The sequence below is a fragment of the Pistacia vera genome, unplaced genomic scaffold (genome assembly GCF_008641045.1).
Source record: "Pistacia vera cultivar Batoury unplaced genomic scaffold, PisVer_v2 Contig276, whole genome shotgun sequence".
Lineage (NCBI taxonomy): Eukaryota > Viridiplantae > Streptophyta > Magnoliopsida > Sapindales > Anacardiaceae > Pistacia > Pistacia vera.
Window position 1 is genome coordinate 1,056 of NW_022196086.1, and position 72,089 is coordinate 73,144.

The window sequence follows — 72,089 nt, forward strand, 5'->3', positions numbered from 1 at the left end:
GACGTAGGACTTGCTACCTTAGCATCCGAACCACTTAAAAAACTCCCTTTACATTTATTTCGCTTTTATACATTTCATTTTCATGTGTATTGAACAGCCAATCAACATTATACACGTGAGAATTCGTTGGTGCTTAAACTGAGCATCAACACACTTAAATAAAGAATTGTCAAACTTTCTAGTTGCCCCAAAGTCTCTGGCACATTTCCAAGTTTGGAGCAACCAATGAGACGAAGAACTTCAAGAGATTTCAAGCCATTTATAGTACTTGGAAGACTCAAAAAGATTTTTGCATCTCATCAAATGCTGGTATCCAAGTTCTCCTAGGAGCTCGACTGACAGAGGCAGTTTCATTTAAAGAAAACTTGAAGAGACATCCCATACTGCAATCTCTGGAAACTTCTTAAGTTTTGAGCAACCGAAAAGAGAAAGAATTTCAAGAGATTCCATATGAAACTTGCTAGGAAGAGTCTGAAGACTTGAACAGTCTTCCAAATCCATCTGTTTAATAATTTTATGAACTAGTAAGATGGATGAATCTCACACAACCTTGAACATCCCTTAAGAGTCAACTCCATAAGATTTGGGATCTCTGTAAAGTCTAGTGTTTTGATCAGGCTATAGCAGTTATTGAAACTAATGGACAGCAACGTGTACAAAGGCCGTAAAAAATGAAGAGAAGGAAAAGAAGATATTCATTTCTGTCAGTTAGTTACCACTTGCTTGTGAAATTTTCTCACTGAAATGAATGAAATTGTTGTACATCATTTATTATAGATAATGATATAGTGCTTGATTTATCTCCAGAAATAATGTAGTAAACATCTTCCTTGCTCGAAGTAATTGAGTTTTGCAGTTTACACTAATAGAATGACACAATCATGATATAGTGGTTTCTAGTGTGTTAATTGCCTAATTGATGAAATTAGAGAGAGTTAGTAATAGGTTTACACGAGGACAACATAATTGTTTATGCATAACTATTGAATTGAGAAAATTTCCACCCTGAGAGAAAGAATAACTGGGTATACCTTGAGATGCTTCATCTTTAGTCTTTACTAATAATTGTATTTCGTTGAGGCCTAATTGTAATAATTTGTTGTAATGAGTCTAGCTGCTGTAAATTCTATGTGCAGATACGTTGAAAGCAAAAGGGATCATTAGCACCCATCTCCACTGATGGTGGTGACCGAGGTTGAGGACATGAACAAAGTGAAGATATCAATGTGGCTGCAACACAGATTGAACTTTCAGAACCCAGGAGAGAGAGTAACAAGGAGAGCACAGCTGATCTGATCATTTAAAGATCTTGGTATTGAATATCGTATGCTACCACTTGATGTGAATGTCCGCAATATGCCAATTTTGACATCAAAAAGGCTTCCTTCAAATTGGACTGCTTGTGCCAATGGTATTTAAATCTTTTTACATAGCCAATTAGATAATCCTTACAGTGATGACGTGAGATCAAAGAAGGCGGTGTCATGCTGGAGGCAGGGCCGTCTTTAGAACATTTGTGACCCTAGGCAGGAGTTACTTTGGGACCCTCTAATGATATAAGCATGTATTAAAAAAATTATTTTTTTTATTTTTTTAATTTTTTTGCTTTTTGAGATGAAAAATCACTAGAAGAGGTGGACAGCAATCGGCAGGCTAACAAGGTTAGGTTGGTGGGGGGTTTTGGAGAGTAGATGTTGGAGAAGTGATGGGTGGTGAAATGAGCGATTTCTAATGCCAAGATTGATAAGAAAATGCTTGAAAAGTCACGACCCAAAAGGTATCGATGGTCGGCGATTGGCAAAATAAACGGATAAGGTATGATAGGGGTTTTGTTGAGAGGGCTGAGGGGAGGAAGATGATGGTGTTGAGGAAGGCCAACAATGTCGGATACATGTCAAAAAGGCTGGAAATGGTTGTCGTGTGGTGGAGTTAGGTTGCGAGATTTAGCAAAAATTAGTCAAATCGAGGGCTATCAAGTTTGGGAAATGATAAAATGATGATTTCGGTCGATTTTGGTGAGAAAATCGACCGGAGCCAAAATTGACCGAAATTAACTCCAAACCACTGGCGGCAGAAGAGGGCTGGAGATGATTTATGTGAATGTAAAATTTTGGGATTGAATTGGGGGTGAATAATTTGAGATATATAAATGACTATTTTAGTCTTCCATTATTAAAAGAGATTTAATGTGTTAATTTAGGGGTATAAACTAGAATATATATAACTAGAAGTACAAACTTACTATTTTGTTAAACTTTGGGTGGAAATATATGTAAAAAGTTTATAATAAATTTAGGTTTTTTTTTGGTTTTTTGGGGGAAGAGTCTTGGCNTTGACATCAAAAAGGCTTCCTTCAAATTGGACTGCTTGTGCCAATGGTATTTAAATCTTTTTACATAGCCAATTAGATAATCCTTACAGTTATGACGTGAGATCAAAGAAGGCGGTGTCATGCTGGAGGCTGCAAACCCTTCCATTGTGGCCTTAATACACAGAAAACTTGTTATCGTAGCTTCTTCAACAAAAAATTGAGGTTTCTAATTTGTAGTTTCCTAGATCAAGGAGGTGATGGGGAGAATGTCACATATGTGAGTGTGTGTCCCTTTACCACAGTTTATGAAATAAAAATAAGCTACTCTGCATCTATATGATCAATTTCTGAAACCGTTGTTGCATAATAAATGCGACTTTGATAGATAGCTCTCAACCAAAACCATTCAAAACCAGAGTAATGCTACTGCTTACAACTTCTTCTCAGAACCTTAACATGATAGCTTGTAATAGATCTCACTTGATAAAATTATGATTGACCACTTATGAACTGTCACATCAAAGTTGTGAGAAAAAGATTGTGAGAAGAGATTATAAACGTAATATTACTCTCCAAAATCAAAGCATTTTTCATAGTAACAACTAACAAGAACATTCAAAAGCAAGAGACGATTCACGTTCACAAACACCGAATTAGATTAGCAGCATTTTAGCTTGTTGAGGCTTGTCCACTTAATCTTCACATCAAAACTGGATAGATAATAAAAGCCCATTTCAACTTGGGCTAACCAGTATTTGTACATACAGGTTACGTTTAAGCCTGAAGGCCTGGTGATTTTGGTCCCAACCAACAGTATAGGTTTGCTTTTACCCTTTTGTCTGTGTGTAACTACGTGGTTTAACTTTTCAAGCAAGGGATAAAGTGGCAGGGACAAGTTCAAGGTTCTGTATGGTTGAAAACAAAACAAGAAGACACATAACGTCTTTCTCTCTTTGTTCAATATTTTCTTTGGAATAATACTTTGGGTACTAACGGATGGATACTAATCTGTGTACTAACTAAAGCATAGTACGCATACTATACGCATAGTACGGGTACTATGCTTTAGTTAGTACACAGATTAGTACCCATCTGTTAGTACCCATAGCATCACTCTTTTCTTTGTATTCTCCAGCAAAACTAACAAGACCCTTGTTCTTTACTTGATAAAAGTCAGGGTGTGTGGTTGTTTGTTAGTTCAAAAGTCTGGCTGGTCAACAGTCCACAAAAATTAAGTATAAGAAAAGTAATACAGCTACTGATAGTCAAGTCTTTTGAACTCTGTTTTGTAGTATCAAAGTCTCTCCAGTCTAAAAATTTCACTGCCAACTAAATTTTTGAAAAATTTCCCACGTAAGAATCAACCAAACCAATATTTCTTTGTCTCCTCCTCACTTGAAATAAACTAACTCAGCAAAATTAAACAAATATTCATATTCTCTTCTGGCCCATCAGCTCAAATGAGGCACCGTAACCTCTCTCTTCTTTTGTTTCTTCATTTTACTACACCCTTTATCAGTCTCTCAACTACCATCAAACCAAACAACCACCATGATCACTCTCTCTCAGCAACTTAACAATTCAAATTTAGGATGGAATGTTGCAAAACAGCCAAATCCATGTTTATGGAAGGGAGTTACTTGCAGTAAGAGTTCCTTGATAACGCAACTTTCTTTATCTGGGTTTGCACTCTCTACAGATAAGTTGCCTGTTGTTTGTGCGATTAGTTCTTTGCATTCACTTGATCTTTCCATCAACAATTTGAGCTCAATTTCTGATTTTATCAAAGACTGTGGAGCGATTCATGGGCTAAAGTCATTGAATTTGAGCAAGAATTGGTAGTCTGGTAATTTAACTAGCTTTTATAGTTTTGTTGGATTAGAGTTCTTGGATTTATCTTACAATAGTAGACTGACTGGAGACATTAGTTTACTGTTGGATGAATTAGTTAATCTCAAAAGTTTGAATCTTAGTCACACTTGTTTTGAAGGTTCTATTCCTAGCCACCTTGGAAAATCTAAGGCTTTAGAGCAACTTGTACTTTCTCGGAATTCTTTTTATGGTGAAATACCTGAAAAAATTGCAGATTATGGGAATTTGACCTTTGTTGACTTTAGTGTCAATTATCTTTCGGGGTCTATTCCTAATAGAATTGGAGAACTCACAAACCTGGGAGTTCTAATTCTCTCTGAGAATAATTTAAATGGTGGAATTCCAACAAACCTTTTCAGTATATCAACCCTGTCGCGTTTTGCAGCCAATCATAACAATTTTAGTGGTTCAATTCCTGGTGGACTCACAAGATATGTGAAGAATTTAGATCTTATTTACAATAAGTTGACAGGGTCTATTCTAGAAGACCTTTTGTCATTTAAAAATTTGCAGACGGTAGATTTGTCTTATACTTTGCTAGAGGGTTCAATACCTGATAAAATGTCTCCAAGCTTGGTCAGGTTGAGATTGAGAAGCAATTCACTCAATGGTGTGATACCTTCGGCGAATTTTGCAACTCTGAAAAAATTGACTTGCTTGGAGCTGGACAACAATAGCTTCACTGGAATGATGCCTCCAGAATTGGGTGATTGCCAAACTTTGACGCTGTTAAACTTGGCTCAGAATAAACTGAATGGTTCATTGTCGGCACAATTGGGTAATCTCAGAAGTCTTCAAGTTATGAAGCTTCAACTCAACAACCTGAGTGGAGACATCCCTGTTCAGTTTTCCCTGCTAAAGAATTTGTCTCAATTAAACATTAGCTGGAATTCGCGGACTGGTTTAATACCTTCTTCCTTTTCCAACCTGCAAGAGCTTACAAACTTGAGCTTACAACACAACTATCTCAGTGGTTCCATACCTGACTCTATCAGGAACATGAATTCTTTGACAGAACTGCAACTTGGAGAAAATCAGCTAAGTGGCCGAATTCCATCGTTGCCAGTTAAATTGCAGATTGCTTTGAATCTGATCAGCAATCTCTTTGAAGGATCCATCCCACACAGCCTTTCTAGCCTGACTGGATTGGAAGTTTTAGGTCTCTCAAACAACAAATTGTCTGGTAAAATTCCTGTTTTTTTTTTTACTCAAATGCCAACCCTGACGCAGTTAATTCTTTCTAATAATCAGTCGTCAGGAATTGTTCCTAAGTTTACCCTCTTTGTTTCGGTCAATATAACTGGAAATCCGAACCTCATACCTGCACCAAACACTTTCCCGGAACTAGCAAAGAAAAAAATGCCAGTTGCTGTTTCAATAATTACTGCCCTTGCCGCTGGTGTCCTTGCCGCTAGGGTAATCATATTCATTTATCTATCAATTCCAAGATGTTTCTATTTTTTTTGGATCATCCTGAGCAATTTTCTGACGGAAAATGAAATCCACAAATCAAATATTTCCTTCACCAAAGCCATGGAAACAATAGCTAATCCATTGAACATTTTCCTGAAAACGAAGTTCTCAACCTATTACAAATCCATCATGCCATCCGGAAAGAGCTACTTCATTAAGAAGCTGAACCGGAGTGATAAGATATTCCAGAATGATAAATTCGAGCAAGAGCTAGAGATCATAGGGAAGTTGAACCATTCAAATGTCATGACTCCTTTGGCTTATGCATTGACTAAGGACAGTGCTTATCTACTTTATGAATATGCCCAAACATGCACCCTTTTCGACATTCTTCACGGTATCAATGGAAGTAGTATGGATTGGGAAAGCCGTTACAGTGTAGCAGTAGGATTAGTCCAGGGTCTTGCTTTTTTGAATGGATGCACCTCTGGTCCAATTCTCCTCCTTGATCTTTCAAGTAAAAACATTATGCTTAAGTCATTGAAAGAGCCACAACTTGGAGACATTGAACTCTGCAAAGTGATTGACCCCTCAAAGAGGATTGGCAGTCTTTCCACGGTTGCTGGTTCTGTCGATTATATTCCTCCAGGTAAACCCTCTCTCTTGCTTTTATAGCTAAAGAATTGCTCAAACCAGGCATAGCTTTTACATTTACGAAAATTCTTAGGCACATTGGCTATCATATACATTTGTTACGCATTACATCTGATGCATAATTTAGTACATAACTTATGATTAGCAATTCCTAAACCCATCTCAAATCTGAAAAAAGGTAAAATAGGCATATTAGCATCACCAGTTCAGGATACTTACCCTTGGATCTCATTGCTCATGATCTTTTTATCATTCATAAATCTGCAATCAGATAGATTCCTAATTTTCTGTTTTAGCTTTCTGAGGTCTGTATATGAGATAATTGCAAAGTATGCCTACACGATGAGAGTGACTGCAACTGGGAACGTTTACAGCTTCGGAGTTATTCTCCTGGAGTTGCTGACCGGAAAACCTCCAATTAGCGAGGGTACTAAATTAGCCAAGGTGGTGTTACACAACTGGGAACATGACGATAAAAGGGATGAGATATTTGATGTTAATATCAACGCAACTTCACTTGCCATCAAAATCCAGATGCCTGCAGTCCCTGAGTTTGCCATTGCTTGTGTTAGTGTCTTACCAAGGAAGGCCAAAGATGAATGCTGTGCTACAGATGCTACAAAATGCTAACACATTAACATAAACCCGACTTTGCCTACTGAAAATTAATTGAATCAGTTTTAGAAGCATTTCCTAAAACTTTTGATTGTAGCTTTGTATTTTGTGTAATAGAGTCTTCCTGTGGAAAAGGTTATATATTTATGAATCTTCCTTTTTTGATTGTTCTTATTGTCATAATTTCGTCTCAATTTATTTCTCCATTGTCCATCCTCAAATAATAATAATAATAATAATACAGAAAAAGTTAATTATCTGATAACAAGTTATAACATATAAATTAACACAATCATAACTCTCAAATAAACAACATAAACACAATGCAGCATTGACAGCACAGCCTTGGCTCAACAAAATCTTGATCAATGAAACTCAAAATCTTCATTCTTATATACAGGATGAACTCCAACCCCTTTCACTCGGCAATTCAATGACGAAATTTTGAAATTGGGACTATTAAATCGTTTGATTTTCTCATCAGGGAAATAGAGTAGCCAAAGATGATCTGACTTAGGCACGCGCAAGCCAACTTCATAATCAACCTCTACAACATAACCGCTCTTCCTTGGATCATTATCGAACACATCACAGACAGCAACATTTATGCCAGAACGACCACCAATATTAGCAAAAGACATATTATTGTCAAAAAATCTAGAGCACATAACATATCCCTAGACCTGGCAAAACGGGTATGGACCCGCGGGTCGGTCCGTACCCGGGTAAAAAATATAGGGTATGGGTTCAATAAAATAAACCAATTTTTATATGACCCGTACCCGTACCCGGTCCAATAAATTACGGGTCATACGGGTGAACCCGTGGGCACCCGCGGGCACCCGTATAACCCTTCTATTCTGTTTTGATTTTTTTGAACAANTGTCATCTATTTATAACTTCTGATGGAATCTTTTTCAGAAAAAATGGCTACCTCTTCACACCCTCGCTGCATCTGGAGAGTTCTACCTTGTTGATGCTTTGTTGAAACATAATGTTGACATCAATGCTGTGGATAAGGTAAATAAATTGACCACTTTTTGACTAGATATGATACTGTGCCTTTGTTTTTCTCACTTCCCCTTTTTGGTTAAATACGTCAGGATGTTTGTCTAAATGAAAGAAATGTCACTTGATATTACATTTAGCCGCTATTTTAAGCCCTTCTTTTTTTTTTAAAATAAATTTTTCAATTTTGGCTTCTAACTTTTTTTCAGGATGGCTTGACTGCAATTCACAAAGCTATCATTGGGAAGAAGCAGGCAGTTACCAACTATCTGTTGAGAGAATCAGCGAATCCTTTTGTTTGTGATGATGTGAGTTGAAACTATTTGGCCTTGGACCATATACGAGTATATGTTATCCATGTGAAGAGTATATTTAGCCTCATATTATTGTTGGTGCCATTCATATCTTGTCTTCTCTGTGAAGGCTTCTATTCACAAAGGCTTACTTTTTGCTGAACTTAAAATTTGAGATTTCTTGTTATCTGAAACTCTCTGTATTGGGACCTTAGTCATGTATATCTTTTCTTGATATTCTTCCGTTATTTCTTTGCAGGAGTAACTTCTTTATTATTACTATTATTTTCATCTTCATCTTGATGGCTAATCATCTTTTCCTACATACTTTCTTTGTTTTTTCTGTTTCCGCATTTCCTTATTTTAACTTGATTTAGGCTCTTTAATATCTTGGTAATGGTGTTTATTGTAAACTTCTGTTGTTCAGCTTAATGCATTTACACCACTTAGTATATTTGGTCATTCAATTGGTTAGTAAATTGATACATTTTATGTTTTCTTGCTGCTACAGAATGGGGCCACTTTATTGCATTATGCTGTTCAAACAGCATCAAGTCCAGCAATCAAAATTCTTTTGTTATACAATGTTGATCTAAATCTTAAAGACAATGTATGTTCGACAACTACCTATTGTTCCTTTGCATTTTTATTTGATATCTGTTCTGCTGGGGAATATTCTTATTTGCACTTTTCAGGATGGATGGACACCTTTACATCTTGCTGTTCAAGCTCGTAGGACAGATATAGTGAAACTGTTATTGATTAAAGGAGCTGATAAAACATTGAAAAACCAGGTAAGAATTAACCAATTAACGTCAACTTCCTTATTATATACTAAGAGCTTGTTGTATATAGGTGCTTATCTTTGTTAGTTCACGCATAACCAGATCATGGATGATTGAATTGTTACCCTTGTGCGTTTTGGTTATCATGGAACCTAGAGGTGGCACTTTTATGATGTGATTTACATTTTTACATAATCATTATAATAGTAAGCTCCAGATTCATGATAGACAGCCACGACCTTGAAAACTAGAAGAGTCATTTCCGTTCTTTCAAACTTACTAAAGTACGCGTGGTCATTATAAGTTGATTAACGTATTTCTTTGAAGGATAGTTTATCAAAATTATATGGAAGTGATACCTGTCCATAAGTTTGGCAAACATTGGGACTCTTTTTGTATTATATATGGATATAGGATTTAGATTTCAGAGGCATTCTTTGGTTACTGGTATGACATTTTTAGTACTTCAGCAAGTTCTTTCCGCTGATGTTTCGTCTGTTTGATTTGTGTTGTTTCTAGCTGCCATATTATTATTTATCCTTAGTTTTTTACTTCATAAAATGCTTAATTGCCGTTACATAGTTGCATGCAGCGGTCAGATCTTTTAATCTTTTTTCTTTGACTCAGGAGGGTTTAACCCCACTCGATCTATGCCTCTACTCCGGTAAAGACACGAGAACTTATGAATTAATCAAGCTTTTGAAGCAGCTTCCAAAACGCCGTTGACTGCTCCGACATAAAATCCATTCCATCAGTGTTACAATTACCAAACTGATTGTGCAGCCCAGTAGTAGTATTAGATTCAGCATCATCCAAAATCACTTAAAAACTGAGCATCGTACGACTGTATGTATGTCAGATGATCCTTCCAATGGCGAACTCGAGCTTACAAGTAACCGACAAGGCACGTAAGAAGAATGTGCATTTCACAGCCTGCTCTTCTACTGTAAAATCTATCACCCAATCACATCATTATATTTTTGTATGTGTCTATCAATTGAATCTAGGCAGGTATAGTCCTTGTATTATTAATCGGTCAATCTACCCAATGAATATAATCTGTTTTATTCATTAGCTTCTCATCTCATTTTTTGAGCAAGACAATAGACTATCAAACTAGTAGAAAATTTTTACTGCAGATGTCTTGAAAATTTTAATATATATGTATATGATTGTGCATGAAACTTGTGGAAAAGGAATTGCTTTTATTGTTTGAAATGGCTTTACTCAAACGTAGCCATCATTTCTCTAATTCAGTGGCGAAATACCTGAAGAAATTGCAGATTATGGGAATTTGACCTTGATTCGACAGTTCAGCGTTGGAATGGGATGTTTCAAAGCAGCTGAACCCTTGTTTATGGAAGGGAATTAACTGCAGTGGTGGTTCCTTGATAACTCAGCTTTCTTTATCTGGGTTTGGTCTCTTTGACTCTAGTTTTTGTCTGTTGTTTGTAATATTAGTTCTTTGCAATCACTTGATGTTTCTGAAAACCAGTTCAGCTCAATTCCCAATGAATTCATCTCAGATTGTGGAAGGATTGGTGGGCTCAAGTTGTTGAATTTTAGCAAGAATTGGTTGCATGATTCTTTTGTTGGATTAGAATTCTTGGATTTGTCTTTTAATAGATTGAGTGGAAACATTAGTTTACTGTTTGATGAATTAGTTAATCTCAAAAGTTTGAATGTTAGTCGAAATTTGTTTGAGGGGGCTATTCCTAGCAATCTTGGGACATCTAAGGTTAGTGCAACTTGTGCTTTCTGTGAATAATTTCAGTGGCAAAATACCTGAAGAAATTGCAGATTATGGAAATTTGACCTTGATTGACTTTAGTGCATGTTAATCGGCTTTCAGGGTTCATTCCTCATAGAATTGTAAAACTTGCCGAGTTGGAAGTTCTAATTCTCTCTGTGAAAATCTTAGATGGTGGAATTCCAGCAAATTTCTCAAGTATATCAACCCTGTCACGGCTTGCAGCCAATCAGAACAATTTTACTGGTTCAATTCCTAGTGGACTCACAAGATATGTGAAGAATTCAGACCTTAGTTATAATAAGTTGACAGGGTCTATTCCAGAAGACTTTTTGTCATTTACAAATTTGCAGACTGTGGATTTGTCTTATAATTCCCTAGAGGGTTCAATACCTGATAAAATGTCTCCAAGCTTGGTCAGGTTGAGATTAGGAAGCAATTCACTCAATGGTGTGATCCCTTCAGCGAATTTTGCAACTCTGGACAACAATAGCTTCAGAATTGGGTGATTGCCAAACTTTGACGCTGTTGAACTTGGCTCAAAATAAATTGAATGGTTCATTGCCGGCACAGTTGGGTAATCTCAGCAGTCTTCAAGTTATAAAGCTCCAACTTAACAACCTCAGTGGAGACATCCCTGTTCAGTTTTCCCAAGACTTTTTCTCAATTAAACATTAGCTGGAATTCGCTGACTGGTTCAATACCTTCTTTTCTTTTCCAAGTTGCAAGAGCTTACAAACTTGAACTTACAAAACAACTATCTCAGTGGTTCCATGCCCGACTCTATCAGGAACATGAATTCTTTGATAGAACTCCAACTTGGAGAAAATAAGCTAAGTGGCCGAATTCCATCGTTGCCAGTGAAATTGCAGATTGCTTTGAATCTGAGTAGCAATCAATTAGGATACACTTCTGGTCCAATTCTCCTCCTTGATCTTTCAAGTAAAAACATTATGCTTAAGTCACTGAAAGAACCACACCTTGGAGATATTGAACTCTGCAAAGTGATTGACCCCTCAAAGGGGATGGCAGTCTTTCCACGCTTGCTGGTTCTATCGGTTATATTCTCCAGGTAAACTCTCTTTTGCTTTATAGCTAAGAATTGCTCAAACTGGGTATGGCTTTTACAGTTGCAAAATGCTTAGGCACATTGGCTATCAGATAAATTGTACACATATTGATGCATATTTAGCATATAACGTACAATTAGCAATTCATAAACCGTTGAAATCTGAAAAATGAAAATAGGTGATAACATATTTTTTAGGCATATTAGCATCACCATTTCAGGATACTTACCCTTGGATCTCATTACTCATGATCTTTTTCTTTTTACATTCATAAATCTGCAATCAGATAGATTACTAATTTTGTTTTAGTTTTCTGTATTTGAGATTATTGCAGGTATGCCTACACGATGGGAGTAACAGCGGCTGGAACGTTACGCTTCAATGTTATTCTCCTGGAGTTGCTGACCAGAAAACCTCCATTAGCGGGGTACTGAGTTAGCCAAGTTGGTGTTACCCAACTGGGAACATGAAGATATTAATATCAACGCAACTTCACTTGCTATCAAAAAACCAGATGCTTGCAGTCCTGGAGGTTGCATTGCTTGTGTTAGTGTCTTACCAGAACGGAAGGCCAAAGACGAATGTTGTCTCAATTTATTCTCCTCATCTCACATCCATAATAATAATATAATAAATAAAGAAAAAGTTAATTATCTGATAACAAGTACAACATATAAAATTAACACAATCATAACTCTCAATAAACAGCATAACACAATGCAGCTTGACAGCAAGGCCTTGGCACCACAAAATCTTGATCAATGAAACTCAACAAAATCTTCATTCTCATACACAGGATGGACTCCAACCCTTTTCACCTTCACTTTTGGCACTTCGGGGTGATCCACGATAACAAATTTGAACTCGGGACTTAATCGTTTGATTTTCTCACAGGTAAATAGAGTAGACAAGATGATCTAACCAGCGGGCGCGAGTCAACACCTAAACAACGTCACGGCAGAGACGATTTCGGAAAAATCCAGTCACATCGATACGAAGTGAAGCTCGTTGCATCATTCTTGTACATCTTATGTAGAGCACACAACATATCCACCAACTTGCTATCATTCTTGTAAATCGGCGCTTTTTATTTTTATTGAATCACCGTCACTCTTATGCTGAACCACCTGGAACTTCACTTGCTGGAACAACCATGCTAATCTTTTACTTGAATTTGTCAGCTGTACCCAAAATAAACAAAGCTTCTATGAGATGGAAAAATAGACATGTTGAATGTAAATACAAGGATTTATTCGGTATTAATTGCAGAAAGGAAATGTAATAATACTACTACTATAAAATGATAAAGCAAAATCGTGACCATATATATGTAAAATAAAGTTAGACAGATAATACAGATCTCTAAAGTTTGGGAAATGTCGGATAAAATAAAAAAAAATCTAATTCGAAAAAGAGAAGAAAGTGACAGACCTTGAGGTGTTCCTTCATAATTGAAATGCCTCACCACTACCATCGAGTTTCAAGCAATTGTGAGATGAAATTTTTGACAAATTCGAATTGCATAATCTTAATGCATTAGATAATCTTTCCAGGGAAATGCAACCGCTTACACTAAGTCACTTATATTGGAAGGAAGTTCTGGCGAATTTGAAGCCTCCTACAATAGTTCAAACTAAGATTTCTAGGTAGAAAGACGATTGATGTAAGGTATGAGACAACACAAAATTGTTTTGGCTTAGTCTAATTTCTCAATGAGATGAAGCTTCCAAGCAATCACTGGTTATTGCCCCATCTCAAGATTACAATCACAAGATACAACTTGTAACACGAACGATATTAAATTGATATGTGTGATTGAACAATGGAAAGATAGACATCAGTATTTAAGAGAGTTCAAAGCGACTCGAAGAATCACAAGTCTTGAACAATGAGAGATAGACAAGTGATTAAAGAGATTTCAAGTCATTTAAAGTACTTGGAAGACTGGAAAGATTTTGCATTCTGTTAAGTCAATATTGAAGCCAGATAGAAGCCCAATAGACAGAGGCAATCTTTAATAGACAGTATCTCTAAAAAAAGGCAAAGAGACACTCCATACTTCTATAATCTCTGGAAACTCTTCAATTTTGAGCAACCACAAGATTAAGATAGATAAGAGTCCTATGAATCTGGCTTGGAAGATTTCGAGACTTAAACAATAACCCAGATCCATAATTTTATACTTTTCATGAGCTAGTAAGATGGGTGAATCTCATTCAATCTTGAACATCCCCTAAGAGTCAACTCTCAAGATTTGGGATCTCTGTGAACTTGGTGTTTTGATCAGCTCTCGCAGGAGTTGAAACTAATTGATTTTAACATGTTGAAGGCTGTTAAAATTGAAGAAACAAAAGAAAAAAGCATTTCTTAGGTAGTTACCACATTAATTAAAGGATGAATGCATAAAAATATTCAATAATTATTTATTAAAAACAAAAAAAAGTGTAAGTGAATTATCTTACTTTGTTCCCCTTCCATGGTTGTCTAATGCGGCTACCGTCCATTTTAGTTCAACAAGTTTATTCAACTGAAGATTTGATGGCAATGATTTTAAAGGAAATCCATCCAATCAAGTAATCTTAACTGATTGGAAAGATACTCAAGACCTGGGAAGTTGTACTCCTCTAATCTTGAGTAATCTTAGGTGTCATCTTTGAAAAGGCTTAGCACTTGCATTACATTGAACTTTGTTCCAATGACTCTGAGTTGTCAAGTGTTATGGCTTCAACTAGCTCCAGCCCCTAAAGAATTAAGATAAAAATATAAGTGACAAACAAATTGGAGCAAAGATAAACTATATATACATAAGATATAATCGGTTAAAAATTGAAGGAAAAAAATTTCTCGACTAGTGTGTACCGTGTTCGTTGTTAGAACATGACAAATGTCCTCTTCATCCCATAATCTACTGCGTTCCAGGCTTTTTGTGGATTCTCTTAACAATTTGTCGACCCATTTCCTGTAACAAATCATGCATCCCTATTTCATTGAATCTGAAATAGTTATAAGAGATCTTTCAAGGAGAACACTTAATCCAATAGTTGGGTTAAAACCACAACCACCACCAAATTCTGTTACATATTCTCTCATCTGTCTTTAAAAGAACAGCAATATCAAGAAATATTTTCTTGTCAGCTTTTCTAAACCATCAAAACTTATTCAAGTACATCCAAAATCTCCTTCTTAGGATCTCTTTTGAGTCTTTTTAGCGGTTGTCCATCTCTCAAGTTCTACCAAACAAAATGAACCCAAAACTTTGAGAGCTAATGGAAGGACCCAGCTAACTTACAACATGTTGGGCAACTCCAAATAGTCTTCTGAAGGCTGTTGGTTTTCAAAGGCTTTTGAGATAAGAGTTCAAGAGCTCATCACAATTCAGTTCTTTAGCTTCATAAACTTATCAACCTGTGAGTCATCAACAATGTTTATCTCTTGTTGTATTATGATCCTACTTCCTAAACCAAACATTCACGTTTTCCAACTAAATTGTTTAGTTGGTCAATAGGAGTCAAATCATCTACAACAACAAGAACTTTTTTGTGACGCAACTTTCTCTTTATCTCATTAATTCCATCATACTCATCGCATATGTTATTATCTCTTCCCCTTAGAATTTTCAAAAGAAGTTGCCTTTGTAAAGTAACCAGGCCACTTTTTCTGACATTGGCAAGAAAAGCACTCCCTTCAAATTGATTTGAAAACAAGTCATAAAAAACTCTTGCAATTGTTGTCTTGCCTATTCCTCCCATTCCCCATATCCCTATCATGCGAATATCGTTAGACCCAGTACCTATCAGCAACTTCAGTTCCTCAAGGCGAGAATTTATTCCTACTAGGCCCTCAGAAGTCATCAATGTTGTTGGACTTAATTTAATTGATATTTCTTTGACAATATCATGTATGAGTTCTGATTCTTTTCTGCAAATGAAAAAGAACAATAGTTGTCATCAATGTATGAGAAAAAATTACTATATAACTTTACAAGTACCAAGAGTTCTTCTCCTTTCTTTACATAGTTTACTCTGAATTATGGGTTACTATTGCTATCATATTATACACGTACGGTCAGCTATTTAATGTAGGACCAACGTCTCTTAAACTTTGAATTGAGTAAATATAAGGACATGATTTGTAGTTAATAAAAGAGATTTTTTTAAAGAATAATCAAGCAGTCACCATAGTCTAATGAAAATATTGATCTTTTAATAATTGGTTAATTACAATAAAAAATATTATGACACATTCATAAACATGAAAAAGAAAAACTATTACCTGTTTTCCGCATCCCATCCAGAGAGATCGGCAACCTCTTTTAAAGCATTCCTCCATATTTGAACATTTTGTTTATTCTCCTTAAAAGTTTCTTCATGCTTAGCAAAAGCTTCCTCAAACGTCCCTGTTTGTTTCCTTACCGTGGATGGATCAACATCATAAAAAATGGGAAAAACATTTTGTCCCATTGTGTTCTTACATTCAACAATCTTAGCAATTTCATCCAAGCACCAAGAGGAATTAGCATAGTCTCTTGAGAAGACGATAATCGAAAATCTTGATTCTTCAATTGCTCGAAGGAGCTCCAATGAAATGAGTTTTCCTCTATCAAGTTCTTCAGCATCTCTAAAAACATTAACTCCTTCTCGAGTCAAAGCAGCATATAGATGATCTGTGAAATTCTTCCGGGTATCTTCACCTCTAAAGCTTATAAAGACGTCATACTTCCAACGGGAAGAACAAATATGATTACCTGAAGAAGAAGCTGTTTGGATACTCATGGAAGCAATACGATTGATTGATCCAAGCTAATTTTTCCCAAGTTACACGTGTCGTCTATGCCCCTTGATAGAATTGAAAAAATAAGGAATTAATTTCTTCTTTACCATTTATATATTTACGAGATGCATGCATTTTTCTCATATAGTTTTCAACTCTGATATTGTATAAAAGCTACTGAGAAATTAAACTTATATGAATACATTATGTTAGCAAGAAGTTAAGGATTGAAATTAAAAGCATATATGCTCAGCTTCCGTTCCTTGAGGTGTTCCTTCATAATTGAAAATGCCTCACCACTACCATCGAGTTTCAAGCAATTGTGAGATGAAATTTTTGACAAATTCGAATTGCATAATCTTAATGCATTAGATAATCTTTCCAGGGAAATGCAACCGCTTACACTAAGCTCACTTATATTGGAAGGAAGTTCTGGCAGAATTTGAAGCCTCCTACAATAGTTCAAACTAAGATTTCTAAGGTTAGAAAGACGATTGATGCTAGTAGGTAACGAAACAAAATTGTTTTGGCTTAGATCTAATTCCTCCAATGAGATGAAGCTTCCAAGCAAATCACTGGTTATTGCCCCATCTCCAAGATTACAATCACGAAGATACAACTTTGTAACACGACACAATATTAAAGTCATGGGATTTGAACAATGAAAGATAGACAAGTATTTAAGAGAGTTCAAGCTACTCCGAAGACTCACAAGTCTCGAACAATGAGAGATAGACAAGTGATAAAGAGATTTCAAGTCATTTAAAGTACTTGGAAGACTGGAAAGATTTTTGCATTCTGTTAAGTCCAATAATTGAAGCCCAGATAGAAGCCCAATAGACAGAGGCAATTCTTTAATAGCAGTATCATCTAAAAAAAGCGCAAAGAGACACTCCATACTTCCTATAATCTCTGGAAACCTCTTCAATTTTGAGCAACCACCAAGATTAAGATAGATAAGAGATTCCATATGAATCTGGCTTGGAAGAGTTTCGAGACTTAAACAATAACCCAGATCCATAATTTTAATCTTTTCATGAGCTAGTAAAGATGGGTGAATCTCATTCAATCTTGAACATCCCCTAAGAGTCAACTTCTCAAGATTTGGGATCTCTGTGAAATCTGGTGTTTTGATCAGGCTCTCGCAGGAGTTGAAACTAATTGATTTTAACATGTTGAAAGGCTGTTAAAATTGAAGAAACAAAAGAAAAAAAGGCATTTCTTAGGATAGTTACCACATTAATTAAAGGATGAATGCATAAAAATATTCAATAATTATTTATTAAAAACAAAAAAAAGTGTAAGTGAATTATCTTACTTTGTTCCCCTTCCATGGTTGTCTAATGCGGCTACCGTCCATTTTAAGTTCAACAAGTTTATTCAACTGAAGATTTGATGGCAATGATTTTAAAGGAAATCCATCCCAATCAAGTAATCTTAACTGATTGGAAAGATACTCAAGACCTTCGGGAAGTTGTACTCCTCTAATCTTGAGTAATCTTAGGTTAGTCATCTTTGAAAAGGCTTTAGCACTTGCACTTACATTGAACTTTGTTCCAAGTGCACTTACATTGAGCTCTGTTCCAAGTGTTATGGCTTCAACTAGCTCAGTCCCCTAAAGAATTAAGATAAAAAATATAAGTGACAAACAAAATTGGAGCAAAGATAAAACTATATATACATAGAGATATAATCGGTTAAAAATTGAAGGAAAAAAATATTTCTCGCTAAGTGTGTACCGTGTTCGTTGTTAGAACATGACAAATGTCCTCTTCATCCCATAATCTACTGCGTTCTCCAGGCTTTTTTGTGGATTCTCTCTTAACAATTTGTCGACCCATTTCCTGTAACAAATCATGCATCTCTATTTCATTGAAATCTGAAATAGTTATAAGAGATCTTTCAAGGAGAACACTTAATCCAATAGTTGGGTTAAAACCACAACCATCCAAAATTCTTGTTACATATTCTCTCATCTGTCTTTTAAAAGAACATGCAATATCAAGAAATATTTTCTTGTCAGCTTCTTCTAAACCATCAAAACTTATTTCAAGTACATCCAAAATCTCCTTCTTAGGATCTCTTTTGAGTCTTTTTAGCGTGTCTGTCCATTCATCTACAGTTCTACCAAACAAAAATGAACCCAAAACTTTGAGAGCTAATGGAAGACGACCAGCATAACTTACAACATGTTGGGACAACTCCAAATAGACTTTCGAAGGCTGTTGCTTTTTAAAGGCTTTCGAGATGAAAAGTTCAAGAGCTTCATCACAATTCAGTTCTTTAGCTTCATAAACTTCATCAACCTCCTGAGTCATCAACAAATGTTTATCTCTTGTTGTTATTATGATCCTACTTCCTAAACCAAACCATTCATGTTTTCCAACTAAATTGTTTAGTTGGTCAATATGATCCACATCATCTACAACAACAAGAACTTTTTTGTGAGGCAACTTTCTCTTTATCTCTTTAATTCCATCATACTCATTGCATATGTTAGTATCTCCTCCCAGAAGTTGACTTTGAAATTTAACTAGGCCACTTTTTCTTGAAATTTCCCTGACATCGGCAAGAAAAGCCTTCCCTTCAAATTGATCTGAAAACAAGTCACAAAAAACTCTTGCAATTGTTGTCTTGCCTATTCCTCCCATTCCCCATATCCCTATCATGCGAATATCATTAGACCCAGTACCTATCAGCAACTTCAGTTCCTCAAGGCGAGAATTTATTCCCACTAGGCCCTCAGAAGTCATCAATGTTGTTCGACTTAATTTAATTGATATTTCTTTGACAATATCATGTATGAGTTCTGATTCGTGTCTGCAAATGAAAAAGAACAATAGTTGTGATCAATCAATGTATGAGAAAAAATTACTATTTAACTTTACAAGTACCAAGAGTTCTTCTCTTTCTTTATATAGTTTACTCTGAATTATGGGTTACTATTGCTATCATATTATACACGTACGGTCAGCTATTTAATGTAGGACCAATGTCTCTTAAACTTTAAATTGAGTAAATATAAGGGAATGATTGGTAGTTAATAGAAGAGATTTTTTTAAAGAATAATCAAGCAATCACCATAGTCTAATGAAAATATTGATCTTTTAATAATTGGTTAATTACAGTAAAAAAAATATTATGACACATTCATAAACATGAAAAAGAAAAACTATTACCTGTTTTTTGCATCCCATCCAGAGAGATCGGCAACCTCTTTTAAAGCATTCCTCCATATTTGAACATTTTGTTTATTCTCCTTATCATGCTTAGCAAAAGCTTCCTCAAACGTCCCTGTTTGTTTCCTTACCGTGGATGGATCAACATCATAAAAAATGGGAAAAACATTTTGTCCCATTGTGTTCTTACATTCAACAATCTTAGCAATTTCATGCAAGCACCAAGAGGAATTAGCATACTTTCTTGAGAAGACGATAATCGAAAATCTTGATTCTTCAATTGCTCGAAGGAGCTCCAATGAAATGGGTTTTCCTCTATCAAGTTCGTCGGCATCTCTAAAAACATTAACTCCTTCTTGAGTCAGAGCAGCATATAGATGATCTGTGAAATTCTTCCGAGTATCTTCACCTCTAAAGCTTATAAAGACGTCATACTTCCAACGGGAAGAACAAATATGATCACCTGAAGAAGAAGCTGTTTGGATACTCATGGAAGGAATGCGATTAATTGATCCAAGCTAATTTTTCCCAAGTTACACGTGTCGTCTATGCCCCCTGATAGAATTGAAAAAAATAAGGAACTAATTTCTTCTTTACCATTTATATATTTATGAGATGCATGCATTTGCTCATATAGTTTTCAACTCTGATATTGTATAAAAGCTACTGAGAAATTAAACTTATATGAATACATTATGTTAGCAAGAAATTAAGAATTAAAATTAAAAGCATATATGCTTAGCTTCCGTTATTTAAATAAAACAAATAAAAAAACCTATATGCTTCTAATTATTCTAGTCCGCTCTCGAAAATCCTATATCAGGTGCATAATCATGCATATACTTAAAATTAAAATAAAAACAGAACAAACTAACATAATTTAACATGAAGAGCTTCAAAGAAAGCTAATTGGTTGTGATTTGATAGGAAAGTAGAGAACTTTTTTGCGTTATATAAAGCGATGAACTCAAGAAATTTTTTCTCTTTTTCTCTCTTCACATAAAGAGAAAAAATAAAATAAAAATAAAGACCCTTCCAAGCTGTTTCATCCTAACCTTTTTATTAAAGCTTCTACTTCATCTATGATTACATTTACCCCCTGGGATGTCGATTTTCTAAGTCCTAGTATTTTAAAAACTAGCATATACGCCCAAATTCTATTTGACGTTAAACGAGTAAGGGCGAAACAAGTAGTTCACACACAAACATTACATTTGTAAGAAAACAAATATTGATTAAAACCTAAAAGAAAGCACAACTGCAGCGACTGGTCTAATCACTAGACGAGATGAAACTAAACATAGATCGATGAATATATTTTGCCGCAAGAGATTACGGAAAGAAATTAAATTCATATATACTCAGCTGGTTTAAAAAAATATATAACTGTATGCTTCTAATAAATTAATTATGTTCAAATTAAAAATAGAAAGTAGAGAAGAAACTTACACAATATTGATGAGTAAAGTTTGATATAAGAGCTTCAAAGAAAGCAATTAGTTGTGTTTTCAATGGGAAGGAAGAGGAGCTTTCTGTGTTACAAAGTGATGAACTCTAACAGAGTTCTTCTCTTACTTATAGTCTCTTTTACATTCTCTGCAGAATATATGAAGAGCTTTCCACGTAGTTTCGCAATAGCTTTTATTAAAGTCTGTTTTTGGTGATGGCGATGAGTGATTGAATAGTCAAATATAATTTGGAAATGTCAGCAAGAAAGCGTGTGGTGCAGTCCGTCACCACTGCCTGCACAAAAACAAAACTCTTTTGCATGAGAAATCAACATCATCTTCAATTCTTTATCAGACGAAACTTCACCATAATTGTCATTGGCATGCTCGCTTTCACTTTAATGGAGCCTCTTCACCTCATTCGGCTTTCACTTAATATTTCTTCCACTAGGGGGGTGTTTGTCTAAGTGGACAAATTCATCGAAAATTATGGACAAATTCATATTAAAATTAATTTTAATAAACAAAAGAAAGTAAACCAAGTGGGACACTTCACATTTCGTAAGTTGCAGCTGATAAATGATAAAAACAAATTAAGAGGACCATCCATCCATGCATGCATGCGTCAATAATTTTTACACTACTGAGTCTGACTGGTACTGTAAGATAAGTGTAGCAACATAATAGTTTATATGTAATGCCAGAAGCACACTAAATTATTGGTTTAAATCATTAAAATTGACACATTCAGAAGCACACGTGATCAGATACGTACAGCCACACTGCATGCAAATGTGTTATCAGTTGTTGCTGCTTCAGTAGTTTAATGGTGAATATGATAATAGTTTGTGATGGGGCATGACTTTTGTTGACTGTTTAGCACAACTTCTTGGACTGTGTTTGAACAACACTTTAAACCCAGTGTTGATTTCTCGATTCTTATGCCTTCAACTCCGATCATGGCGCCATCTCCTTCATCTTCTTCTCTTTGTTTGACGCTTTTCACAATCTTATCACTTCTGTTCACGCACGCAACCTGTTCGACGGAATTACCCTTTCACCCTCTCTTTTACATTCTCTACAGAATATACGAAGAGCTTTCCACGTAGTTTCGCAATAGCTTTTACTAAAGTCTGTTCAGTTTCTCTTTTTGACTTAGACTTTGATAATACATATGAAGAGCTTTCCACGTAGTTTCGCAATAGCTTTTATTAAAGTCTGGTTCAGTTTCTCTTTTTGACTTAGACTTTGATAATGTATATGAAGAGCTTTTCACGTAGTTTCGTAATAGCTTTTTTTTTTTCTCCTTAAATTATACAGGAATTTTCTCGGCAATAAAGTGAAAATCTCACATAATTTCTCCTCTTTTTCTCTCGTCACATACTCTACAAAGAAGAAACCAAGAATCTTCTATGTTGCTTCGCAAATAACTTCTTATTAAAATTTTTGCTTCATCGATCCATCCCTTCCCCCACCCGCCTCCCGCGCTTTTTATTAATTTTGACTTAGACTTAACAATCAACGGTCTTCTTTTCTTTTTCTTTTCGTTCTTCTAACTTCGTTACTACTTTGATGAATATAATTAGAAGTTGTTCTACATATACCAGCTAAATATACGTACAAAGTGATTAGAAATAGTTGATTTTCGTGATATGAATATGCGGGGTTTTATAGGGAAAAGGCTAAAGTTTAAAATGGTGGTGACAAAAAAAAAAATTTACGGTCAAAATCGGTTTTGTGAAGTAACAAAATATTAATTTTGGGTAAAAAAATAGTATTTTAAAACTTTTTGGATAAAAAAGTATCATTAAGGCTAACCTTAGTGGGAAAAGGTCGTTTACTCTCATAATAATAAGAAGCTCACTAGAAATTTCAAAATCGACGAAACATTATACTGTTTTCTCTGAAGACCCGAAAGTCATTTTTAATCAAACAATTTTGCAAACACGTTTTTTGCAGTCAAAGTGGGCTCCGAGTCAATGACTTCAATTTGGAAAATAATACAGCCACCGACAGTAGTACACCGAATTTATGCATCGAATGACGTGACAAAATCTTAACCGTTGATTAATTTTAACTTAATATTAATCAACGGTCAAGATTTTATTACGTCATTCGGTGCACTACTTTGGTGACTGTAACATTACTCCTTCAATTTGCGTTATAGATTTTCGTTGAAAATTTGTGTCAAAAGAAAGTTTATATCATTGTACGACGAAAATATTGCTTTGTAAAACTCAAAAAATACAATTAGATTACTGACTATTATAATTATAATTATTAACGGGTGAATAAAATAGAATGTTTTGTCAAACGAAAATCTAATTATTTAGTTGGAAATTTTAATTTGGCATGAGTGTCTAAGCTGGTGAGACAGAATTTTAAAAAGGCAATGGGTCAAAAGTTAGAAAAGATGAACAGCTCTTGTGCACCTCAATCAATCGCTAAGATCCGTTGATGAACTATTAATCCAAAAAAAAGGTTATTTTTTAATGTTTTTGTTTTCTCTGAGAAAATAAAATGTAATAAGTTGCATGAATTATTTAATTATTTTCTTTGATTCCCATCTACTTGAAAGTGCATTGAATAGAATATAAATATTCTATGAAAAATTTAAAAAATTAAATTACTATAAATATATTTTTTTTAAAGTCTTGTAGTGTTATCATTGATTGATAGAAAAATTAGTTGGTCAATTCAATAATGTGGTGTATGATAATATAATCATATTGAAAATTACAAAAATAAAAAAAAAAAAAAATCTAGGCATATTGTAAACGAATTTGAGTGGTAATATATTAAATGATAAATGGTCCAAACCATGGTTATCAAATCGTGTATCGTATCATGTATCGAAAACCTAATTTTTTGAATCGTATATCGTATCGTAAGATACGCCTTTTTCAAAAAAATTAATAAAATAATCAAAATTTTCTAAAAATTAATATCATCCCCAAGATTAATTAAAGAATTTTGTGGTATTATTAACTTTAAATTACGGTATTACATAATGAAAATTAATCACAAAATTTTAAGATCAATGTCAATATCTATATCTCCACTTATATTATTATTATCATGTAAAATGGGCAATATATATTCCTCTTCACTTTCTCCATGCAAAATGGGTAAATTTGAACAGGTTTTAGTGAATCGGGTTGGGTGATCTGGTTTCGACCTGAATTTTTTTTGGACCTTTGGCCCAAATTAATAAAGTCGTATCGATTTATATCGATATTTTTAAGGATACGAACGGATACGTATCGTATCGCAAGATACATATCAACGTATCGAAAGGTTTAGGATACATTTTCTGATACGTATCGTTGGTGATCTGTATCGAATCGTACCGTATGATACGTATTGAGTATCATAGGATACTAACAACCATTGTCCAAATATGTCATTTTTTTGTAATAAATGGTAACACGTCTTAATCATTTTCAACTCCAACCCAAATATGAATATGGTTTTCCGTATTTGTAATATGAGCCCAACTAAATTATTACCATATATTCTTCTTCTTTTTTTGTTAATATTTATTGTGGTCAACTATTTGCCTTAATGATACTTGATTAATGTCAAATGTCACAATTTCCCTTAAATTCAATTTATTTTTTAATTTTTTAATATTGTTATAAACCCAAAAGACCCAACAAATCATTATGTTAAAACAAAAAACATAGAACAAACATTTTTTACCGCTAAACCCCTTAGGTAGAGATGGCAATGGGCCCGATATTTTCGAATACCCGGCCTGGCCCTAAAGGGGCAGGCTTTACCCGAGGTTGGCGGGCTTGGGATTGGGCCTGGGCTTGATTTTAAGGTCTGATCTCGAGTACGAGTCGGGCATGGGTATATCTTTAGGCCCGACCCATCCCGAAAAATTTAGTATTAATTTTACTAATTTACCCTTATACTATATATTTAATTACAATATTATCTTATATATATATATATCCATTTTTCCCAAACCCTAACCTCAATTTTCATCCCATATTGAAGGTTTAACATGTTAAAATTGCATTTAAATGAGTTAGATGGGTTTGGTTCAACTTATAAAAGTGGATTTCACCATAACATATTATGCACAGCTGAAAAGTTAGTATAATCAAATATTATGGAATTTTAATTGCTCATTTATTGCTTAAATTATTTACGGAAATAGCTTCAATTAATATTTAAAAACTATTTCTAAAATTTAAAATATAAAAAAAAAATTGAAATTTATTAATATTTTAAAATAAACATTATTAAAAAAGGCGGGCTTGGGTCGAGCCTGCGGTTATAAAAAACCCGTTGGGCCGGGCTTGGACTTTGCCTATCATACCCGTAGCGGGCTCAGGCCGAGCTTGGGCCTATGTCATGAGGTCGGGCTTAGGCCTGGGCCAAGGGGTACCCGATCCCGGCCTAGCCCATTGCCATCACTACCCTTAGGGTTATGGATGAACACTTTTCTTTTTCCCTTATTTAAGTGGATATGGGCTAAAACTTGTAACAATATTATCCTGTGTTGAATTATTTAGTGTGTAATATGCAGTTCAAGTTTTAAAATCTTCGCTATAAGTATCACATGGTTATCAAATCGCATATCGTATCATGTATCGAAAGCCTAATTTTTTAAATCGTGTATCGCATAACGTATCGTGGGATACGCTTTTTAAAAAAAAAAATTAATAAAATAATAAATAAAATAATAATTTTTTTAAAAAAATTAGTATCATCCCCAAGATTAATTAAAGAATTTTGTGGTATCATTGGCTTTAAATTATGGTATTACATAATCAAAATTAATCACAAAATTAAGAATCTATGGATGTGTTTGGTTTATTATTTTGGATAGGATTTTAGGGATAGTATTGGATAATTGGATAGAGTTATGATTGCGAGAATAGGATTTGTAGAATATGTGTTTGGTAGAGTATTTTGACCTTGATATTTGTGTTGAATATTTGATTAATATATTTTTTTATAAATGATTTATTAATATAATATTTTATTGTGTTTTGTTAAAATAATGTATTATTATATATATAACTCATCAAGTTACATTTTAATAATACTAAATATTTTATTGGTAATTTTGTCACCCGTATATATTAAAAAACAAAAACTCATATTAATTTCAAGTACTAATCCAACTGTTTAAAAACATCACATTAATACATATATGACAAAAGAACTAATTATCAACCCTGGCAATCATTATTACACGTATACTCCATTAACAACTACGACATAGTCCACTGTGCTGCCTACAGTGTATTCGTTATATTATCTCGTACAGTTGTCATGTTGTCTATAATACCTTATTGTGGTTGACTTAATCCTTCTCTATTTCACCCATATTCTATCCCGTTTTAACGATCACAATATACTTGCTCATTACCAATACTAAGAAGAAATGAAGAAGCGTGAAAGAAGAAATGACGAATCGTGAAAGAAGAAATGACGAATCGTGAAAAAAGACTGAAAAAAAACAGGTGAAGGCGTGAAAGAAGAAAAGAGAACGCGTCTGCAGAAAAAATTCAAAAAGGTGTCAGCAAAATGTCGGAAAAGAGTTTTCAGGATTCTATTATGTAGATAATAAAACAAACACTTTTCCCAAAATTAGACTCAAAATATGGATAAAAATAATTATCCAAACGCAGCCTATATTATTTTCTCTCAATTATTCATATCATTTTCAAGATCAATGTCAATATCTATATCTCCACTTATATTATTATTATCATGCAAAATGGACAACACATATTCCTCTTCACTTTCTCCATGCAAAATGGGTAAATTTGTACAAGTTTTAATGAATCGGGTTGCTGACTCGATTCTGACCCGAAATTCTTTTTAGGCCTTTAGCCCAATTAATAAAATTGTATCGATTTATATCGATATTTTTAAGGATACGAACGGATACGTATCATAGGATACATATCAACATATCGAAATGTTTAGGATACACTCTCTGATACGTATCGTTGACAACCTGTATCGAATTGTATCGTATGATACGTATCAGGTATCGTAGGATACTAACCACCATGATAGGTAATGTTCTCTTAATCCTCACGTATTCAAGTCTTTATGTTTTTAGCATATTCTACAAGTTTCACATTAACGTACCAGTAAAACAATACTTTGATTTTACAGATTTCACGTTGATACAATCATGTATCAACGTATAACTAATGAATGTAATACATAATTGGGTTCCATACGATTGAACGAAATGCACTGAAAAGCAATTTGATTCACACACCAACAACAAAATCCTTGCTCTACAGCACTGACAATTTGAGATGCAATCATCGCCATATGCATGATAATGGGAAGCGAAGTAAATAGTAAATACCACAAACATTATAATCTACTCATAATAAGCAAACACCATAAGTTCTATGAGCTACATTCATAATAAGTAAACGCCACAAACATTATGAGCTACATTCATAACAATCGTATCTGGCTTATGAAGCATGAATTCAACTGGTTTAGCAAAGCTCCCCAGCACGAGCAGCACAAAAAGCTACAGGATTAAGAAACGTCATTGCGCTAGAGAACAAAACCATCCCAAACATCCATTTGCATCTCCTTAGTTCTAATCCCAACCAAGACTCAATACATCAATACATTCAATTTCAAATGTTTCATCAATCCCTTGAAAAGAGCACATGAAAAATTAACAAATAGCATCACCTAGAACCACGTGAGTACCTCCTTACTGGGCTACCAAGGAGGGAATAACAAAATATCTAGACACACAACTATCGCCCACTAAATGAATACAGGTATGAAATACCATAAAATCCTGATTAGAAACTTGTTGCTAATGTCCGTTGATTAGTTGATAGAGTTGAAAGTGAATGCTGAGGTTGTATAGTTGTTGGGCAAACTAGTTTCTATGTTTAGTTGATCACATGCATTTGAAAAGCTGTTTAAGCTGGCCGTTGATCAAGCTGTTTCACTAAAGTTGACATGGATGAACTCATCATCTTTGATTGCTGCCAACATAGCTGATGCAAAGTGTTCTGAATATAACCAGAAAACCTCCAAGTTAAGAAGAAAGATAACCAATCAAAACTGGTTAAGTTTACCACCAAGGGTGAAATCACATTACCCTCTCTACAGTGATATATCGCCCCTCGAGAACTGACTGGTTGAGATACTTAATGCAACGGGTGGCATCCTCAACAGAGTCCATTGTGACAAAAGCAAAACCTCGAGAGATGCGCGTACGGGGTTCCACAACAAGAAAACATGAAGCAACCTGAACACAAAAGCTAAAATAAATTATAGAAGAAAGATAGGACATAATCCGTTCAAATAGACCAAGAAAACAATTAGGAAAAAAATCCAATCAATACTAAGTTTTGTGTAAAAAGAAAAACCTTTCCCTCCTTCGAGAAATGCTTTTCGAGTTCCCTTTCTGTGACTCTTGTAGATAGGCCAGTCACGTAAAGTGTGTTTCCAGGATTAGTAATATCAACCCTGCCAGATCATTAAAAAATAAGAGTAACAGAGAAACAAGCCATCANTCACCCTTGGTGGTAAACTTAACCAGTTTTGATTGGTTATCTTTCTTCTTAACTTGGAGGTTTTCTGGTTATATTCAGAACACGTTGCATCAGCTATGTTGGCAGCAATCAAAGATGATGAGTTCATCCATGTCAACTATAGTGAAACAGCTTGATCAACGGCCAGCTTAAACAGCTTTTCAAATGCATGTGATCAACTAAACATAGAAACTATTTTGCCCAACAACTATACAACCTCAGCATTCACTTTCAACTCTATCAACTAATCAACGGACATTAGCAACAAGTTTCTAATCAGGATTTTATGGTATTTCATACCTGCATTCATTTAGTGGGCAATAGTTGTGTGTCTAGATATTTTGTTATTCCCTCCTCGGTAGCTAAGCTATTCTCCCATATTCGGAATTTCCCTAATGAAGATTTTTCATTTTGTTTTTGAGGATGACTTATCAAATGTTACTTGTAGAAATGATGCCTGATCGTGTTCTTTACCATTACTCAGTCGTTGTTTAAAGTAAAATTTTATAATGGATAATTTTATAAAGGTGATTTTTTTTTTATCTTTCAATCTCGGAGGAAACATCCTAGAACTCCAACACCTGGACACTATCTTGGCTGAAAAGTAGTAGGGACTATGGTCATGGTGAGTATAATATGTTTATGATATTCCATCCTTGGAATGATTCATTGGTTCAATGGGCATCCTAACTGAATTGTTTACTGGTAAATTTGCTTCCTGCATTTGTGAAAGGTTCTCGTGGTGATCGTGGTTGTAGGTATCATTCTAGCCGTGATGATTATGGGTATCGTAGGTCTCCTAGGCGCTCACCATATCGAGGAGGCCGTGATTATTCTCCTGTGCACTCTCGTCACGGTGGAAGATCCAGGAGGGACAGATCCAGGTCGCTGCCTCATTCCCCTTACGGTAACCCAGTGAGGAGGTACTCACGTGGTTCTAGCCTCTAGGTGATGCTATTTGTTAATTTTTCATGTGCTCTTTCAAGGGATTGATGAAACATTTGAAATTGAATGTATTGACGTATTGAGTCTCGGTTGGGCCTAGAACTAAGGAGACTCAAATGGATGTTTGGGATGGCTTTGTTCTCTAGGGCAGTGACGTTTCTTAATCCTGTAGCCTTTTGTGCTTCTCATGCTGGGGAGCTTTGCTAAACCAGTTGAATTCATACTTCATGAGCCAGATACGATTGTTATGAATGTAGATCATAATGTTTGTGGCGTTTACTTATTATGAATGTAGCTCATAGAACTTCTGGGGTTTGCTTATTATGAGTAGATTATAATGTTTGTGGTATTTACTTCAATGTTTTGAAAACCGAACCAAACCGGACCGTTCGGTTGGACCGGTTCGATCGATAATCGACGGTATATCTGGTCCAGTATCCTTTAAAAACCGTTAATTTCATTCAACCCAGATTGGATTGCGGTTGGACCGTTGGAATAGTGCCAAATCACGGTCCAATCGCAGCTCAATCCCAGCACCGTTCGAGGGAGAAAACATCACCATTAGACTTGACGACATCTACATGACAAAACCCAGCCATTTTCAGTGGCTGTCATCCAGCCTTCGTCGCTTGTCGTCCACCTAAAGTTCACGCGACTATCGAACTTCTTTTGTTTATTTCGGCGATTTCTGGAGCTGATGGAACTCCTTAGCATCACCATCAGATTCGTTAGCACCTATACATCAAAAGCCCCATGATTCCAAACCTTGATTGGCCGTCGATCGTCGCTGCCACCACCATCACCAGTCTCTTCACATGACAGGGGTGTATTAGACATATTTCAAATCTTAAGGGAGTATTATAGGGGTGTTTTTGATTAATTTCAAACATTCAGGGACTAAAATTAATTTTACAGAATACGATCCAACCAACCGATCTAACCGATCAAACCGGTCAAACCAGAAACCTAACCCTTGAACGGGTCATAGTCCGGTCCGATTTTCGAAATATTGATTTATTTGCTTTGCATCCCATTATCATGCATACGGCGATTGTTGCATCTCAAATGGTTAGTGCTATAGAGCAAGGATTTTGTTGCTGGTGTGTGAATCAAATTGCTTATTAGTGCATTTCGTCCAATCATATGGAACCCAATTATGTGTTACATTCATTAGTTATACGATGATTGTATCAACGTGAAATCTGTAATATCAGAGTATCGTTTCACTGGTACATTAATGTGAAACTTGTAAAATATGCTAAAAACATGAAGACTTGAACACGTGAGGATTAAGAGAAAATTACCTATAGCGAAGATTTTAAAACTTGAACTGCATATTACACACTAAATAATTGAACACAGGATAATATTGTCACAAGTTTTAGCCCATATCCACTGAAATAAGGGAAAAAGAAAGAAAAGTGTTCATCAATAACCCCAAGGGTTTAGCGGCCAGAGATGTTTTGTTGGGTTTTTTGAGTTTTAACATGCTGTTTTGTTGGTTTTTTGAGTTTATAAGATATTCAATAAATTTCGGAAATTGGTTGAGGTGTACGAGAGCTGGTTCGGACACTCCCATTACCCAATAAAAAAAAAGGTTCATCATATTTTTAGGACTAGTCTGGTTAAGGAAAAAAAAAAAAAAAAATATGTGAAATTATTATAAGTGAGTCACTTAAAGTGACTATATAAGATTAAAATTTATGTGTTAAAGCTGGCCCAATTAAACTTACTCGAGGCCCAACATTACTTACTGACTTTATTTGCCTTTGATTACAACACAAAGTGGTAAACAATCTCCTTGCAGTAACGGGGGAAGAACTTAACAATGTCAGTGTCACTCCCAACTCTACTGAACCCCTACTGTAACCCCAAACTCTCTTATCTTCTTCCTCACTCTTTTCTTTCATTTTCCCACAAGCTTTCTTCTTCACCACAGAACTTTAATTTCCGTACAAAAAGACTCTACTCCCTCTTCCCTTCTGAATCTTCTTCTTACCTTCTTCAAAACCACAGCCTCGAACTTGAAGACCGTGTTATCGGCGACTGTTTAGTCTTCGAGGAAGGCGTGTTTGAGGACCCTTACCTTCAAAACGATGCCAGCCTTAGCAAAAACTCCGACTCAGACAAACCTAAACGGAAAAACAAGAAAAAATCTGTGGAAGTCGAAGGTGAGAATTTGGTTCCTGAGAAATGGAGACAAGTTCAAGAGGAAATTAACCTGACGAAGAAAGATAAGCGCAAGATTAGGCAGGAAATGGAGTTTGGTAGCCGAGTTGAGAAGAGGAAACAAGGCTATGTTCCTTTGAAGAGTTTAAATTTGCAGGAATATTTGGATTACAAGAAAGCTAAATTGGCTCAGGTGAAGCCGGTGGTTCTTGATAACCCTCAACGTTTTCGTGATGATAAAGAGTCCGAAGAAGATGAAGCAAATGTGAATGTGTCTTCGAGCGAGCGATTGGAGCCAAAGAATCCGAAATGGGCAGTTTATGGTCGAGGCTTGGACGATGTTTCTGAGTTTTTTAACAAAAATTATGAGCCTCCTGATAAGAAATCTGAAGGTAATGTAAAGTGTTAGTTTAATTGTTTATGAGTTTGTTTAGTTGATGGCTAATATTTTTATTTATAATTTCAAACAAGCAGGTCCACGTAAGTTGTTTACAAAGGAGGAGAAAATTCTGTTGAATAAGAAGATACCTGATTTAGTAACCTCTACCTCTGTAAGTCCATTACTGCGGTTGTGTTGTGCTTTACAGGTTCATTTTATAGTTCTTGGATGATTCCTTTTAACAGGTTTCAGTAACCCGGACGTGATTTATTTATTGCTTAATTTTCTATAGAAATAAAACAGAAATTGAGAGATTTTGAGAGTTAAGAAGAAAAATCAGAGAGCTCAAATTTTCTAAAACTCAACTAACTTTTTTTTTTTTTTTTAACAAAAACTGAGATGCAAGGCAGTAGGTATACACGCAGAAATTAGAGGGAAAGTCAGTTAAGAGTTTCTTTAATTTAAGACTTTGATTTTTGGAAACAGTAAGTGTGAACTAACTGCATCCTATGAGATTTCCAGGTCAGCACTAGTGGCAGTTCACTCTGCTGAACTGGGCTGGACTTCCTTAGTTCAGAATTGCTTCGTCAATCCTCTTTTCATTCCTTTTCAGCCTGAGTGTCTCTAAGGATATGAAGCTTGTCTCTTAGATATTCAAATTTGTAAATAGTTAAGGCTTTAGTGAAGATATCTGCAATCTGTTCTGCTGTTGGAACATATCTCACTTCAACCTCTTTATTTGAGATTTTCTATCTTACAAAATACCCATCAAGTTCAACATGCTTTGTTCTTCCATGGAATACTGGATTGGCTGTCAATGCTACAGCCCCTGGTTATTACACCAGATCACTGGCATGTTGCTTAGCTTTATATTCAATTCACTCCACACTGAATTTGTCCAGGCCATTTCAGCTCATACATTCGCCATAGCCCTACACTTACTTTATGTACTTGATCTTGGCGCCACTTTTTTCTTTCTTAGAACTCCAAGAGATTCCTCGCAAGTAAACACAATACCCTCCTACTAATTCTCTGTCACCAACCTCACATCCCTAGTATGCCTATGTAAAATCAGTCACTTCAAATCTTCCTTTTGTATCAAGTACCAGCCCTAAATTGCTTGTAGCTTGTAAGTCTCTTAGGAGTCTTTCGCAGCCACTCCAACGCACCACAGTTTGATTCTCAAAGTAGTGACTTAGCTTATTCACTGCAAATGCAATCTTAGGCCTTGTCAAAGTTACATATGGCAAAGAGCCTGTTGTAATTCTGTACAATGTAGGATCTGAGAAGAGTTGGCCTTCAGATTTGGAGAGCTTATAGCTTATGCACATAGGAATGGGACACCCTTTGCAGTGAATCATATTGGTTTTCTTCATAATATCCTGAATCTTACTTAATTTGGGACAGATGCAAAGTGGTTCTTGTCCTTTCAGCCTCTATCCCCAAAAAATAGGATAGTGAACCCCAATTCCTCTAGTGCAAAGCTCATGTTTAGAGATTTGACCACCTTTGCTGCAATTTTGTCGCTACTTGTAGTAACTAAAATATCATCAACATACACCAGAAGTATTGTCAAATGATTGTCTAAATGGGACATGAAAATAGAAGTATCTGACTTAGAGTTTTTGAACCCCCACTGCAGCAATGCTTCCTTTAGTATCTGACTTGAAGTCTCGGAGATTACTTTAGCCCATAAGAGCTTTATCTAGCTTGGATACAAACTCATTTTTTGTTTTGTCTTCAAATCCCTCTAGCTGCTCCATGAACACATCTTCACTCAAGCTTCCATTTGAAAAAGAATTGTACGCATCAATTTGCTTTGCATCCCAATGATTCATCATTGGTGGACTTAGGACTATTCTAATTGTTGAAGTCTTCACCATAGGACTAAAGGTTTCTGTAAAGTCAATTCCAGGAGCAAGGTTTTAAAACCCCACTCAAGGGGTGGCAAATTAAGGCGACAGGGTCACAGGTTAATTGGTTTAACCAATGGTTTGAAAAGTTTAAAATCTAGCAAACACACCCTTGATAAATACCATCAGACACTATAGGTTTGAATTCTAGCAAACACAACCCTTGGTCAAATCAAATCGGTGATCGACTAGGAGAGTAGCGGTGACACACCAGGGAGGGTAGATCGGGTGATGGGGAGGACGAATCGGCAACTGGCAAGTTGAGGCATCGTTGGAAAATGGTAGATCAATGGTGGAAGTCAAACGACTACGGTGGCTTTTTTTGGTGAGATGACTGTAGATCTTCGTGAATGATAGCAAAGGAGCTTGGGAGAAGGTAGATCGATGGCTAAGGAGGCCTATTGATGTCAGAGAAGATGCGATCGGTGTCGGGAAATGGAAGAAAAATTGTTGGATGACGAAACATTGTGTGGCGGCGGGGGATGAAGCGTCACAGCCCTGGAGAAACTCAGATTGTGGTTTCCGACAGCAAGGGAAGGTGGAAGGTTGCCGGAAAAGGGGAGGTCATCACCGATTTGCATTTGGCTAGAGGGTGTGTTTGCTGGATTTCAAACCTTCAGGGACTGATGCGTATTAATCAGGGGTGTGTTTGCTAGATTTTAAACTTGAAACAGTTGAAAGGGTAACCCAACCCGGAGAAGGCCCCGGGTCCCGGTCCAAGTGTTAAACCGACCGTCCGGGTTTTTAAACCATGTCCAGGAGTTAGATGATACCCCATTTTCAACTAGTCTAGTCTTATATCTTCCAATTGTTCCGTCAGGCTTGTATTTTATCCTAGAAACCAAATTACAGCCCACTCTTTTCATATTTGAAGTTCTAGGAACAAATCTCCTGGTTCTTTTGTGATAAGAGCCTCATATTCTTCTACCATGGCTCTTTTCACTTTGGAACCTGGAGAGCTTGACCAACAGTTTGAGGTACTGTGGAAGTCTGTGGAGAGGGTAAACTGGCATGTAGATGTTAGATTTGAAAATGCCAGCTTTGGCTCTTGCAATCATATGATGAGTAGGGAGAAGGGAAGGAGCTATAGGAAGGTCAGCAAGAGGTATAGAAGGTATAGAATTCACTTGAAAAGCAAAAGCTAGTGATGGAACTGGTGAAAGTGGTATTAATGCGGTATAGTGATCAGTAAGAGGAGGTATAGAACTTGCAGGATTTGCTGGTGAATGGCCAGAACTTTCTGCTGGAGAATCAGGAAAAATGACTAGAACAGCTCTCAAATAGAGGAGAAATGAAAACAAGACACATTTTCAGAATAGAAGAATTTAGGCTTAACTGAATGGAAAGCTGACTCTATGGAGTGAGGATTTTGAGAGAGTTTTAGAAGAAAAATTAAGAGAGCTGGAATTTGCCAAAACTGAACAACTTTTTTCGCTATTTAAAACTGTGCTACAAAGCATTATTTATATACTCAAAATGGGAGGGGAATTCGGTTAACAGTTTCCTTAGTTTGAGCTTTGATTTTTGGAAACAGTAAGTGGGAGCTAACTGCATCCTATGAGCTTGCAAGGTCAGCACCAGTGGCAGTTAGCACTGCTGAACTCTGCTGGACTTAGCTCATAACTGCTTCTTCAATTTTCTTTTCTCATATGAATTGTACATAATGTTATTTTTAGTAACATACCATTGCTAGATTGATCTAAAAATTATGTAGACTAGCACCCAAGTACTTAATTTGCTTTTTTTAACTAATAAAAACCAGGATTTTTTAATAAAAAATATGGGGTTCAAATGAGTATGAATCTACTGCAACAATGTTTCTGATCCTAGATTGTATCTGTGCGCTAATGTGCTTGAACCCTGGACCTTACTCTGAAGAAATCATGCGAGAAAGCACCTTGCAAAAAACTTAAGTGGACTCTTTAAGCAGTTATAACGGGTCTTATGTTATGTGTAACAGTGTACTATTGGCTTCAAGTACTAACTATTTAAGTAGAATAATCCTTGTGGTTTGTTTTAAGGGACTTGATGTTGTCATCTATTTATAACTTCTGATGGAATCTTTTTCAGAAAAAATGGCTACCTCTTCACACCCTCGCTGCATCTGGAGAGTTCTACCTTGTTGATGCTTTGTTGAAACACAATGTTGACATCAATGCTGTGGATAAGGTAAATAAATTGACCACTTTTTGACTAGATATGATACTGTGCCTTTGTTTTTCTCCCTTCCTCTTTTTGGTTAAATACATCAGAATGTTTATCTAAATGAAAGAAGTGTCACTTGATATTACATTTAGCTGCTATTTTAAGCCCTTCTTTTTTCTAAAATAAATTTTTCAATTTTGGCTTCTAACATTTTTTCAGGATGGCTTGACTGCAATTCACAAATCTATCATTGGGAAGAAGCAGGCAGTTACCAACTATCTGTTGAGAGAATCAGCGAATCCTTTTGTTTGTGATGATGTGAGTTGAAACTATTTGGCCTTGGACCATATACGAATATATGTTATCCATGTGAAGAGTATATTTAGCCTCATATTATTGTCGGTGCCATTCATATCTTGTCTTCTTTGTGAAGGCTTCTATTCACAAAGGCTTACTTTTTGCTGAACTTAAAATTTGAGATTGCTTGTTATCTGAAACTCTCTGTATTGGGACCTTAGTCATGTATATCTTTTCTTGATATTCTTCTGTTATTTCTTTGCAGGACTAACTTCTTCATTATTACTATTATTTTCATCATCATCTTGATGGCTAATCATCTTTTTCTACAAAGTTTCTTTGTTTTTTTTTGTTTCCGCATTTCCTTATTTGAACTTGATTTAGGCTCATTAATATTTGGTAATGTTGTTTATTGTAAACTTCTTGTTCAGCTTAATGCATTTACACCACTTAGTATATTTGGTCATTCAATTGATTAGTAAATTGATACATTTTATGTTTTCTTACTGCTACAGAATGGGGCCAGTTTATTACATTATGCTGTTCAAACAGCATCAAGTCCAGCAATCAAAATTCTTTTGTTATACAATGTTGATCTAAATCTTCAAGACAATGTATGTTCGACAATTGCCTATTGTTCCTTTGCATTTTTATTCGAAATCTGTTCTGCTGGGGAATATTCTTATTTGCACTTTTCAGGATGGATGGACACCTTTACATCTTGCTGTTCAAGCCCGTAGGACAGATATAGTGAAACTGTTATTGATTAAAGGAGCTGATAAAACATTGAAAAACCAGGTAAGAATTAACCAATTAACGTCAACTTTCCTTATTATATACTAAGAGCTTGTTGTGTATAGGTGGTTATCTTTCTTAGTTCACGCATAACCAGATCATGGATGATTGAATTGTTACCCTTGTGCGTTTTGGTTATTGTGGAACCTAGAGGTGGCACTTTTATGATGTGATTTAGATTATTACATAATCATTATGATAGTAAGCTCCAGATTCATGATAGACAACCACGACCTTGAAAACTAGAAGAGTCATTTCCTTTCTTTCAAACTAACTAAAGTACGCGTGGTCATTATAAGTTGATTAACGTATTTCTTTGAAGGATTGTTTATCAAAATTATATCGAAGTGATACCTGTCCATAAGTTTGGCAAACATTGGGACTCTTTTTTATTATATATGGATATAGGATTTAGATTTCAGAGGCATTCTTTGGTTACTGGTATGACATTTTTAGTACTTCAGCAAGTTCTTTTCGCTGATGTTTCGTCTGTTTGATTTGTATTGTTTCTAGCTGCCATATTATTATTTATCCTTCGTTTTTTACTTCATAAAATGCTTAATTGCCCTTACATAGTTGCATGCAGCGGTCAGATCTTTTAATCTTTTTTCTTTGACTCAGGAGGGTTTGACCCCACTCGATCTATGCCTCTACTCCGGTGAAGACACAAGAACTTACGAATTAATCAAGCTGTTGAAGCAGCTTCCAAAACGCCGTTGACTGCTCCGACATAAAATCCATCCCATCAGTGTAACAATTGCCAAACTGATTGTGCAGCCCAGTAGTAGTATTAGATTCAGCATCATCCAAAATCACTTAAAAACTGAGCATCGCACAACTGTATGTATGTCAGATGATCCTTCCAATGGCGAACTCGAGCTTACAAGTAACCGACAAGGCACGTAAGAAGAATGTGCATTCCACAGCCTGCTCTTTTACTGTAAAATCTATCACCCAATCACATCATTATATTTTTGTATAAGTCTATCAATTGAATCTAGGCAGGTATAGACCTTATATTATTAATTGGTCAATCTACCCAATGAATATAATCTGTTTTATTCATTAGCTTCTCATCTCATTTTTTGAGCAAGACAATAGACTATCAAACTAGTAGAAAATTTTTACTCTAGATGTCTTGAAAATTTTAGTATATATGTATATGATTGTGCATGAAACTTGTGGAAAAGGAATTGCTTTTATTGTTTGAAATGGCTTTACTCAAACGTAGCCATCATTTCTCTAATTCAGTTGCGAAATACCTGAAGAAATTGCAGATTATGGGAATTTGACCTTGATTGACTTTAGTGCATGTTAATCGGCTTTCAGGGTCTATTCCTCATAGATTTGTAAAACTTGCCAAGTTGGAAGTTCTAATTCTCTCTGTGAAAATGTTAGATGGTGGAATTCCAGCAAATTTTTCAAGTATATCAACCCTGTCTCAGCTTGCGGCCAATCAGAACAATTTTACTGGTTCAATTCCTAGTGGGCTCACAAGATATGTGAAGAATTTAGACCTTAGTTATAATAAGTTGACAGGGTCTATTCCAGAAGACTTTTTGTCCTTTACAAATTTGCATAATTTAGCACATAACGTACGATTTAGCAATTCATAAAGCTGTCTCAAATCTGAAAAAGGTAAAATAGGTGATAACATATTCTTTTAGGCATATTAGCATCACCAGTTCAGGATACTTACCCTTGGATCTCATTACTCAATCTTTATTCTTTTTATCATTTATAAATTTGCAATCAGATAGATTATTAATTTTCTGTTTTAGTTTTCTGTATTTGAGATTATTGCAGAGTATGCCTATACGATGGGAGTAACAGCGGCTGGGAACGTTTACGGCTTCAATGTTATTCTCTTGGAGTTGCTGACCAGAAAACCTCCAATTAGCGAGGGTATTGAGTTAGCCAAGTTGGTGTTTCCCAACTGGGAACATGAAGATATTAATATCAACGCAACTTCACTTGCTATCAAAAAACCAGATGCTTGCAGTCGTGGAGGTTGCGCTTGCTTGTGTTAGTGTCTTACCAGAAGGAAGGCCAAAGACATGTTGTCTCAATTTATTTCTCCATCATCCATCCTCAAATAATAATAATAAATTAATTAATTAAAAAAAGAAAAAGTTAATTATCTGATAATAAGTTACAACATATAAAATTAACACAATCATAACTCTCAAATAAACAGCATAAACACAATGCAGCATTGACAGCAAGGCCTTGGCACCACAAAATCTTGATCAATGAAACTCAACAAAATCTTCATTCTCATACACAGGATGGACTCCAACCCTTTTCACCTTCACTTTGAACGTCTGGTATCCATGTAACGAAATTTTGAACTCGGGACTATTGATTTTCTCATCAGGTAAATAGAGTAGCCAGAGATGATCTAACCCAGGCAGGCGCGAGTCAACATCAAGAGACAATTGCGGACATCCATGTTCGGAAAAATCCCCAGTCACACTATACGAAAGATGAAGCCGCTCGTTGGCATACATAGTGCGACCTGAAATCTTACAGTAAAAAAATGTAAAGCACACAACATATCCCACCAACTTGCTATCATTCTTGTTCAAATCTGGCGGCTTTTCTATTTTTATTGAATGACCGTCACTCTTATGCTTGAACCACTCTGGAACTTCACTTACTGGAACAACCATGCTAAATCTTTTACTTGAATTTGTCGGCTGTACCCAAAATAAAACAAAGCTTCTATGAGATAGGAAAAAATAGACATGTTGCATAATGTAAATACAAGGATTTATTCGGTCATTAATTGCAGAAAGGAAATGTAATACTACTACTACTAATAATAATGATAAAAGCAAAATCGTGACCATATATATGTAAATAAAATTAGACAGATAATACAAGATCTCTAAAAGTTTGGGAAATGTCGGATAAAATAAATAAAAAATCTAATTCGAAAAAGAGGGAGAAAGTGACAGACCTTGAGGTGTTCCTTCATAATTGAAAATGCCTCACCACTACCATCGAGTTTCAAGCAATTGTGAGATGAAATTTTTGACAAATTCGAATTGCATAATCTTAATGCATTAGATAATCTTTCCAGGGAAATGCAACCGCTTACACTAAGTTCACTTATATTGGAAGGAAGTTCTGGCAGAATTTGAAGCCTCCTACAATAGTTCAACCTAAGTTCTCTGATAGGAACCCAATCCAATAACTCAACAATTTGGGCTGGGCCATGGGTCTTTCATGGGCTTGGGTAGAACTCTTCTTGGAAAACCGGCTTGCCAAGGGAGGGTGTCCAAGCCTTTATAACCCACATGCCCACCCTTTTCCCTTTCAATGTGGGATCCCAACATTCTCTAAGGTTAGAAAGACGATTGATGCTAGCAGGTAACGAAACAAAATTGTTTTGGCTTAGATCTAAAACCATCAATGAGATGAAGCTTCCAAGCAAATCACTGGTTATTGCCCCATCCCCAAGATTACAATCACAAAGATACAACTTTGTAACACGACACAAATTAGCTAGAATGAGAGATAGACAATGAGAGATAGACAAGTGACAGAGAGATTTCAAGTCATCTATAGTACTCGGAAGACTCACAAGTCTCGAACAATGAGAGATAGATAAGTACCAAAGAGATTTCAAGTCATTTATAGTACTTGGAAGACTGGAAAGATTTTTGCATTCTCCTAAGTCCAAGAATTCGAGCCTAGATAACAGCCCAATAGACAGAGGCAATTCTTTAATAGCAGTATCATATAAAATAAGCGCAAAGAGACACTCCATACTTCCTATAATCTCTGGAAACCTCTTCAATTTTGAGCAACCACGAAGATTAAGATATCTAAGAGATTCCATATGAATCTGGCTTGGAAGAGTTTCGAGACTTAAACAATAAGCCAGATCCATATTTTTAATCTTTTCATGAGCTAGTAAAGATGGGTGAATCTCATTCAATCTTGAACATCCCCTAAGAGTCAACTCCTCAAGATTTGGGATCTCTGTGAAATCTGGTGTTTTGATCAAGCTCTCGCAGAAGCTGAAACTAATTGATTTCAACATGTTGAAACGCTGTTAAAATTGAAGAAACAAAAGAAAAAAACGCATTTCTTAGGTTAGTTACCACATTAATTAAAGGATGAATGCATAAAAATATTCAATAATTATTTATTAAAAACAAAAAAAAGTGTAAGTGAATTATCTTACTTTGTTCACCTTCCATGGTTGTCTAATGCGGCTACCGTCCATTTTAAGTTCAACAAGTTTATTCAACTGAAGATTTGATGGCAATGATTCCAAAGGAAATCCATGCCAATCAAGTAATCTTAACTGATTGGAAAGATACTCAAGACCTTTGGGAAGTTGTACTCCTCTAATCTTGAGTAATCTTAGGTTGGTCATCTTTGAAAAGGCTTTAGCACTTGCATTTACATTGAGCTCTGTTCCAAACTCTGTTTCAAGTGTTATGGCTTCAACTAGCTCAGTCCCCTAAAGAATTAAGATAAAAAATATAAGTGACAAACAAAATTGGAGACAAAGATAAAACTATATATACATATAGATATAATCGGTTAAAAATTGAAGGAAAAAAAATATTTCTCACTAGGTGTGTACCGTGTTCGTTGTTAGAACATGACGAATATCCTCTTCATCCCATAATCTACTGCGTTTTCCAGGCTCTTTTATGGATTCTCTCTTAACAATTTGTCGACCCATTTCCTGTAACAAATCATGCATCCCTATTTCATTGTAATCTGAAATAGTTATAAGAGATCTTTCAAGGAGAACACTTAATCCAATAGTTGGGTTAAAACCACAACCATCCAAAATTCTTGTTACATATTCTCTCGTCTGTCTTTTAAAAGAACATGCAATATCAAGAAATATTTTCTTGTCAGTTTCTTCTAAACCATCAAAACTTATTTCAAGTACATCCAAAATCTCCTTCTTAGGATCTCTTTTGAGTCTTTTTAGCGTGTCTGTCCATTCATCTACAATTCTACCAAACAAAAATGAACCCAAAACTTTGAGAGCTAATGGAAGACGACCAGCATAACTTACAACATGTTGGGACAACTCCAAATAGACTTTTGAAGGCTGTTGGTTTTTAAAGGCTTTCGAGATGAAAAGTTCAAGAGCTTCATCACAATTCAGTTCTTTAGCTTCATAAACTTCATCAACCTCGTGAGTCGTCAACAAATGTTTATCTCTTGTTGTTATTATGATCCTACTTCCTAAACCAAACCATTCATGTTTTCCAACTAAATTGTTTAGTTGGTCAATATGATCCACATCATCTACAACAACAAGAACTTTTTTGTGAGGCAACTTTCTCTTTATCTCTTTAATTCCATCATACTCATTGCATATGTTAGTATCTCCTCCCAGAAGTTGACTTTGAAATTTAACTAGGCCACTTTTTCTTGAAATTTCCCTGACATCGGCAAGAAAAGCCTTCCCTTCAAATTGATCTGAAAACAAGTCACAAAAAACTCTTGCAATTGTTGTCTTGCCTATTCCTCCCATTCCCCATATCCCTATCATGCGAATATCATTAGACCCAGTACCTATCAGCAACTTCAGTTCCTCAAGGCGAGAATTTATTCCCACTAGGCCCTCAGAAGTCATCAATGTTGTTCGACTTAATTTAATTGATATTTCTTTGACAATATCATGTATGAGTTCTGATTCGTGTCTGCAAATGAAAAAGAACAATAGTTGTGATCAATCAATGTATGAGAAAAAATTACTATTTAACTTTACAAGTACCAAGAGTTCTTCTCTTTCTTTATATAGTTTACTCTGAATTATGGGTTACTATTGCTATCATATTATACACGTACGGTCAGCTATTTAATGTAGGACCAATGTCTCTTAAACTTTAAATTGAGTAAATATAAGGGAATGATTGGTAGTTAATAGAAGAGATTTTTTTAAAGAATAATCAAGCAATCACCATAGTCTAATGAAAATATTGATCTTTTAATAATTGGTTAATTACAGTAAAAAAAATATTATGACACATTCATAAACATGAAAAAGAAAAACTATTACCTGTTTTTTGCATCCCATCCAGAGAGATCGGCAACCTCTTTTAAAGCATTCCTCCATATTTGAACATTTTGTTTATTCTCCTTATCATGCTTAGCAAAAGCTTCCTCAAACGTCCCTGTTTGTTTCCTTACCGTGGATGGATCAACATCATAAAAAATGGGAAAAACATTTTGTCCCATTGTGTTCTTACATTCAACAATCTTAGCAATTTCATGCAAGCACCAAGAGGAATTAGCATACTTTCTTGAGAAGACGATAATCGAAAATCTTGATTCTTCAATTGCTCGAAGGAGCTCCAATGAAATGGGTTTTCCTCTATCAAGTTCGTCGGCATCTCTAAAAACATTAACTCCTTCTTGAGTCAGAGCAGCATATAGATGATCTGTGAAATTCTTCCGAGTATCTTCACCTCTAAAGCTTATAAAGACGTCATACTTCCAACGGGAAGAACAAATATGATCACCTGAAGAAGAAGCTGTTTGGATACTCATGGAAGGAATGCGATTAATTGATCCAAGCTAATTTTTCCCAAGTTACACGTGTCGTCTATGCCCCCTGATAGAATTGAAAAAAATAAGGAACTAATTTCTTCTTTACCATTTATATATTTATGAGATGCATGCATTTGCTCATATAGTTTTCAACTCTGATATTGTATAAAAGCTACTGAGAAATTAAACTTATATGAATACATTATGTTAGCAAGAAATTAAGAATTAAAATTAAAAGCATATATGCTTAGCTTCCGTTATTTAAATAAAACAAATAAAAAAACCTATATGCTTCTAATTATTCTAGTCCGCTCTCGAAAATCCTATATCAGGTGCATAATCATGCATATACTTAAAATTAAAATAAAAACAGAACAAACTAACATAATTTAACATGAAGAGCTTCAAAGAAAGCTAATTGGTTGTGATTTGATAGGAAAGTAGAGAACTTTTTTGCGTTATATAAAGCGATGAACTCAAGAAATTTTTTCTCTTTTTCTCTCTTCACATAAAGAGAAAAAATAAAATAAAAATAAAGACCCTTCCAAGCTGTTTCATCCTAACCTTTTTATTAAAGCTTCTACTTCATCTATGATTACATTTACCCCCTGGGATGTCGATCTTCTAAGTCCTAGTATTTTAAAAACTAGCATATACCCCCAAATTCTATCTGACGTTAAACGGAGTAAGGGCGAAACAAGTAGTTCACACACAAGCATTACATTTATAAGAAAACGAATATTAATTAAAACCTAAAAGAAAGCACAACTGCAACGACTGGTCTAATCACTAGACAGATGAAACTAAGCATAGATCAATGAATATATTTTGCGGCAAGAGATTACGGATCGAAATTAAAAGCATATATACTCAGCTTGTTTAAAACAATATATAACTGTTTGCTTCTAATAAATTAATTATGTTCAAATTAAAAATAGAAAGTAGAGAAGAAACTTACACAATGTTGATGAGTAAAGTTTGATATAAGAGCTTCAAAGAAAGCAATTAGTTGTGTTTTCAATGGGAAGGAAGAGGAGCTTTCTGTGTTACAAAGTGATGACCTCAACGGAGTTCTTCTCTTACTTGTACTCTCTAGCTTCCACATTTTCTGCAGAAAATATATGATCCAGAACTTTCCACGTAGTTTTGCAATAGGTTTTATTAACGTCTGGTTCAGTCCCTTCTTTTCTAAGTTAATAATTAATGTCTTGCTTTTATCTTCTTGACTTGGACTTTGATAATATATATTTTTATCTATGAAAATTTGAGGGTCACTTTGTTTTATTATTTTGGATAAGATTTTGAAAATAATATTAGGTAGTTGAATAGGGGAGTATTACAAGGTAAAATTTAAAAATTTATAAAAAAAACCCCATAGGTTTGTTAATTTAACTAAACCCTCAATATATAAAAATTTTATAAAATGACAATAATACCCCCACCACCCGTAGTGCCAAATTCTGGCCACCACCGCCTTAATCTAGCCAAAAAATTACGTTACGACACTAACCGGTTAGATCTGATGGATAGGGCGTCGTGGATCTGGCCAGAAAAAGCCAGATCTACGACCAGATCTGACCTTTTCCAGCCAGATCCACTGTGGGCCTTGAAGTCGGGGGTGTGAATTTACCTGATATGACCCGCAGTTGACCGGGGTCACTGTAGCAATCCACCGGTCTAATCAGTTTTACAGGAAAATCGAGTGAACCCAAATTCAAATCAAGGCGACTTTCGACTGTCAAACAAGAATTGGAGTTAGGGGGTTTTGAAGGATGGATTACGGTGAGTCAGGAGGTGTTGTCTGATTAAGTTTAGTCACCAGAATCGCTAGAATTTGGCCAAGAAAGAGAGAAACCCTAGATTTTGATTGTCGGCAATTGGTGGGTGGAATAGCTTAAGAACTTTGGGGGTTTTGTAGGGGAGTAGACGATGAATCTAAGGGTGGTGGTATTTGGAGTTGCTGTTACTCAAAATGGTTAGAATCCAGCAAAGGACAGTCGATCGACATGGTTGTCGTGGCTGACAATCGGCGAGTGATGATAGGGGATAAAGGGGTATGGTTTTGAAGAGGAGAGGGCATGGGTTCCAATGGTGGTGACAAATGTGATTTTGGGTGACGAAATAGCCGAAAAAAAGGGGAAAAAATGCTGACGTCAACGTGTGCTAACATGCGCCTAAAATAACAACAATGCTAACATGCACCGAAAACAAAAAATTTTCATTTTTTTTATGTTGACGTCACTGGTTTACTCGACAGTTAAATCGGTCAACCTGGGACTCGACCACTTTTGCTAGGTTTAGCCCTTGGTTGGTTTTTAAAACATTGGAAAAAAGCTAAAAATTTTAGTTTTATCTTAATGTGAAAAGTCTAATTAGTTTTCATTAAATGAGCCCTCCCAAATTTCTTCATTAATTTCTCAAATTACACTCATTACTTACTTAAGAGTTAAGATATCAATATACATTTATAATTATTATTATTATCTTTTTCTTGTGACAAATTAGGATGTCTTCATTAATTTCGCAATTACTTTTATTAAAGTTGCTACTCCACCCATCTCTTATTTTTTTTTTTTTCCTTTTTTGACTTAGGTCCATTTTTTTTCACGTTCGAAGAATTAGAAAAAATGAAAATTTTGTATTCACATATTTATTGGAAATATTCCCCTCTATAACCATCTTTAATAATCTTAATTTCCAAAATGTCAAGGTTTTGTATAAAAAAAAGATTTAACTATAAAATTACATGATTTAACTTAATTGCCCTTAGTTAAAATAACAAGAACAAAAATAGTTAGAATATGCTAAATTATCAAGTCTAGCACCATTTAGCATAGTCCAACATACTTTAATTACACTGTTAAACCATATAGTTAAATGCTAGACTCGATTTAAATCATAAAGCCTAGCGTATTCTAGTATTATTTATTAAGCATATATCATTTGTTATGGCCTTGTTGAATGGGAGGATTACCCCCTCTTATAAACCAGTTGGTTTGAGCATGTCTTCTCGGTGTGGGACTCTAACAATCTCTCTCACGGTCAAGCTCATATGTTGGATCATGCCTGTTGATGGAGGTAGTTGTTGGCTCTAACTCTTTAGCTGCTAGTCAAGCACTCAGTTCAACCGAACCTAGCTCCGATACGATGATAGAATTTGAAGTGAGCTTGATTCCTCATCTAGTAAGGTCTTGTTAAATGGGAGGATTACCCTCTCTTATAAACTAGTAGGTTTGAGCGTGCCTAGTCGGTATAAGACTCTAACACATCAAGTGTATAATTGGTAAGTTGCTAAATTTTACGACTAAATTTGTCGTTTAAATATAACTTGTTTACTTTGAGAAAATGTGATTACTGAGTTGATTATATATGTCAAAAACCCTTATTTATTGGTTGTTTGATTTTACCATTTAAGATCGAGGATTAGTCATATTCTTCTTAATGGAAAAAACTAAAAATTTTAGATTTATCTTAATGCCAAAGGTCTAATTAGTTTTCATTAAATGAGTTATTCAAAATATCTTCATTAATTTCTCAAATTTCATTCATTGCTTATTAAAATATCAATATACATTTATTATTATTATTATTTTCTTGTGAGTTGTGACTAATTAAGTTTATTAAAAAATATTGTTATATATATATATATATGTCAAACGAACAATTTATAATGCAAATTAAAGACGTAGTATTTAATATGCATGAGGACATTATTTTAATACTAACTTTTAGATGTTTATTATTTGTTAAACAAACAACTTAATACTTATAATCCAACGTTAAAAATTTGTAAACAAACATACTATTAAGTTATCCATTTAGGCCTATACATTAGTTTGACAAATTTAGCACAAATTAACAAAATCAACCTTAGAATTAATAATTAAAGTTTCTTGATGTAAAAGCAGAGGTTTTTTTTTTTTCTGTCTAATTAATTATAAAGTGATGAAGGGTCAAGAAATTTCTCCTCTTTTTCTCCCTTCACATGCATACTCTACAAAGAGAAAAAATTCACGAGCCTTCCATGTAGTTTCGCAATACTCTACATAAGACTTTTATCAATGAAATTTTATATGTTAATACTCCTGCGAATCAACTGTAAATTAAACAAGTAAAGATTATTATTGTTGTGTAGTAATACACTTTAAAGCATTTGGATGCTCAATTTGAACCCTTCTTTATTAACTTTTTGATTTCTTAAATCTTTTAATTTATATTTATTCCAGTAATTTATAAATTCAAGGACAGTGTTTGAGTATGGATGACTATAAAATTTATAAGTTATTTGCATAAAATAAACGCATTTTCTAGTCAAAATGGGGTCCTCCTAACGAGTTTAATAGACTTTTTTTTAATAAAAGTTTCTAGATTTTTTTTAATATATAATATTTTGAAAATTGAATGATTATAAACATTTGAAATTTTCTGTGTTAACGACGGCTAAAGGTGATCCAAGCGATTCTTTAAAACAACTTCGTAATTACTTAATTCTATAAATCTTTTACAAAGAGTTTGATGATAATATTAAGATAATTTATAAAACATATAACTTATAAGCTAGAACATAATATTTGAAATTTAAACATCAAATTTGGGATTTTACAAGTGTAAATTATAAATTCCATTTTGTGTTACTAGTCTTAACTTTTCAGACTTCAAATATTTAGCCAACAACAAATCTTTTTTTTTTTTTTTTNAAAGCAGAGGTTTTTTTTTTTTCTGTCTAATTAATTATAAAGTGATGAAGGGTCAAGAAATTTCTCCTCTTTTTCTCCCTTCACATGCATACTCTACAAAGAGAAAAAATTCACGAGCCTTCCATGTAGTTTCGCAATACTCTACATAAGACTTTTATCAATGAAATTTTATATGTTAATACTCCTGCGAATCAACTGTAAATTAAACAAGTAAAGATTATTATTGTTGTGTAGTAATACACTTTAAAGCATTTGGATGCTCAATTTGAACCCTTCTTTATTAACTTTTTGATTTCTTAAATCTTTTAATTTATATTTATTCCAGTAATTTATAAATTCAAGGACAGTGTTTGAGTATGGATGACTATAAAATTTATAAGTTATTTGCATAAAATAAACGCATTTTCTAGTCAAAATGGGGTCCTCCTAACGAGTTTAATAGACTTTTTTTTAATAAAAGTTTCTAGATTTTTTTTAATATATAATATTTTGAAAATTGAATGATTATAAACATTTGAAATTTTCTGTGTTAACGACGGCTAAAGGTGATCCAAGCGATTCTTTAAAACAACTTCGTAATTACTTAATTCTATAAATCTTTTACAAAGAGTTTGATGATAATATTAAGATAATTTATAAAACATGTAACTTATAAGGTAGAAGATAATATTTGAAATTTAAACATCAAATTTGGGATTTTACAATTGTAAATTATAAATTCCATTTTGTGTTACTATTCTTAACTTTTCAGACTTTAAATATTTGGCCAACAACAATTGATGGTTTCCTTTCTCCATTACGTTTTCTTTATCGGCAATCAGATTACAATTCTTTTCTTTTTTTTCGTCTATGTACTACTATTACTCTAGTTCTCCCAACAATTATGGCTTGAGCTATTGTAATACATTGTTTTTGGCTTCTAGATAATTGCACCCCCTTTCCCCACACCATCCAGAGATGATATCATTAGCATTGGTTGCCTTAACCATCTCAGTAATCTCCAATTCATCGTTTTTGTCGGGTACACCATACGTAACGTTATTTCTAATAGTACAAGCAAACAATAAATGTAATATGTCTTCTTGATGACTTATGGTGATATGATCTACCATCTTGACTGTCGATTTTTGCTATACCTTTTTAGGGATCATAAAATTGATCAATTAAACTCATAATCTTCTATTTACCAGACTCGTTTTGTTCAACCAATGTTGGTGATTTCCCAGCTTCAATGTTGATTGAAAAACCTTTGAAAATTATTTCTACGTAGTTTGACAGTTTGCTTGAGACTCTTGAATGTATTAATCAAGAGGTTTTGAGTTCGAATTTCTACGACTGCTAATAAGAGATAACCACTGAAAATTTACTTGACTGTTAACTTCAAGACCTCAGAGAAATAGTCAAAGTGCACACAAGTTGGCCTGAACATCCTCAGATTACCTCCAATATTACCAATAGTAACAACTATTGGTATTTGAAGATTACCGATATCTTATATTACTTGATAACCAAACATGGTAATCAAGTAATATAAAATGACTCAACCCCAGTAATCTCCAATACCCCCCAACCAAACACCCCCTAAATCCATAAGCACATTTTCACCACTGCCAGTAGTGCCTCCTATCTCATCGCACTCTCGTCGAGCATCGTGACTCATTAGGCTGCCCTTCATGGTTGTCGTTCAACTTGTCGTGAATCACCATCATCGCATAAGTCACCGCCCGTGAAAACCGTCATGAAATTGTTGTATGTCATTTAAAGATATGGATATTGTTAAATTTGCAGAGTACGTAGTTGTTAATAGACTTCCATTTTAGCATCTTTCTACTCAAGTGATTGAGTTTTGCAGTTTCCATCAATAGCATGAGACAAGAATGAATTATCCTACCGTCTTTTAATTGCCTAATATATCAAATTATTCAACCAACCCTACAGTAAGTAGACTATAAAGAGAGAGTAAAAATTTGATATACCTGCCTTGGAAAATTGACATCCCGAGGACAACATAATTGTTTATGCATAACATTTTAGATTAGAAAAATATGGGATATTACAATGACATAAAAGCATAACATAGTGATTTTGTTTTTAAAGGGAAAAAAGTATGCTTAATTTAGAGGTTTGCAATGCAATCAATTTGTTGATATTGTGGAGCTATTTTTTTTGTTACAGGTCAGTTAGATTCTTGCAATAATGTTATGCTGTTGTAAACGATTTTTTTGTTTACGCTTAACTATGTTGTAATCGTTGCTTGATCATATTGTAGCATGATGCAAAAGAGAGCAAAATATTTAGGGTCCGTTTGTTTTGTTATTCCAAGTCCTATTTTCAATCCTATCTTCCAAATAATTGTTTGTTTCATTATCCTCAAAATACTATTATATTTTCTTGAACTATTTTCAAATCCCTTAAGTTTATTAATTTAACTAAACACCCTCAGAAAAAAGTTTAAAAATTAACAAAAACACCCCCATCCACCCACATTTGTCAGATTCCGACCATCACCATCAGAAGGTGACCAGAATCTAGTATAATGGCACACTACTGGCTGGATCTAGCCAGTAGTGTACTGATCTATCATTTTTTAACCAGATCCATGGCCAAAGATCTGGCCATTGACGGCCAGATCTTTGGTCATAGCTGGCCGTAGATCTAACATTTTTCTGTCAGATTCATGGTGGATTTGGCCGAAAAAGGCCATATAGGTACACTAATGGCCAAATCTAGTCGGTCATGCGCCGTAACGTTACATTCCAACAATGGTAGCTGGAATCTAGCAACTGTAGGTGAGGGTGTTTTTGTCATTTTATAATTTTTTTATATATTAGGGTGTTTAGTAAATTAGCAAATCTAGAAGAGTGTTTTTGTTAATTTTTAAACCTCGTTATTCTCACCCAACTCTAAAAATATAAAAAATCTCATCTAAAATAATAAAACAAACAACCACTTCTAAAAAAGAAGCCATCATCTCTTACTTGAAAATATGATGCGTCTGGTAAATGTGTGGCTCTGGGAGTATGAGAATTTTTTTTTTAATCAAAAGTCTAGTGGGTCTAGACTCTAAAGTCTAGAAAAACTAGTATAAATATGGTCGACGGGAATGCGGTTGAATGGAAAGACTTGGATACTACAAACTATATTTTCCAAACATTTTCTCGTAAGTCATAAACTTCCTTGCTGTAATGAACCAATTAAATATGCCTCTTCCGTCTCCACCACTTGAACTAAACTAAACAAACTTCCAAAACCCGAAATGAACAACCGATTTTATGGCACCACCACCTTGGGCTCCTTTCATGTTTTTTATTATACCCTATGGCGTTCTCTCAACAGTCTTCAAACCAAACCACCACCATGATAAAACTTTCTCAGTTCTCAACAATTAAACCTTAGGATGGGATGTTAAGAAGCAGCCGCACCCTGGTTTGTGGAGGGGAGTTACCTGTAGTGGTGGTCCTTGATGACTCGGCTTTTTTATCTGGGTTTGGTCCTCTGACTCTGAGTTTTTGTCTTTTTCTTGTAATATTAGTTCTTTGTAATCGCTTGATGTTTCTGAAAACCAGTTGAGCTCCATTCCCCATGAATTCATCACAGATTGTGGAAGGATTGGTGGGCTCAAGTTGTTGAATTTTAGTAGTAATTTCTTGAATGGTTCTTTGATTAGTTTTGATGGTTTTGTTGGATTAGAATTCTTGGGTTTGTGTTATAATAGACTGAGTGGAAACATTAGTTTACTGTTTGACGAATTAGTTAATCTCAAAAGTTTGAATGTTAGTCGAAATTTGTTTGAGTGGGCTATACCTAGCAATCTTGGGAAATCTAAGGCTTTAGCGCAACTTGTGCTTTCTGTGAATCATTTCAGTGGCAAAATACCTGAAGAAATTGCAGATTATGGGAATTTGACCTTGATTGACATTAGTCCATGTTATCAGCTTTCAGGGTCTATTCCTCATAGAATTGTAGAACTTGCCAAGTTGGAAGTTCTAATTCTCTCTGCGAATATGTTAAACGGTGGAATTCCAGCAAATCTCTCGAGTGTATCAACCCTGTCGCGCTTTGCAGCCAATCAGAACAATTTTACTGGTTCAATTCCTAGTGGACTCACAAGATATGTGAAGAATTTAGACCTTAGTTATAATAAGTTGACAGGGTGTGTTCCACAAGATTTTTTGTCATTTACAAATTTGCAGACTGTGGATTTGTCTTATAATTTGCTAGAGGGTTCAATACCTGATAAAATGTCTCCAAGTTTGGTCAGGTTGAGATTAGGAAGCAATTCACTCAATGGTGTGATCCCTTCGGCGAATTTTGCAACTCTGGAAAAATTGACTTACTTGGAGCTGGACAACAATAGCTTCACTGGAATGATACCTCCAGAATTGGGTGATTGCCAAACTTTGACGCTGTTGAACTTGGCTCATAATAAACTGAATGGTTCATTGCCGGCACAATTGGGTAATCTCAACAGCCTTCAAATTATGAAGCTCCAACTCAACAACCTGAGTGGAGACATCCCTGTTCAGTTTTCCTAGCTAAAGACTTCGTCTCAATTAAACATTATCTGGAATTTGCTGACTGGTTCAATACCTTCTTTCTTTTTCCAACATGCAAAAGCTTACAAACTTGAACTTACAACACAACTATCTCAGTGGTTCCATACCCGACTCTATCAGCCAAGTGGTCGAATTCCATCGTTGCCAGTCAAATTGCAGATTGCTTTGAATCTGAGCTGCAATCAGTTACGATGCACCTCTGGTCCAATTCTCCTCCTTGATCTTTCAAGCAAAAACATTATCCTTAAGTCTCTGAAAGAACCACAACTTGGAGATTTTGAACTCTGCAAAGTGATTGACCCCTCAAAGAGGACTGGCAGTCTTTCCACGCTTGCTGGCTTTGTCGGTTATATTCCTCCAGGTAAACTCTCTCTCTTGCTTTCATAGCTAAAGAATTGCTCAAACCAGGTATGGCTTTTACATTTACGAAAATTCTTAGTCACATTGGCCATCATATACATTTGTTACGCATATACATTTGATGCATAATTTAGCACATAACGTACGATTTAGCAATTTGTAAACCCGTCTTGAATCTGAAAAAGGTAAAATAGGTGATAACATATTCTTTTAGGCATATTAGCATCACCAGTTTAGGTACTTTAGGATACTTACCCTTGGATCTCATTACTCATGATCCTTTTATCATTGATAAATCTGCAATCAGATAGATTCCTAATTTTCTGTTTTAGCTTTCTGAGGTCTGTATTTGATATAATTGCAGAGTATGCCTACACGATGGGAGTAATAGCAGCTGGGAACGTTTACGGCTTCAGAGTTATTCTTCTGGAGTTGCAGACCAGAAAACCTCCAATTAGCGAGGGTACTGAGTTAGCCAAGTTGGTATTACACAATTGGGAACATGAAGATAAAAGGGATGAGATATTTGATGTTAATATCAACGCAACTTCAGTTGCTATCAAAAACCAGATGCTTGCAGTCCTTGAGGTTGCTATTGCTTGTGTTATTTTAATGATACATGCGTGCATTAGATAACCAGATAAGTACATTATAAGCTGCATTTATTACAGGAATCAGACAGCATGGAGAGTTCTATTTATAGACTGTATGCAACAACTTGAAGAAGATCACCAGTATGGTGGATCTTGCTGCAAGTTATTTCAATTAAGGAGTTGAAGAAAAGTTAATTGGGGCTGAGATTGTATTCAGCAATCTTCTCCCAAGATGTGAGAGTGTTATCCGAAGTGGGTGTTTTCCACAATTGAAGGCAAGTAATTGGGAAGCTTAGTTGGTCGATGCTCTCATCAAGAGAGTAAGCTTTTTCTTGAGCTTTTTTCTTCTCTTCATCTGTCAGGTCCCCATAAAGCAGGCTTCTATGCGGCATGTAAGCTGCAAGATTATGCAAGGCTTTCATTATTAAAACACAATTACTCATTCCAGAATAACAGCATGTATTAGAGTTTCACAAATTTAAAATTGAAAGGTTAACCTTAGGAAACAAAATTGTAGTTAAATGATCTCAGCAAGTAACAGAGATCCAAGAAGTAGTAGATAACATTTCATAAATGCCACATCAAGTAATAAAAGGAAGGCCAAAGATGAATGTTATCTCAATTTATTTCTCCATCATCCATCCTCAAATAATAATAATAATAATAATAAATAAATAAAAAAGAAAAAGTTAATTATCTGATAACAAGTTACAACATATAAAATTAACACAATCATAACTCTCAAATAAACAACATAAACACAATGCAGCATTGACAGCAAAGCCTTGGCACCACAAAATCTTGATCAACGAAACTCAACAAAATCTTCATTCTCATACACAGGATGGACTCCAACCCTTTTCACCTCCATTTTTTACTTTGTACACCCACTGTGACCCAGTTGAGAACTCGTGACTATTAAATCCTTTGATTTCCTCATCAGCGAAATGGAGTAGCCAAAGGTGATCTAACTCTGGCAGGCGCCAGTCAACTTCATAGTCCATTGAAAACGTTGGAAGGATAAAAGCAAGAGGAGCCATAATACACCCAGCAGAATTTGAAGCCTCCTGCAATAGTTCCACCTAAGCTCTAAGAGAGCCATCTATAGCACTCGAAAGACTCACAAGTCTCGAACAATGAGAGATAGACAAGTGTTGAAGAGATTTCAAGCCATCTATAGTACCGGAAGACTCACAAGTCTCGAACAATGAGAGATAGACAAGACTTGAAGAGATTTCAAGCCATCTATAGTACTCGGAAGACTCACAAGTCTCGAACAATGAGAGATAGACAAGACTTGAAGAGATTTCAAGCCATCTATAGTGCTCGGAAGACTCACAAGTCTCAAACTGAGCGATAGACAAGTCTTGAAGAGATTTCAAGCCATCTATAGGGCTCGGAAGAGTCACAAGTCTCGAACAGTGAGAGATAGACAAGTCTGAAGAGATTTCAAGCCATCTATAGTGCTCGGAAGAGTCACAAGTCTCGAACAGTGAGAGATAGACAAGTATGAAGAGATTTCAAGCCATCTATAGTGCTCGGAAGACTCACAAGTCTCGAACAGTGAGAGATAGACAAGTATTGAAGAGATTTCAAGCCATCTATAGTGCTCGGAAGACTCACAAGTCTCGAGACAGTGAGAGATAGACAAGTATTGAAGAGATTTCAGCCATCTATAGTGCTCGGAAGACTCACAAGTCTCGAACAGTGAGAGATAGAAAAGTATTGAAAGAGTTTCAAGCCATCTATAGTGTGGGAAGGCTCACAAGTCCGAACAATCAAAGATAGAGAAGTCTTCAAGAGATTTCAAGCCATCTTAGTGGCTGGGAAGGCTCACAAGTCTCGAACAATCAGAGATAGAGAAGTCTTGAAGAGATTTCAAGCATCTCAGTACTGGAAGACTCACAAGTCTAGAACAATCAGAGATAGACAAGTATTGAAGCGATTTCAAGCCATCTATAGTACTCGGAAGACTCACAAGTCTCGAACAATGAGAGATAGACAAGACTTGAAGAGATTTCAAGCCATCTATAGTACTCGGAAGACTCACAAATCCCGAACAATGAGAGATAGACAAGTATTGAAGAGATTTCAAGCCATCATAGTGCTCGGAAGACTCACAAGTCCGAACAATGAGAGATAGACAAGTATTGAAGAGATTTCAAGCCATCTATAGTGCTTGGAAGACTCATAGTCCGGAACAATGAGAGATAGACAAGTCTTGAAGAGATTTCAAGCCATCTATACTACTTGGAAGACTCACAAGTCTCGAACAATGAGAGGTAGACAAGTGTTGAAGAGATTTCAAGCCATCTATAGTGCTCGGAAGACTCACAAGTCTCGAACAATGAAAGATAGACAGGTCTTGAAGAGATTTCAAGCCATCTATAGCACTTGGAAGAATCACAAGTCTCGAACAGTGAGAGATAGCAAGACAAGTATGAAGAGATTTCAAGCCATCTATATTGCTCGGAAGACTCACAAGTCTGAACAATGAGAGATAGACAAGTCTTAAGAGATTTCAAGCCTCATAGTACTCGAAAGATGGAAAGATTTTTGCATCTTTCCAAGCCCAGGGATTCAAGTCCAGATAGAAGCCAATAGACAGAGGCAATCTTTTTATAGCCGTATCATCTAAAGAAAGCTCCAAGAGGCACTCCATACTTCCTATAATCTCTGGAAACCTCTTCAATTTTGAGCAACCATTAAGATTAAGATTTTAAGAGATTCCATATGAATCTGACTTGGAAGAGTTTGAGACTTGAACAATCTTCAGATCCAACCATTTAATCTTTTTTGAGCTAGTAAAGATGGGTGAACCTCACACAATCTTGAACATCCGTAAGAGTCAACTCCTCAAGATTTGGGATCTCTGTGAAGTCGGGTGTTTTGATGAGGCTCGTGCAGTTTTTGAAACTAATTGATTTCAACATGTGAAAGGCTGTTAAAATTGAAGGGAAAAAAAAAAAACGCATTTCTTAAGTTAATTACCACATTAATTAAATTAGGATGAATGCATAAAAATATTCAATAATTATTTACTAAAAAAATTAAAAAAAAAAGAGTGTAAGGGAATTATCTTACTTTGTTCCCTCCCATGGTTGTCTGATGCGGCTACCGTCCATTTTAAGTTCAACAAGTTTATTCAATTGAAGATTTGATGCCAATGATTTTAGAGGAAATCCATCCAATCAAGTAATCTTAACTCAGGGAAAGATACTCAAGACCTTCGGGAAGTTGTACTCCACGAATCTTCACTAATCTTAGGTTGGTCATCTTTGAAAAGGCTTTAGCACTTACACTTACATTGAGCTCTCTCCAAGATTATGGCTCAACTAGCTCAGTCCCTAAAGAATTAAGAGAAAAAAATATAAGTGACAAACAAAATTGGAGACAAAGATAAAACTATATATACATATAGATTAATCGGTTAAAAATTGAAGAAAAAAAATATTCCCACTAGGTGTGTACCTGTTCTTTGTTAGCACATGACGAATGTCCTCTTCATCCCATAATCTACTGCGTTTTCAGGATCTTCTATGGATTCTCTCTAACAATTTGTCGACCCATTTCTTGTAACAAATCGTGCATCCATAATTCATTGACTTCTGAAATAGTTATAAGAGATTTTTCAAAGAGAACACTTAATCCGATAGTTGGGTTTAAGTCACAACCATCCCAAATTTTGTTACATATTCTCTCTCTCTCCTTTAAAACAACATGCAACATCAAGAAATATTTTTTCTCAATTTCTTCTAAACCATCAAAACTTATTGAAGTGCATCCAAAATCTCTTATTAGAATCTCTTTTGAGTCTTTTAGGCGGCTATCCATTGATCTAAAGGTCTTTCAAACAAATGACAACCCAAATTTGAGAGCTAATGGAAGACCACCAGCGTACCTTACAACACTTTGGGACAACTCCAAATACTCTTCTGAAGGCTGTTGGTTTTTAAGGCTTTCAAGATGAGAAGTTCAAGAGCTTCATCACAATCCAGTTCTTTAGCTTCATAAACTTCATCAACCTTGTGAGTCATCAACAAATGTTTATCTCTTGTTGTTATTATGATCCTATTCCTAAACCAAACCATTCATGTTTCCAACTAAATTGTCTAGTTGGTCAATATGATCCACATCATCTACAACAACAAGAACTTTTTTGTGACACAACTTTCTTTTTCTCATTAATTCCATTAAACTTATTGAATATATTATTTCTCTTCCCCTTATAATTTCAAAAGAAGTTGCCTTGTAAAGTAACCAGGCCACTTTCTCTGAAATTTCCTTGACATTGGCAAGAAAAGCACTCCCTTCAAACTGATATGAAAACAAGTCATGAAAAACTTTTGCAATTGCCGTCTTGCCTATTCCTCCCATTCCACATATCCCTATCATGCGAATATTGTTAGACCCTGTACCTATCAGCAACTTAAGTTCCTCAAGGCGAGAATTATTCCACTAGGCCTTCAGAAGTCATCAATGTTGTTAGACTTAATTTAATTGATATTTCTTTGACAATATCTTGTATGAATTCTGATTCCTGTCTACAATGAAAAAGAACAAAGTAGTGATCAATGTATGACAAAAAATTACTATATAACTTTACAAGTACCAAGAATTCTTCTCTGTTCTTTATATTTTTACTTGAATTTCAGTCTTCGTTACCATTGCTATCATTTATACACAGTCAACTACTTAATGTAGGACAAACGTCTCTAAAACTTTGAATTGAATAAATATAAGGACATGATTGGTAGTTATAAAGAGATTTTTTAAAGATAATCAAGCAATCACCATAGTCTAATGAAATTATTGATATTTAATAATTGGTTAATTACAGTAAAAAACATTATGACACATTCATAACATGAAAAAGAAAAACTATTACCTATTTTTCACATCCCATCCAGAGAGATCGGCAACCTCTTTTAAAGCATTCTCCATATTTGAACATTTTGTTTATTCTCCTAAAAGTTTCTTCATGCTTAGCAAAAGCTTTCTTAAATGTCCCTGTTTGTTTCCTACCATGGATGGATCAACATCATAAAAAATGGGAAAAATATTTTGTCCCATTGTGTTCTACATTCAACAATCTTAGCAATTCATGCAAGCACCAAGTGGAATTAGCATAGTTTTGAGAAGACGATAATCGAAAATCTTGATTCTTCAAATGCTCGAAGGAGCTCCAAGAAATGGGTTTTCCTCGATCAAGTTCTTCGGCATCTCTAAAAACATTAAACTCCTTCTCGAGTCAAAGCTGCATATAGATGATCTGTGAAATTCTTCGAGTATCTTCACCTCTAAAGCTTATAAAGACATCATACTCCAATTAGAAGAACAAATATGAGTATCAGAAGAAGAAACTCTTGGATACTCATGGAAGCAATACGATTGATTGTTCCAAGCTAATTTTTGTCAAGTTATACGTGTCGTCTACTCCTATGTAAGACCCTGATAGAATTGAAAATATAAGTAACTAATTTCTCTTGACCATTTATTATTTTTGAGCGGAATATCATTTTTAAACAAACAATACATGCATACCATATAATTTTCAGCTCTGATATTGTATAAAAGCTACTGGAGAATTAAACTTATATGATTACATTATGTTAGCAAGAAATTAAGGATTCAAATTAAAAGCATATATGCTAAAAAAAAAAAAAAAAAAAAAAAAAAAAAAAAAAAAAAAACCCTAACTTGATTCTTCTAATTATTCTATTCAACTCTCAAAAATCCTATTTCAGGTGCATAGTCATGCATATACTTAAAAAATTAAATAAAAACAAAACAAAATTACAGAATTTCGATGAATGAACTTTGACGTAAAGAGCTTCAAAGAAAGCTAATTGGCTGTGGTTTGATGGGAAGGCAGAAACTTTTCTTCTGTATATAAAAAGATGAACTCCAGAAATTTCTCTCTTTTCCTCCTTCACAAACTTTCAAAGAGAAAATATACCCCGCAATTCTAACCGACGTTAAATGGAGGTAAGGGCAAAACAGGTAGTACAGACACACATTATATGTTAAAGAAAATAAATATTAATTAAAACCTAAAAGAAAAGCCTAACCATCAAAACCTTGACTTTCCAATTTCCACCGTTTAAAGGCGACATCACGGCGGAGAAAGCGAGTCCCCTCCGAAACCTCACGCACCACTTTCATGTTTCTCTCTTCATAGTAAACCGATCCGGTGGTGTTCGCGGCTGCTCGGGGTTGGTGCTCCCAACTTGGGTTGATTTTTACTTTTTCGTTTTGATTTGATTGGTTCTTCCTTCAAACTACTGCACATCTCTTTCTTTCTTTCTTTTTTCCACCTAGCTGACCATGGGTTCAATTGGTGATGGCGTTCATTCTGTTGGTGGTGTATGGGTTCTTTTGTTGGTGAAAAATCTTGTTTGTGCCATATAAATTGGTTGTGAAGATTGGTTTCAGAAATTCTGTAATGGTGGTGGCCGCGCTCTGGATGTCACGGCGGTGGTGGCCTTGCAATTCGCGTAACAATTGGATTTGGATTTTCATCAGAGCACAAATTCTCAACTCTTTTTTTATTTTCATATATTAAATTATTAATATACATTTTTAGAAATTCGGTCAAGTCAAAGATAAGTCAATCCCAGTCGAAGGTTATCTTCGTCTTTGTGTACAAAATGTCACCTCAAGAGTTAGGAAATTTCGTTAACGGCGTTAATTCCTAATGTATTTGTAAATGTAACAACATAATCTTGACGAAAAAACCGAGGGTGATATTGTAAATTACATAAACTTTTGAAGTTGTAAAATAAATTTCATGTTGTGTCACGTCTTTTAAGTTTTCCCTTTTCTCAATTTCAATTCATTTTCTTCGAAGATTCCTTAATGTGAAAAGATGTTCGATCTAATCCACCTAATTCTAATTTAATGACATTATTTAGTTTGACTTCATTAATTTCCAACACTTCTTGATGAAGGATCTAATCATCTCTTCCATTTTATTTGTGTAATACGTTGAATTACTATTGTTTTACTAATTTACCTTATAATAGGATACATAGTGGAAATTTCAAAAGAGGTAACAATATGCCACTCTTCTTCATTCTCAAATGTCGTCAACAAGAAAGTCATTTTATAGAGAGAAAATTACGTAAACTTTACTCCAAGAATAATGAAAGGAAACTAACTTACCAAAGGATTTGAAAACTAACAAAGATCTACTTATATGTTAGTGGTCAACAGTTAAATTAAACGATAGAAGGGTATAAGAGTATTTTAAACTTTTGTTTTTTGAAAATCTAAAATTACTCTCTTATTAATCCTAAATACCTACCTTATAGATTTAATAAACCCAAATCACTCTTCCTTTTAAAAAGAGAAGAGAAAACAATGACGGGTCTAATCACTAGACAAGGTTGCAACCAAGCTATGTCATGCATGATTGGTCAGGTTGCATGGCCACTCCAGATTATGACTAGCTTCCTTTTATCGACCATACAAACTCCAATAACCATTTTCTCCCTTTGATTTGAATGAAATTATATTAGATCATAAATTAATCGACAAAGGTAGAAAACCGGTTATCAAAATTACAAACACTCCCTACTCCTTCCACTCAAACCCTCTCACATTCCGGCACTTTCTCCCTCATTCCGATGGATTTCGAGTGCCTACAATCACCCCCGAAGCCTCCATTGGCCTCACCGGCATCTCCCCACCAAAAACCCCAACACTCGGGACCTTGATTGCTCACCGATCACTGTCGGTCACCCTACAGTTTTGCGATTTTAATTTTCTGGTAGTTCCCAGCGTCGAAAATCACCCTAGACCCCTCCATTTGCCTCACTGGCATTTCCCGACCAAAACCCCCATTATCCCAAAGTTCGATTGGTCGTGGATTGTCACCTGTCCACAAGGGTGTTTTTGTTGGATTTCAAACTTAAAGGAACTGATGTGTATTTATCAGGAGTGTGTTTGTTAGATTTTAAATCTACGGAATGGATGGTTAAATTGTCGGTCAAACCAATTAGACTGGTCAAACTGTGACTCGATCCCCTGGCCGAGTTGTCACACGAGCGAGGTTTCTACTCATTGTACTACAATATAAGTCCCTGGTATATATTATCCTTTAGTCAAGTTAATTTTCAAATTAAAAAGAGAAATTATAATTGTGAACTTTGAAATGTGGAAGATGAACCGTTGAATTCTTGTTGCCTATTTTTACTTTATACCAAAGTTGATTTACTAATTTACCCATCCTGTCTGGGGTCGGGGCTTGAAGAAGACGCGGGAACCTGGCTGTCTTTTCAATTTTTTTTTTTTTAAAAAAAAAAAAAAACACGTAAATGGTATATCCCTTAAAATAGAAAACTACCCAAATCAATTCTAAATCCCTAAGCCTATCTTCACCACCGCCAGCGCCTACCATCTCATCACACTCTCAGCGGTGATCGTGACTCATTAGGCTGCTCTTCGTGGCCGCCGTTCTCGTGAATCACCATCTTCGCACGCGTTACCGGCGGTGAAAACCGTGTATAAATCTTCACTTTTAGTCTTTGTTTTGATCAATTTACACGGGGAAGATATCTTAGTTTTAGTCTAAGCTTATGATTTGTCTCTGATTTTATTTTAGCTTATATGGAAACCATGTATAGTTGCTTGTGAAATTTTCTAACTGAAATGAATGAAATTGTTGTAGATCATTTGAATATATGTATACTGTTAAATTTGCAGAGTACGTAGTTGTTAATAGACTTTCATTTTAACTTCTTTCTTGCTCAAGTGATTAAGTTCTGCAGTTTCCATTCATAGGATGAGAAAAGAAGGATTCTCATTCCCTGTGTTTTAATAGTGTTATGCTATTGTAAACGATTTTTTGTTTATGCTTAACTATTTTGTATTTTATGTGACTAAATATCGTAGCTTCAAAAGTCTGGTTGGTCAAAAGTGTAGAAAAGCTAGTATAAGAAAAGTGTTAAACTATTTTCAGTCAGTCTAGTCTTCGGAAATCTTGTTTTGTAGTATCCATGTCTCTCCAGTCAACCGCACTCCCATCGACAGGACCAAACCATCGCCATGATAAAACCATCTCAACTTCTGAACAATTCAGACTTAGGATGGGATGTTACAAAGCAGCCGAACCCTTGTTTGTGGAAGGGAGTTAAATGCAGTGGTGGTTCCTTAATAACTCAGCTTTCTTTATCTGGGTTTGGTCTCTCTGACTCTGAGTTTTTGTCTGTTGTTTGTAATATTAGTTCTCTGCAATGGCTAGATGTTTCCGAAAACCAGTTGAGCTCAATAATCCATGAATTCATCCGAAATTGTGGAAGGACTGGTGTGCTCGAGTTGTTGAATTTTAGCAAGAATTGGTTGGATGGTTCTTAATTAACCCATTTAATAATAATATTAAAAAAAAAAATACTCTTATAAAATTATCAAAACCCCTTACATTAGTTAAACAAAAGCAATGAAAGTTGGTTATTACAATAAAGAGTTATTTATAATGTCGAAATTTCTCATGTGTCGACCACAAGTCAGGGATCAATTTTTTATTTTCGGTTCTGTGAAGTTAGTGACTTGATATTCATCTTCGGTTCACACATTAAAATTTTCAAGACATTCGCACTAGAGATTAACTATTTATAACAGTACTCGTTAAAAGTCTAAAAATGAAGAAGAGAAAAAACATAGAATTAACTTAGTTAATTATCAGAATCCCTACGATGAAAGGTTTATTGTAATACATTCTCAAAGTTAAGATAGTTGATGAAATTGAACGATTATCAGGGGGGTAAATGAGAAAAACCCCATGAAAACTAATCAAAGTCATCAGTCAACTCCACTCCCGACAACACGCCCAGACATTTTCTTATAAAACTTCCCTCCCTCGCAAATTCCAACCATCACCCATTTCCTTCCTCTGTCTCTTCTTCCCCAGCCCGCCTCAAAACTTAACCAACTTCTTCACATTATCATTTACACCCCCAAGCTCAAATGAACCCCCCTCTTCATGGCTGTTCCTCCTATTTACTCCTTTCTTTCTTGTTTTTACTATACCCTTTGGCCTTCTCTCAACGCTCTCCAGACCAAACCGCCACCATGATAAAACTTTCTCAGCTTTTCAACAGTTCAGCCACAGGATGGGATGTTACAAAGCAGCCGAACCCTTGTTTGTGGAAGGGAGTTAACTGCAGTGGTGGTTCCTTGATAACTCGGTTGTTATAGTTTAATACCAAATACTGATCTATCAACACAAAACAATCAAACCAAGAAACAAGAAAATACCACAAAATCAAACACACAAACAAGCCACGATTTACCGTGGTTCACTTATCCTTTTATGGATAAGCTACATCCACGTTGAGCTCAAGAACGGTATGAGCTCGCTGAAATTCGATTACCAGAAAACAGTCAAGATTACACAGATTCAACACTCACCAGATCTACCCGTTTACAATAGCAACCAGCCTTACAAGATACCCTTTGAATATCCCAAACCCGAGAGAACCACACTCTCACCTGAATGATTAAAACCCCTAATCACTCGATTGATTTAACTCACAATCTGGAATATAGAATCTCAACCCTAACACAGAGAAAAGAACAGACTCAGAGAACCCTAGCCACTGTATGTTTCTCTCTCTCCCAAAATTGAATGAACATACGCTTATATATGGTTTGACTCTGTGAGTGATCCTGGCCGTTCAATCTGAAACGCATCATGTGGTCTGAATTCGTCCAAGTTAATATGCCTAAAACGACGCCGTATTAGTGTTACTTAAACGACGTTGTTTCAGGCTTCCATATTTAACAATCTCCACCTTGGAAGCACTGGAAACAGACTCTTTGTGCAGCTGGCCCTGTCCCATTCTGTCATAGCTCTTTATCACTCATGATTATTTGATATACAGCAGGTTCAAGCAGTGCTTGAACTTAGCTGGAGTGATAATTTTGGTGCCCATATCTGATGGGTTCTCTTCTGTGGGTACCTTCTTCAGTTCAATGATTCCATTTGCAACTTGGTTCCTCACAAAATGATAACGTACATCCACGTGTTTTGTTCTTTCGTGATACACTGGATTCTTGCTTAGGTGGATTGCACTCTGACTGTCTGAGTACATTGTAACCTTTCCACCAATTAGTTTTACTTCTGTTAGAATTCATTTCAACCATAAGGCTTCTTTAACTGCATCAGTTACTGCAATGTACTCTGATTTTGTTGAAGACAGTGCTACAATAGGCTGCAACTGTGATTTCAAGCTTATACAATTTCCATCCAGTGTGAAGTAGTATGCAGTTGTTGATTTTCTGGAATCCTTATCACCTGCAAAATCAGCATCTACAAAACCAACCAGATCAAGTGCAGTATTTCTTTTACAGTATTCAAGACCTACACAAACTGTACTATTTATATACTTTAACATCCATTTTAGAGCAGTCCAATGTTCCATACCAGGATTGGACATATACCTGCTTAACATGGAAATGGCAAAGGCTAGGTCTGGCCTAGTACTAATCATGGCATACATCAGTGACCCCACCACATTTGTATAAGGGACAGACTCCATTTTCAACAGTTCTGACTCAGTTTTGGGGCATTGAGCCTTACTAAGAATAGACTGACTGGTAAGGGGCATTGAGACCAGTTTGGCACCAGCCATGCCAAACTTTGTGACTAGTTTTAATAAGTAAGATTGTTGCTGCAGTCTGAGTTCACATTTCTTTCTATCCCTGTTTATTTCCATGCCCAAAATTTTCTTAGCATTCCCTAGGTTTTTCATGCTGAACTCAGTTTCAATTCACTGATCAAGGTTTTTGACTTACTGATCAACAGCATGTCATCCACATATAAAAGCAAGTAAATAGGCAGATTATTATCCATTTTAAAATAGAAGCAGCTGTCATATTGGCTTCTATTGAATCCTATGCCTATTATAAAGGTGTCAAACCTTTTGTACCATTGCCTAGGGGACTGTTTTAACCCATACAGGGATCTTTTTAAAAGGCAGACATGTTCAGGGAGTTTCGGGTTAGTAAACCCCATGGGTTGGCTCATATATATTTTTTCTTCTAGTGTTCCATGAAGGAATGCAGTGGTGACATCCAACTGCTCTAGTTCTAGGTCTTGATAAGCCACTACTGACAACATTAACCTAATTGTTTTGTATTTTACCACAGGGGAGAAGACTTCATTAAAGTCTATCCTCTCCCTTTGAGTAAACCCCTTAGCCACAAGTCTGGCTTTGTACCTAGGTGGGTCAGCTATGGAAATACCCTCTTTAAGTTTAAACAACCACTTACATTGGGTCAGCTTCTGATTACTAGGTTTTGGAACCAGTGTCCAGGTTTCATTTACCTTTAAAGATTGCATTTCCTCCTCCATAGCTGTTTTCCATTTGTCCCTATCCTTGGATTCCATGGCCTCTTGATATGTATCAAGTTCAGACCTAAGCACTTCTGTCCCTGCAAGTAGAGCAGTATATATTAGTTCTGCATATGAGTACCTTGAGGGTGGTCTTACCTCTTTCTTGGTTCTGTCTCTGGCCAATTGGTAGTTAGTCAGGTCATTTTGTTATGGTTCTAAGAACTCTTCTGCTTCCTCATCTTCAGCTTGGTCAGGTTCCTCAGGTGCAATTTCAGTTTCAGGCAACTAGGTAGTTTGACCTTGTGTTTGAGGTGGGTGTACTTGATGGGTTGTGTGCTCCACCTCAATCTGTGTGGTATTGGTCTGTCTAGCAGCTTCTTCTGTGCTTTTGGTTGTTCCTTCATTAGGGTTGGTGCCTTTGCATGGGAATACTCCCTCATTAAACACAACATCTCTGCTTACTAAGATCTTGACCCCAGGTGACTCTCTGTCCCACAGCCTGTATCCCTTTGTGCCCTCAGGGTATCCAAGGAACACACACCTGGTTGATCTTGGCTCCAGTTTTCCCCCCACTGTGTGAGCATATGCAGCACAGCCAAACACTCTTAGGTGCCCTAGTTCTGGTCTTCTCCCTGACCATCTTTCTTCTAGACTGATAAGGCTTAATGCTGTGGAAGGACTCCTATTCACTAAGTAAGCAGCTGTGGAGAGTGCTTCCCCCCAGAAGGTTTTTGGTAGGTTTGAAGTGATCAAGAGGCATCTTACTTTGTCTAGCAGTGTTCTGTTCATCCTCTCAGCCACCCCATTTTGCTGAGGGGTATTTCTCACTGTCCTATGTCTTAGGATCCCCTGTTCACTGCAGAACTTATCAAACTCCAGATTACAAAACTCAAGCCCATTGTCAGTCCTAAGGGCTTTCACCTTTCTGCCAGACTGGTTTTCAACAAGGGTTTTCCAGTCTTTGAACTTTGCTAGGGCTTGGTCTTTTGACCTAAGTAAGAAAACCCAGACCTTCCTGCTGTAGTCATCTACTATGGAGAGGAAATAGCTGTTTCCATCATGAGATTTAACTTTTTCTGGCCCCCATAAATCAGAATGTAGGTAATCCAAACAGTTGTTTGCTAGGTGAACTCCCTTAGGAAAACTATTTCTGTGCTGTTTACCAAGTACACAACTTTCACAGAATTCTATGCTTGTAACAGTGTCTTTCCCAAATTGTCCTAGCCTGTTCAGTACATCCATTCCCTTCTGACTCATATGGCCTAATCTCAAGTGCCACCTTTCAGTTACTGATAACTTTTGAGACCCAAGTGTTGTGCTGTTGCAGTCAGAATAAAAACTACCACAAAGTACATATAGCCCATTCTTCTTTTCTCCTGTCAGCACCAGATTCTCATTTTTATATACATTCAACCACCCACTGTTAGCCTTATAGCAGCAGCCTGCTTCATCTAGGGTGCCTAATGATATGAGGTTTCTCTTTAAGTCAGGTATATATCTGACTTTGGTCAACCTTATTAGTTTTCCTCCATTTAACCTAAGGGTAATGCAGCCAATCCCCTTAACCCTACAGGCTTGGTTGTTCCCCATGTACACAGTCTCATGATCAGACTCCTCAAAGTATTGGAACCAACTCCTATTGGGGCTCATATGGAAAGTACAACCAAAATCTAACACCCATTCCTTTGCAGTGTCAGATATTGTCACTGTTAGGACTTCTGGTTCATCCATTTGGTTACTAGTGGTGGCTAGGTTGCTTTCTGTGTTACCTAGTTTCTGTTTTTTCTTCCAATCAAAACAGTTTTTCTTTAGGTGACCTGTCTTATTGCAGTGGTAACATTTCCTGGTTTCTGTTTTTGCTTTGTTGTTCCCCTTCCATTTCTTCTTGTTCTTACCCCCCTGACTTGACTGAAACCCTTTACTAGACTGAGCAGGTTCTATTCTACCCTTCACAAACAGAGTGCTATTATTTCTCTTAAGGGTTTTAAGCTCTAATTCTCTAGCCTTAAGACCCGCAACTATCAAATCAACACTGGGTACAGTACCGGAGTACTGAAGGGCATTCTTGACTACTTGGTAGTCTTCAGTTAGGGAATTTAATAATATCATGGCAAGACTAGTTTGTCCTAGTTCTTGGTCTGTGCCCTTTAAGATTAAATTCATCTTAAGGAACTCATCTAAGTTTTCCTCTATGGACTTCAAATTATCCATCTTATAAGAGAATAAGGCTCCCTTTAAGAAAGCCAAATTCGGTGCAGACTGTAAAGCATATAGAGATTCTAATTTACCCCATAAACCAAGAGGAGTTTCGAATCCATCTACCTTCCGAAGAACACTGTCAGAAAGATTCATCACGATCAGGTTATAAGCTTCTTCATCAATCTCTTCCTTCTTCTCCAGTTTCTCCTCTGACCATTTCTTGGGATCCTTTTCTAGTGCAATTGCAACTTTGTTATGTGAGAGAAGAGTCTTCATTTTCTTTTTCCAACTCCCGAAGTCGATCTTTCCATCATATTGGGAGATCTCCATTTGGGTGGTGCTCATTTTCCTGTACTGACAAAGAAAGAAACAAAGAAAAAAAAAAGGAAGTCTAAGGCGTACTTGGCGTTGTTACACCAGAGGTTGCCAATTACTGCTATGCAGTTTTTAAGGCGGTCACTGGTTTTCCAGCCGATATACCCTTACACGTTATCAAGATTTTGACTCTCTAGTACCAATTCTAGACTCAAAGAAGTAAACAATCCACAAGCCCCCAATTTCTGAAACCCTAATTTTATGAAACCCTAATTTCTGTTCCTCTAACAAAAATTCCCAAATTCACAAAACCCTAATTTCGTAAAAGAACCTTTTATACCGAAACAATGACAGAGAAGGTGAGTCTGAGGCGTACGAGGCGTTGTTACACCAGACGTTGCCAATTACTGCTATGCAGTTTTTAAGGCGGTCATTGGTCTTCCAGCCGATATACCCTCACACTCGATCAAGATTGACTCTCTAGGACTTAATTTGAGACTCACAAGAAAAACCCCCAATTTCTCAGAGAAAACCCTAATTTAAGAAACCCTAATTTTTTCAGAACACGAACTTCACGTTCAAGAAAATGGCTCTGATACCACTGTTATAGTTTAATACCAAATATTGATCTATCAACACAAGACAATCAAATCAAGAAACAAGAAAATACCACAAAATCAAACACACAAACAAGCCACGATTTACCGTGGTTCACTTATCCTTTTATGGATAAGCTAAATCCACATTGAGCTCAAGAACGGTATGAGCTCGCTGCACTTCGATTACCAGAAAATAGTCAAGATTACACAGATTCAACACTCACCAGATCTACCCGTTTACAATAGTAACCAGCCTTACAAGATACCCTCTGAATATCCCAAACCCGAGAGGACAACACTCTCACCTGAATGATTAAAACCCCTAATCACTCGACTGATACTCACAATCTGGAATGTAGAATCTCAACCCTAACACAGAGAAAAGAACTGACTCAGAGAACCCTAGCCACTATATGTTTCTCTCTCTCCCAAAAATGAATGAACATACGCTTATATATGGTTTGACTCTGTGAGTGATCCTGGCCGTTCAATCTAAAACGCATCCTGTGGTCTGAATTCGCCCAAGTTAATATGCCTAAAACGACGCCGTATTAGTGTTACTTAAACGACGCTGTTTCAGGCTTCCATATTTAACAACCACCATTGTTGTAAGGATTGAGCTTCATAATTTACATTATTTTTTTTTCCATCCATGATTAACGATTTGGACCAAAATCCAGTTATGATGGTCCAAAAACTCTGGAATCCTGTTAATGGAGACAAATTTTTCAAAATTTCTTACAAACTATGTACATGAGAAACCATGCATAGATAAAAACTAATTAACGAAAGAGGAAACCTTCATTCTAAATGCAATTTCAATGGATCCATTAATCGGTTGACATGCGAAAGGACAACTGACCTTTGTGTTAATTTCCTTGCAAAAAAATATGTAATTGTCGCGTTAAGTACAAAGGCCAAGGATCATATGCTTTTCTGAGATATACAGTTTGTTTTACTTGATTACTATCTCTTCTTGTTCTTCTCTTTTGATTTATAATAATAAAGGCATTGTCGTTTATGTATGCTAATCACTATATTTATTAGACAATTATGATCAGTATCAACTAATTAAGACTAGATCAAATTACTTTTGTTATTGTTGCATTTTTTTTTTTTTGTTTTTGTGTCAAGAAGACACAAGTTATGTATTGGTATAGACGTGCTTGAAGAAGATTTCTCTGCTTGACCTATTTTGAAATTAAATAGAGAAGAAACAATTCTTGCTCATTTGTGGGAGCTAGAAACCTCCAGAGTTAGAGCTAGAAACGATTCTCATTGGCATTTTGTCGAGCACCTCATTGGCATTTTGTTGAGCACCTTTTCTATTTTAGGCATGTGATCAACCAATTAAAGGGTTGATTGTCTTTTTTTCTTTTAGGCAAGTAAGAGTTATTTTAGGCATCTGGTAAAGAAAAAGCTCTTACTTGCCTAAAAGAAAAAAAAAAAAAAACAATCAGCCATTTAATTGGTTGATCATAAGAGAAAATAGAAAAGGAAAGTGGGAAGCTTTAAATGGTTGTGTTATCAGCCATACACGCTCATAAAAGTAAAAAACAAGTAAAAGGAAAGTAAATGACATGCAAGCCTTACAATCAGACCCAAAAAAAGGAGTATTCTTAAACATACCAATTTAAGCTTAGCCTTGGCCAGATTCTTTTAGAACTTGAATCATGTTGATGAATCTTTGTTGCTCACGTGGATCATGCTCAATGGGCCTCCACGAATTTGCTTAAGTCCATGCCTCTTGAATTAGTCCGTTGAGTACATCTTTAAATTTCCTTGCCCGTGCTCTCGTAACCGACCTAATTGGGACTTGAACTAGATCCCTTGAAGTTGTGCTATGAATTGCATCATTCCCCTCTACTTAAAAAGGATTTGCCCTCAAATCATCACCTATATCAAAAGGACTCAAATCAGTAACATTAAAAGTAGCACTTACATTATACTCACCAGGTAAATCTAGCTTGTAAACGTTGTCACTGATGCATTCTAGGACTTGGAAAGAACCATCTCCTCTTGGAAGCAATTTGGAACATCTTTGTGTCAGAAATCTCTCTTTTCTCATATGCAGCCAAACCCAATCTCCGAGTTCAAAAAGCAGCTTGTGACGCCCCTTGTTGGCTTGTTTTGCATACTGCTCCGTTCTTCGCTTAATGTTGAGTCTTGCTTTCTCACGAATCTGCTTGACAAAGTCAACTTTTTTTTTTTGCCATCTAAATTAACATGCTCAGTCAAAGGTAAAGGAGATAAATCCAATGGAGTTAAAGGATTAAATCCATACACAATTTCAAATGGTGAAAATTTAGTAGCCGAATGAACAGATTTGTTATAAGCAAATTCAACATGTGGTAAACAATCTTCCCATGTTTTGATGTTCTTTTTAATGATTGCCCTCAATAAAGTAGACAAAGTCTTATTTACTACTTCAGTTTGACCATCAGTTTGTGGATGACAATTAGTAGAAAACAATAGCTTAGTACATAGCTTACACCACAAAGTCTTCCAAAAATAGCTCAAGAACTTAGCATCTCTATT

At 35.6% G+C, this 72,089-nt stretch overlaps 5 protein-coding genes and 3 pseudogenes across 6 annotated transcripts; 5 read left to right on the plus strand and 3 right to left on the minus strand.

Annotated features, from left to right (window-relative positions):
• The first annotated feature begins 1,326 nt into the window (after positions 1-1,326).
• Positions 1,327-6,893, plus strand: LOC116133804 (probable LRR receptor-like serine/threonine-protein kinase At1g34110). Its single transcript, XM_031419486.1, is given in 4 exon segments — positions 1,327-1,411; positions 3,831-6,245; positions 6,579-6,819; positions 6,821-6,893. Coding segments are annotated over 4 exon segments (2,814 nt in total).
• A 669-nt stretch (positions 6,894-7,562) lies between these two features.
• Positions 7,563-10,271, plus strand: LOC116133832 (ankyrin repeat domain-containing protein, chloroplastic-like). The gene is made up of 6 exons (XM_031419517.1): positions 7,563-7,574; positions 7,787-7,885; positions 8,083-8,181; positions 8,678-8,776; positions 8,862-8,960; positions 9,579-10,271. Exons 1-6 carry the CDS (start codon positions 7,563-7,565, stop codon positions 9,675-9,677), a joined length of 507 nt encoding a protein of 168 aa, XP_031275377.1. The 3' UTR covers positions 9,678-10,271.
• Positions 9,823-12,205, plus strand: LOC116133833 (annotated as a pseudogene).
• Positions 12,206-12,835: 630 nt separating this feature from the next.
• LOC116133834 (TMV resistance protein N-like) lies at positions 12,836-44,968 on the minus strand. The gene is made up of 7 exons (XM_031419519.1): positions 44,854-44,968; positions 43,405-43,959; positions 41,965-43,045; positions 41,557-41,838; positions 40,849-41,421; positions 16,804-17,160; positions 12,836-12,952 (listed from the first exon to the last, which is right to left on the minus strand). The coding sequence occupies exons 2-7, from the start codon at positions 43,893-43,895 to the stop codon at positions 12,836-12,838; spliced, it is 2,901 nt and encodes a 966-aa protein (XP_031275379.1). The 5' UTR covers positions 43,896-43,959; positions 44,854-44,968.
• LOC116133813 (TMV resistance protein N-like) lies at positions 16,040-21,281 on the minus strand. Its single transcript, XM_031419494.1, has 2 exons — positions 21,170-21,281; positions 16,040-16,606 (listed from the first exon to the last, which is right to left on the minus strand). The coding sequence occupies exon 2, from the start codon at positions 16,541-16,543 to the stop codon at positions 16,040-16,042; it is 504 nt and encodes a 167-aa protein (XP_031275354.1). The 5' UTR covers positions 16,544-16,606; positions 21,170-21,281.
• On the plus strand, positions 31,425-38,505 carry LOC116133812 (ankyrin repeat domain-containing protein, chloroplastic). Of its 2 annotated transcripts, XM_031419492.1 has the most exons (7): positions 31,425-32,224; positions 32,307-32,383; positions 36,195-36,293; positions 36,489-36,587; positions 37,082-37,180; positions 37,266-37,364; positions 37,983-38,504. In XM_031419492.1, exons 1-7 carry the CDS (start codon positions 31,492-31,494, stop codon positions 38,079-38,081), a joined length of 1,305 nt encoding a protein of 434 aa, XP_031275352.1. In that variant the 5' UTR covers positions 31,425-31,491; the 3' UTR covers positions 38,082-38,504. The 2 variants fall into 2 exon arrangements, with proteins under 2 accessions (XP_031275352.1, XP_031275353.1); XM_031419493.1 differs by lacking the exon at positions 37,082-37,180 and having other exon boundaries at positions 37,983-38,505.
• A 6,933-nt stretch (positions 44,969-51,901) lies between the features above and the next one.
• LOC116133835 lies at positions 51,902-54,144 on the plus strand (annotated as a pseudogene).
• Positions 54,145-71,418: 17,274 nt separating this feature from the next.
• LOC116133836 overlaps positions 71,419-72,089 on the minus strand; it is a 3,887-nt pseudogene continuing 3,216 nt past the window's right edge.

Bases quoted from the DNA above. Each gene is read 5' to 3' on its own strand.
- LOC116133832 (XM_031419517.1), top strand. The intron at 7,886-8,082 runs GTAAATAAATTG...ACTTTTTTTCAG, and splicing joins ACATCAATGCTGTGGATAAG to GATGGCTTGACTGCAATTCA. The intron at 8,182-8,677 runs GTGAGTTGAAAC...TTGCTGCTACAG, and splicing joins ATCCTTTTGTTTGTGATGAT to AATGGGGCCACTTTATTGCA.
- LOC116133813 (XM_031419494.1), bottom strand. From the start codon at position 16,543: ATGAGTATCCAAACAGCTTCTTCTTCAGGTAATCATATTTGTTCTTCC.
- LOC116133812 (XM_031419492.1), top strand. From the start codon at position 31,492: ATGTCAGTGTCACTCCCAACTCTACTGAACCCCTACTGTAACCCCAAA. The intron at 37,181-37,265 runs GTATGTTCGACA...TGCACTTTTCAG, and splicing joins ATCTAAATCTTCAAGACAAT to GATGGATGGACACCTTTACA. The intron at 37,365-37,982 runs GTAAGAATTAAC...TCTTTGACTCAG, and splicing joins ATAAAACATTGAAAAACCAG to GAGGGTTTGACCCCACTCGA.
- LOC116133834 (XM_031419519.1), bottom strand. From the start codon at position 43,895: ATGAGTATCCAAACAGCTTCTTCTTCAGGTGATCATATTTGTTCTTCC. The intron at 43,046-43,404 runs GTAATAGTTTTT...TTTCATTTGCAG, and splicing joins GGATGGGATGCAAAAAACAG to ACACGAATCAGAACTCATAC. The intron at 17,161-40,848 runs TTGTATCTTTGT...CGTGTTACAAAG, and splicing joins ATTTGTGTCGTGTTACAAAG to TTGTATCTTCGTGATTGTAA.